This window comes from Mustelus asterias, chromosome 8 (assembly GCF_964213995.1).
Source record: "Mustelus asterias chromosome 8, sMusAst1.hap1.1, whole genome shotgun sequence".
Classification (NCBI taxonomy): domain Eukaryota; kingdom Metazoa; phylum Chordata; class Chondrichthyes; order Carcharhiniformes; family Triakidae; genus Mustelus; species Mustelus asterias.
The window spans coordinates 68,088,938-68,161,026 of NC_135808.1; the positions used below are offsets into that span (position 1 = coordinate 68,088,938).

Sequence of the window (72,089 nt, forward strand, 5' to 3'; positions counted from 1 at the left end):
AAAGAGAGAGAAAATGCTGGAAATGCTCAGCAGGCCCGGCAACGTCTGTGGAGAGAGAAACAGAGTTGACACCCGGAATTTTACCATCCTGCCCGCCATGGGAATCGGAGCGGGCGAGGGGTGGACTACGGAAAGGTCCATTGACCTCGGGCGGGATTTTACGGTTTCGGGATGAGCGAGGCTTTAAAATCCTGCCTGACGATTTGGGTCAATGGTGGATGAAAGGTCATCGTTCTGAAATGTTAACTCGGTTTATCTGTCTGCAGGGGCTGCCTGTTCTGCTGAGTATTTACGGACTTTTCTTCTTATTTTATCTGTAGGGCCATTGATGCTCTGCTGACTTTCTTTCCCAGAATTGCCTCCACCCTCAAACCCTGACTTCCAGCTCGGTTTCACCTATTTCCACTCCCAACATCCTCCTCACTTCCCACCCCTACCCGCCCGAGTGATGACATGTGTTGGCAGCGCACCCAACAATACCATCAAAGATTTGGTTCTTTAACTAGAGGCATGGATGGGCCAAGTGCACATCACGTCCACTGTCCACCCAGTGTGTACTCCAGTTTTTTTTAAAAACGCCACTGTTCGGTCCATTACCCCCCCCCCCCCCCCCCCCCCCCCGCCCCCCTCACCCCCACCCTCATCGTATACATCTCCGCTGATTCTCTTTGCTCTCAGCTCTGATGAAGCGTCATCTAGACTTGAAACGTTGGTTCTATTCTCTCCCCACAGATGCTGTCAGACCTGCTGAGATTTTCCAGCGTTTTCTGTTTTTGTTGCCACCGTTCAGTCACTGGAGTAAATTTTACTTCTTTTTAGGTCTCCCAACCTTTCAAATAATGGAAGAAAGACTGAAGCTTGTGTGGTGTCTGTCACAACTTCAGGATGTCTGACATTGCTTTCCGCTAATGAAGCGCTTTCGAAATGTAGCTGCTATCGTTAAGATAGGAAATGAAGCAGACAAATTATGTACAACAAACTCCAATGTCTTGTTCATCCCTTATCTCATTTCCATTTCAGTATCTGATTTGGCATTGAATCCACTCATTCTCAGTTACCTTCTTTCTCAATCCTTCCGCCGTTTATTTAACAAGCCTTAAATGTCATTAGTTAAGGAGATACATTATGGGGGGGGGGATTCACCAGCCCAGTTCGCTGTTGGTGGGAATATTGATCTGTGTCAATCCCATCGCCATTCACCCAGCCCGCCTGCCGGCCCTGATCAATTTCCCATCCAGACTGGGTGGGAACCTGTTGATTATTCCAACTGCTCATTTAATAGAATTAGCAGGATTAAAGCCTGATTCAAAGCCCACCCACCATTCACCCACCTCCCCAGAGGGATCTGCACTGGGCGGCCTTTAGTGCTGCTCATGAGCATCGGGCGGCATTGGAACTCGAGCAGCTGCAGGCAACTTCAAAGTAGCTAAGTGCTCTCAGGTCCTCCTTTGTATAAACATTGTGGTTAGGAACAATGGAGGGAGTACTTGAAATGCATTCAACCTTGAAGGGAATGATCAACAAACAATGTTGCCTGCATACTGTCTGAAAGCCATTAAGTTGTCAATCAAAGGAGCGTTAAAAAGGACTGGGTTGAAATTGAATGAAAACAGGGTTTTTAAAGGCTTTGAAGGGATTTCAAAGACTTTGCGCTTTCTATGCAGGCTCGGAGACTTTAAATAAATGTTGTGTTAGAAGAATAGGGTTAAGTGAGCAGCTGTGGAAAAGGAACCCCCTGCACCCCCAGTGAAATTGACTTTTCCTGTCAGTCAGATGACTTGAAAAGGGTATTCTCACACCTGCAGCTTCATCGAGAAAAAGATGAATCCTTTCTGCTGCATGGAGTACTGCTGGATTTTGGAAGTCTGCCAAGTATCCAAGGGACATGAAGGTTAAAGTGTTTTCACAGTTGACAGACAGGAATGAAGATTGTGAACGGTGAGATGCCTGAAATCACCATGCCAGGAATGATGTTCAGGTTTCCCAGGGCTAAAATGGTAGTCTAGACATTGGACCCCCCGGGGAAGAATGCTGAGGTCAACCCCTTTCCCCCAGCCCGAACCTACCCAACCCTCAGGACCTTTGGAGAGCCCTCCCTTTGCAGCCTGGGCATTACCCTTACCTCCTTGAAACACCATGGGGTCCAGCATGCCAGACCAGCATATCACTGCCAGGGTGTCAGTGTCAAGGCGAAATGCACTGTTGGCACTGGCAAAGGGGCTGGCCTGAGGGGTGGGTCTAATGGGGTGATTATGGGAGATTTGGTGGGGGTGCCTGAGGGGCAGATAAGGGGGAACCTGAGGGAGGGTCTGAGGGGCAGAGCACCTGAGTAGGGGGGGAGGGGGGGGGTGGTGCCGCCTGAGGGTGTTGGGGTCAGCTTACCCTCATGTCTGTGTGATGTGGGGAAGGGTGACTTGTTGGTTTAGTGGTGGGGAGGGGAGGATGCCCCTCTTACCTGAAGGGTTGCTGATCCTCTCCTTGTCAGCGGGGGATCACCATTTCCATGGTGTGGGGAGGAGTGGGCGGGGGGAGGGGTTGCTCGCTCTGAATGCAGAGGCAGGGCACCCTTTAAAAAGAGGGCCCAATCTCAGTGTAGGCTGGCAGGCCAGCACGCCTCCTGTCAGACATATTATTACATGTTAAATCCCATCTGGGAGGCGCTGCCAGCATCAGCAGGAAACACTCTGGGTAAATCATCGCCCGATATATCTCATCGTTTATCAAAGTCCCAGATGCCCTGATTCTCTCACCGCTGTATGATCAGTTCACACATCTGGCAGCTCGAGAAGTCTAACATAGCACCGAAACTTCAGTGTCCCTCAGCACCTCCTTCCCCTTGCACCGCTCTTCCCTCAGTGATTTGTCCACTTTTGCCTCCCACACCATCGCAGACCTCCTCGTTTTCTCGATGACATTTTTAACTTCCAGTTCTGATGAAAGTCCAGCAGCCTTGAAAGGGAACTCTTTCTCCTTCCATAAATTGTCCAGCCTTTTGAGCATTTCCAGAAATTTCTGTTTTTCTTATTTCAGATTTCCGGCATTAACTTTACATCAAGGTCTTGCCCACTGTACTGAGGTTAGTGGCAGAGGCACTATGATACAGGCCACAGCTTACCGAAAGCTGTGGTTTCCAGCTGAGCAGAGCTGTGATGTGGGATCCAGCATGGATCCAGGCCCTCATCTTATGGCCCTATAGGAACCATTTGTTCCATTGCCAAACGTGCGCCTTTATGAATTGAAGAGTTCCTCTAACAAGGTGTCTTTTCCTTGTTACTGCTAACAGACCAGAGTCATAGAATCATAGGATCCTATAGTGCAGAAGGAGACCATTCGGCCCATCGAGGCTGCACCGACCACTATCCCACCCCATAACCCCACCCATTTCCCTCGCGAGTCCCCCTGACACTAAGGGGCAGTTTAGCATGACCAATAACCTAGCCCACACATCTTTGCACCACATCCTTAATACTGTGGTGAGCACCTACGCCTACTGGTGCAGGTGAGAATCTGCTGGTGCCTGAAATGGCCTTATGTGAATGCGGTCAAGCAAACCTGCATGAGACAAAAAGCGAGCTTGAATCTGTCCTTGAGCAGCAGGCTGGACCCGTTTGTGATGCGAAAGCAGTCTTACACTGACTGTACAAATCGTGCAGTGACCTTTATCGCATGGAACCATCAGTACAAAGGATTATGTACACAAATTATTTGAACAGAAAGACCTACAATCATTGTGATACAGCATTTGAGGCCATTCAGCCCATCATGCTAGTGCAAGTTCTTTGGTAGAGCACACCAATTAGCCCCATTCTTACCCCATAACCTAGCAATTGTATCCCCTTTCAAGCATTTCATAGAATCATAGAAACCCTGCAGTGCAGAAAGAGGCCATTTGGCCCATTGAGTCTGCACCGACCACAATCCCACCCAGGCCCTACCCCATATCCACCCACTAATCCCTCTAACGTATGCATTTCAGGACACTAAGGGGCTATGTTAGCATGACCAATCAGCCTAACCCGCACATCTTTGGACAGTGGGAGGAAACCGGAGCACCCGGAGGAAACCCAAACCCATTTATCAAATCAATTTGGAAGTTACTGTTGAAATTACTCATTACGCTAACAAGTCTACTATGAAGCACTTCGTCAAATACCCTCATCAACCTTCCCTTCATCAAAACACCCCTTATGGTTTGTCCAAAACAATTTACCTTGAATGAATCTATGCTGAATTTCATTTATTAGCCCATACGTTTCCAAATATCAATTAGTTAGGTCACAGGTTACTGTCGGCAAAATTATTCTTGCATCTGATGTTACAGTAGACTGACTAGTCTGCTGTTGTAGGGTTTATCCATCTCCCTTTAAACAAGAGTGTTACAGAGTGGCACGGTGACACACTGATGCCTCACAGCGCCAGGGACGCGGGTTCAATTCCCCCCTTCAGTCACTGTCTGTGTGGAGTTTGCACATTCTCCCCGTGTCTGTGTGGGGTTCCTCCGAGTGCTCCGGTTTCCTCCCATAGTCCAAAGATGTGCGGACTAGGTTGATTGGTCATGCTAAATTGCCCCTTAGTGTCAGGGGGACTAGCAGGGTAAATATGTGGGGTTGTGGGGATAGGGTCTGGGTGGGATTGTTGTTGGTGCAGACTCGATGGGCCGAATGGCCTCCTTCTGCACTGTAGGGATACTATGATTTGCAGTTCTCTAGTTCTCTTGCTGGCATTGCCCCTGTATCCAAGGAGGTTTGAAGATTCTGACCACACCCTCTGTAATTACCACCCTGGGATGCATCCCATTCAGCCTGCGCAATTTGAGGACTGCCATTTTTTAAAAGTGCCACCTCTTTATCTATTTTTACCCGATGAGTATTGCTACCCAGAAGGTAAACAGTTTGGAGCAGTATTCCTATTTCCCCATTTTAAAGTATACAAGACCAGTTCAGACCAGTATTCCTTTTCCCAGTTTTGCTGGGTTTTTTCCTATCGGGGTAATACCCCCTTCTTTAGTGTTGCCCTCTCTAATGAAGACAGGTCGTAGAAGTCATCGCCATAGAGCCTCACAGCACAGAAAGAGGCCCTTTGGCCCATTGTGTTTGTGCCAGGCATCAAGCACCTATCTATCCTAATCCCATTTTCCAGCACTTGGTCCGCAGCCTCGTATGCTTTGGCGTTTCAAGCCCTCATCTAAATCCTTCAAAGTACTCGCACATTGAATGTAACAATCCACCTTTAGCAAGGATAAATTATCCAAGGATTATGTTCATTTTTAAATGTCACAGGAACACACTTGAAGTCTCACTGCTGTACCAGTTGTCTTGGCTGAATCGTGTGACATTAAGGGAACCACAACTGAAACTTCCACCCATGTCTGCTTCCTGTCTCATCTTGCTGATGAAATATCTAACCCAGCTTTCATTAAGTGGATGAGGACAGACATTACCCCAGACAAACGTTTTTTCTGCAAAAAGCATGCTGCTCCTGTCATACATATACGCTCCACCTGTGATCAAACCAACAGTCTCGGTTTGCACAACTGCACAATACGCGACTAGTTTATTTCTGTTGATTGTTACCGATAAGCAGTTCGTGTTCAGACTAATCTAATGCGTATTTTTAACTGCTGACGTCAGACACGAAGCATCTAAATGCTTTCTGTGGTTTGTCAGAAGTTGCAGGTTAGCACTTATTAAATGCAAGTTTTCTCTAAACCACTGGAGCCAATCTCCTCTGGCTGAAGTCATTGAACTGGGTGGGTCCAAACACACTGAGCAGCCAATAAGCTGTGACAAAGCCACCAGACTCCCAGCTTCTTAACCTGTCTGAAGCTGCGGTGACTGAGTACTTACAACCTGTGCACTGGAGAAGTAGTTTGACACCAGCAAGCTCCAGCCCTGTATTCTGTAACCATGCAGACTGTGCTGTTCCTGTTCCCACAGCTCAACCTGTCAGCTCCTAAAGAAGAGCCTTATAGGATCATCAAGCAGGAGAACCAAGAGGGGAAAGGCGAGAATAAACACAGGTAAGGTGGTGGAAGAATGTGGCCTTTTTAATATTCTGTGATTATATTGTCTCCCCCATCCTGTCGCATGCGTTCTCCATTGACTTCAAAGGAGAGGAAAGTAAGATTCCTGGATCTGGGATAATATTAGTATTGGCTTCTCTCTTTTTGTAATAAGCTTATTTGTGTACAAGGACGTGTATTTAAAATGTAGCTTTAATGTGAACTCCTCATAAGATTGGTATAGTTTCAACTGAAATAAATAGCAACATGTAAAGTACAGAGTAGTATATTAACAATGTGTGTGAGCTGGGAAACATGTCTTTAGTAATAAGTTGACAATTTTCTGCATATGTTCCATTGTTGTGCAAATGAAGACCGGAATCAACACTGAAATTTGTTTTATGCTATTTTATAAAAAAGCTTTATCTTTCCAAGTACAGTCAGAAATGAAATCTCAAACTTTGCTCATTAGAGATGGTGTTAATTATGCTGCTGCTAGCAGACTGTTGGTTTAGATGAGTAGAAGGAATGAAGAGTATTCATATTCTGCGGGTGTGACTTTGTTTTATGGTCAAGATTCAAATACTAGAGACCATGAGTGTAAAAGAGTCACAAATAAATCCAGTAAGGGATGCAGATTCAGCCAATGTGGAACTTGCTGCATGCCCCAAAGAGTGGTTCAGCTCAGATGTATTAAGGGAAGTTAAATAGGTGCATGAGGAAGAAAGTGATGGAAGGTTATGCTGGAAGGGTAAGATGAGGGAGCTGGCTTGTGGAGCAGAAACAACAGCATGTACCAGTTGGCCTAATGGGGGGGGTGGGGGGGGGAGAAACTTTTAGAATAGAATAGAAACCCTACAGTGCAGAAAGAGGCCATCTGGCCCATCGAGTCTGCACCGACCACAATCCCACCTACGCCCTACCCCCATATCCCTACACATTTTACCCGCTAATCCCTCTAACCTACACATCTCAGGACTCTAAGGGACAATTTTTAACCTGGCCAATCAACCTAACCCGCTCATCTTTAGACTGTGGGAGGAAACCGGAGCACCTGGAGGAAACCCACGCAGACACGAGGAGAATGTGCAAACTCCACACAGACAGTGACCCAAGCCGGGAATTGAACCCAGGTCCCTGAAGCTGTGAAGCAGCAGTGCTAACCACTGTGCTACTGTGCTGACCCCCCCAATTTACCCAAGCTAGAGACCTGTGGGATCAGCTGGAAGGCTGGTTCTCTTGTCTCTCCCACCCTTTCCCATGTTGTTCTCTATTGAATTCACTGGAGAGGAAAATAAGGCAGTGTTCAACAATGTTTTGCACCAATGGATAGGGAGGGTTAAAGTTGTTACCTACCTCCATTGGTTGTAAACTTCTTACACTTGCCTCCTTACAATTATCCTGGATTCTATATTGACAAATTTTGTTACATTAATTTAGGTGGTACTGTTTCGGTTGGAGGAAAGGGTGAGGGAGTGCACACTGTTATAATGCATGGCACTGTTTCCAGACTATTGCCTGTCATGTCTTTTCTAATACAATTTTATACTTTGCATTTTTCAGGCATAAGGAGAAACGGAATCGGTTAAGCCTCCTCCTGCAGAAGGCGGAATCACGTGAAATCTTCATACCGTTCCCCAGTAAACCTGATAAAACAAAGTGAGTTCTTCCAGAGTACTGGCTTTCCAAACTGCTGCTATTAATCACATATTAAATAATTAATATTTCTACTAAACCAAGGATAACTCTGTGTTTAAAATGATCTGGTCTGTAAAATAAGTTGTAAAATCTTACTTTGCAAGTGAATGCTGTGCATTTGTGGTCAGCGATTGTTTTTGAACTCTGAATAGCCTCTTCCTGTCATTGTATGCTAGCAGACTTAAAAAGTCACATCTGTTCTCTTGTCTGAGGACCACAGAAGATATTCAAATAAATGTAGCCACGAAATGATGCAAATTGCAATAAATTTTGCTCCTATTGCCTCAGTGTGGGATCCTAAGCATGTCTGTTTCTACATCAAATGTTTTGGGGTGAAAGAATGCTTCTGAATTAAAAAGGTGGGGGAGGAAGGGGATGAGGTTGTCTTATGGCTTTTAAAATACTTGGTTACCTCAAATCTGAATTAAGAGCCTTTGACTTTATCTTATCAGTGGACCAGTCACAGCTATCATTGGTGCAGATGCGTGCTGTAAACAACAGGAAAATAGATTAGTGGTCAGTTTCTATTGCAGCAAGTAAACACCAAAGTTTCAACTGCTTTTGTGTACTGGTGCACACACTGAGCTTTTGTGGCTGTAGTGGGCGAGTTAGGTTGCAGATCTGAATCTTTTTCTTTTCTGCAGCGTGCAAAATTCAACGAGACTTTTTCCATTTGCATCCACAAACTTGCTGAAGTTACAATGCTGAGCATAATCTCTCATATCTGCAAAGCAGACAACTTGGTCATCCTGTTAACCATTCCTGTCAGTTTTCTTTTAATCAATTGAGATTTTTAAAAGTTCTTTTTTTTTCTCTCCTAGTGCACCCCTTGAAGAACCATCAAAATGGGGCGTATCTCTAGACCAGCTCCTGGCACAGAAATGTAAGTATCACTCAATTAACTCCGGGTAAATAAACAAAGTATAGATTTACAGCAAACCAATGACTGACTGACTTGAAATCTTTGCCAATGAATGTAATGGCGCAATGGGGAAGCAATGGCCTAGTGGTATTATCGTTAGATTAGACAATGGCCTAGTGGTATTATCGTTAGATTAGACAATGGCCTAGTGGTATTATCGTTAGATTAGACAACGGCCTAGTGGTTTTATCCAGAAACTGTTTAGAATTATAGAATCCTACAGTGCAGAAGGAGGCCATTTGGCCCACCGAGTCTGCACCAACCACAATCCCACCCAGGCCCTCTCTCCATAATCCCATGCATTTACCCTAACTAGTCCTCCTGACACTAAGGGGCAATTTAGCATGACCAATCCACCTAACCTGAACATGTTTGGACTGCGGGAGGAAACCGGAACACCCAGAAGAAACCCACGCAGACATGGGGAGAACGTGCAAACTCCACACAGGCAGTGACCCAAGCCAGGAATCGAACCCGAGTCCTTGGGGGTGCTGTGAGGTAGCAGTGGTAACCACTGTGCCACCCAACTCAGCTAATGTTCTGAAGACACGGATTTGAATCCCACAACGGCTGACGGTGGAATTTGAATTCAATAAAAAATATCTGGATTTAAGAATCTACTGATGATCATGAAACCATTGTCAATTATCAGAAAAACCGATTTGGCTCACTGGTGTCCTTACCTGGTCGGGCCTACATGTGCTCCAGAGCCACAGCAATGTGGTTGACTCTCAACTGCCCTCGGAAATGGCCGAGCAAGACACTCAGTTCAAGGATAACTAAGGATGGGTAATAAATGCTGACCAGCCAGCGACGCTCATGCCCCATGAATGAATAAACAAAAAGTTAACATCTTGCAAAATATTTTCAATTCAGTTTACTTGGTTCTACTGTACAATCCATATTCACTGTATTTTTGTATACAAATGACCCGCAGTTAAGTTTGTATTGTGGGTCTGATTCCAAAATATCAGATGATTTTGTTCTTGCATCTTTAAAATTTGAGGCTCAAAATCTTGGAAAAATAGCTTATTTTATGAAATTGCCTTTTTCCTCCGGGTGCTCCGGTTTCCATCCAAAGTTGAAAGATATGCCGGTTAAGTGGATTGGCCATGATAAATGCATGGGGTTACAGGGATAGGGCAGAGGAAAGGGCCTGGGTGGGATGCCGTTTTGGAGAATCGATGCAGACTTGATGGGCCGGATGGCCTCGTTCTGCACTGTAGGGGTTCTATGATAAACTATAGTAACAAGTTGGTTTTTGAACTCAAGTAACTAACTTAACTCAAGCATGTTGAATCAGTGTTTACAGTCAGTCATACTTTGTTCTCTTCTCCTCCTAGCTGGTTTGGGTCTCTTTCGCACTTTCCTGCAATCAGAGTACAGTGAGGAGAATATCGAATTCTGGATGGCCTGTGAGGACTACAAGAAAACCAAGTCTCCTGCAAAACTAGCTTCCAAAGCAAAGAAAATCTATTCGGATTTCATAGAAACTGATGCTCCAAAAGAGGTAAGGGGCAAATTGTGTACACAATAATACGTTTATTAACATACTTGAGTTTAAGCTCATTTGGTTTACAAATTCTGGCCTAGCCAGCAATGCCCACAACCCATGAAAGAATAACTAAAATTGTTTGTTTTTAATGCAGAATTGTACACTGCAGTGCATGGATAAAAGAGTAGTGGGAGCAAATTCAATAGGAACATTCAAAAGAGAATTAGAACATAATTTGAAAAAAGGAAATGTTTCAGGGTTATTGTGAAAGCTGGGGATACGGAGATGACTTTTTTCAGAAAGAACGATGGGCCGAATGGCCTCTTGAGCATGTGGGTTGCATGAATGCTCAAGACACTCTAAATTGTTAGAAACCAGATGAGAAACTCTAAGGTATATTACAAAGTTATCCTAGACCCCAACTTTATTTTAATTTTTGGCATTAGTGCGAGCATAAGGTGTTTTGCTCCAGATGTGACCCACGAGGAAGCTTTTATTAAAACAAACTTTACAACACAAGATACAACAGAGGGAACTAGCATAACTTTTACCAATTGAAATTCTTAAACATGACAAGGTATAATTCTTAACTGCTAGCTATCTTTATCCAATTTAAGCGATATCCCCACAAAAGTAAACCCCTCTTGAGAATCCGTTAGTAAAAATACATTCAGCTTGAAGAAGCTACATGAATAATGGTTAGAATGGGGTGCTAGTCTTCCAGCCTTTTAACATCTCTGGACAGAGAGACTTCTGTCTTCCAGACACAGCATCCTGAGAAAGATCTATCTTCAAACAGCAGAACGTCAGAGAAGGAGATCTATTTTCTGGCAGGTCCCAAACTCCTATCTCCAGAGAGAGAGAAACAGAAAGAGCTACTGCTCTGTAAAGATTCAAAACAGCAACTGGGTGCTTGTTTCTCTCTAAGCCCAGCCCTGCCCAGTCACATGATTTTTCTGTCAATCAACCTAATCAAACCCCATTTTGAAAATCCCAGGGGAAAATGCTAAAATAACTAAACTGCATTAGCCCAAAATAAACACTCCAACAATTAGGTTACAGAAAAGCACTGGGTAAATAGAACTGACTTCTAAACAAAGATCCTTCACAAGAACCATGACACACATACATTTCTTAAAGGCACAGTATCATCACAAACATAGTCAGCTGGATTAGTGCTTTCCAATGTATGGAGTGCACTCCAGTGTGCAAAATAGTAGCATTGCGATAAAATATTAACCAAGAAACTGAATCACCAGAAACTTGGGAGATCCAGCATCCTGTTAGTAGGGTGATAAAATAATCCTTTTACAATGTCATTTATAGGAAGAAGCCAAGCCTGCTTCTGAGACTATTTTGCATGCTTCATTGGCTAGTTTTAGAGCAAGAACCTTGGATGACTGAAACAATCATCCACCCTGCCTCCTCTTCATCTTTTTAAAGACCACAACAGACATTAGCTAATTGAGTTATTTTTGTAGCGGAAATATTGGTTTGCACACTGGACTGGAAATGATGCAAGGACTGGACATTATGTTTAACTGCAGTACAAGCAAACATTAGTGCACATTCTAACCATTATTCATGTAGCTTCTTCAAGCTGAATGTATTTTTGAATGTTGGGTGCAATACAAATGTTTTATTGTGCCACCCACATACAGTATAACTGGATTAATCTTTTATCTCAGTGCTGCACACATATTAATCACTCTATCCATTTATTTTAAAGGTGAACATTGACTTTCATACCAAAGAAGTGACTAAGAAGAACATTTTACAACCCACTTTGTCTTGTTTTGACTTGGCACAGAGAAAAGTGCACATGCTGATGGAGAAAGACTCTTACCCCAGGTTCCTCAAATCCGAGCTCTACAAAGATTTGTTAAAGCAGACACAGGTGGAGAACCATGGGTACAGGCGACGATCGCAGTCCTTCACATCAACAGGTCTCCTTCAAACGCAAGCAGAGTTCACTGCCTGGCTTTAAACAGACAGAAATGATTTTATATTTAAAAGACGCTATTGTGATGTGTGGGAATCGAGCCTTCCTGGCCTTCACATCAACTCCATCCCCCTCCATCCGCCACCTCCCCAAAACTCAGAATTTACCTGGGAATGCTCATCATTTGTAGGACCTCAAGTTTGTTACTGGACCATTCAAAGAATGTTTTAGTGAATCATTCAATTATATTAAAAACTGCACTGTTAATTTAATGACATTTGAGATACTAATATCTAACACAATTGTAAATCTTAAAATCTATGTGTGTAAATTATTTTTTGTGATGTTAACATATTTAATATTTGTACTGTTCTATCGCTGGTTCTTGTATGTGTGCATTATTGTGCAGTGCTGATGAAAGAGTCAATAGACTGATGTTGTTAACTTTCATTAAATGGAAAATATATTTTTACTGCATTTAATTCTTGAATTAACTCTCTTCCCTTCTTTGTTTTACAACACTTCTATTCTGAACCCTTTCTGGTGTCTGCTTAGAGTTTCATTTAACCTGAGGTAAAGCATTTATTTTCAGGTTTCTAGTGGTTAAGTAGTGCTGCCGGGTTCATTTTCCAACTGTCTGTGACAGATTGGTGTCACAACAAGCCCATAGCACCAGCCAGTATCCCATCTGGAATAGCCCAAGAAGGTGCTGTGAAGTGATTATTGGCCTGCTGAAAAAGTCAGTAGCCCTGGGCTGCCCACAGGGGATGTTGCCAGTGATAGAGAAGGTCTAAACCTACTTACTTTTGTGAGGATAAAAGGACCTCTCCTGCGCTCCTCCATGTCCACGCAAAAGGCAAATGAAATACTTCACTTGACTGGCCCTCGACAAGTATTTACATTAAATGGCAGAACCCTTTAATAGTATTGATAGGCAGAGGGATCTGGATGTACAGGTACACAGGTCACTGAAAGTGGCAATGCTGGTGGAGAAGATAGTCAAGAAGTCATATGGCATGCTTGCCTTCATTGGCCGGGGCATTGAGTTTAAAAATTAGAAAGTTATGATGCAGCTTTATAGAACCTTAGTTAGGCCGCACTTGAAATATAGTGTTCATTTCAGGTTGCCACACTATTAGAAGGATGTGGAGGCTTTGGAGAGGGTACAGAAAAGATTTACCAAGCTGTTGCCTGGTATGTAGGGCATTAGCTATGAGGAGAGGTTGAAGAAACTTGGTTTGTTCTCACTGGAATGATGGAGATTGAGGGGCGACCTGATAGAAGTCTACAAGATTATGAGGGGCATGGACAAAGTGGATAGTCAGAAGCTTTCTCCCAGGGTGGAAGAGTCAATTACTAGGGGGCATAGGTTTAAGGTGTGGGGGGGAAAGGTTTAAAGGAGATGTACGAGGCAAGTTTTTTACACAGAGGCTGGTGGATGCCTGGAACTCGCTGGCGGGGGAGGTAATGGAAGCAGATACAATAGTGGCTCTTAAGGGGCGTCTTGACAAATACATGAATAGGATGGAAATGGAGGGATATGGTCCCTGGAAGAGTAGGGGGTTTAGTTCAGTTGGCCAATATGGTCAGTGCAGGCATGGAGAGCTGAAGGGCCTGTTCCTGTGCTGTAATTTTCTTTGTTCTTTGTAAGCCTTCAGCTGATGGGGAAATTCACAGCTCAGGGTGGAATTAGAATTGCAGTTGGGAGCCTAACAATATCCTGCACTGATCTGCATCTTTCAAGAAGTATCGCCCTGGCTTTGGGCAATGGCTTTATTACAGGCACATTTGAACAGTTGATCAGACATTGGGACAGTTGACATCTGAACGATCTTAACTACTTCTTCCATCACACGGGAGTGAAAATCCACCTCCATCTTTTTTTTGGACATGTATGAGATGTACAGGTCCTTAGTCTGAGGGAAATTTTGTGTAATTCCTTCATGCCTTTTAAATTTGCTTTTAAATGCATTAAATTGTGGTATAAATTCATAAGCTGCTGATAGCCAGTTCTTTTCCCTCTGTCAAAAACACATTCAGAGCTTTTCTTAAAAAATGCTTTGGAATAGGCAACAGTTTAGTTAATGAGGTTTGGAAAAGGCCATTGACAGCTTGAGAATTGTTCAGGATCTGGCAGAGATCCAAAAGTTCTGATCTAATGTTACTTGTGGGAGGACCTGGTATAACGGTAGGTATTATTATGCATTTTGGATAAGTTTTTCTTTCTCTAATGAGCTGCTTCTGGATGGGTCGGTGTTTGAGGATAAGGTTTTAATGTCAATAGTGATGAATCAGGTGATCACTGGGGCATTTGGAATAAAGAATGCAGTGAATGCATCAGATTTCACAATTTGAAAGCCAAGTTGTTACTTTTTGTTGAAAGCTCAGATGCTGGAATCTAAAACAAAAACAGAAAATGTTGGAGAAACTCAGCAGGTCTGACAGCATCGGTGGAGAGAGGATAGAGCCAATGTTTCGAGTCTAGATTCGTCAGCTCTGCTGAAGGGTTATCCAGAGTCGAAATGTTGGCTCTATTCTCTCTCCACACATGCTGTCTGACCTGCTGAGTTTCTCTAGCACTTCCTGTTTTTGTTACTTTTTGTGTAAGGTGATATAGTCACATATCCATCTTACAGCCCATTTTGATTTATTTGTATGTTCCTTCTAATTCGTTCCTCTATCCTTTTACTTCCATTTTGTTTACCATAAATGCCACTTGTCGATCGTTGGTTCCCCTTTGCAACCTGCTCTCCTGTATGTGGGTCACCAGTTTCAAATTTAGACAGTTTTGTTTCAAACCTGAGCTTCGAACCATTCATCAAAACCATGTTTACTGCAGTGGTTGCTGTGACATTTGAGGAGTGATCAATTGTCAGATTGGCACAGTGCCATTCACAATCACTCTTCAGTTTAGTCAATTTTCAACCCGTCTCTAAGAGGACACACAATCTATGGTACACCGTTTTCCATTTTGTTTAGGATTTGTGTCCGTTTTGTGGTACTCCACTATGGATTAGCGAAAACGGACTGAATTAATGGTCCCTGAGGTACTCTCAATGCAATCTCCTCTCATTTAGTATCAGAGAATGGTTACATCACAGGAACAGGCTATTGTCCCCATTGAGTCCAGGCAGACTCTCTGCAAGAGTAATTGGGCTAGTCCTACTTTCCCAATCTTTCCTCATCACCTTGGAATTTCTTTCCCCCTCAGCTGCTTACTCAGTTCCTTTTTGAAAGCTGCGATTGAACCTGCCTCCGCTGCACTCTTGGGTAATGCGCTGCAGATCCTAACCACCCGCTGTGTAAAGCAGTTTTTCCTCATGACTCCTTTGACGTTTTAGGACTAGACCAGTTTCCGGAGCTGAGACTTCAATTCTGTCACTTCATTCAGGTTCAATTTCTGCTTTATTGTAATTTTATGAAAACGTACTTTAATTTTAAAATATCACTTTCTCTGAGGGGCTGAGAACAATTTTGACTTTGGTTGAAAGCGAACAATATCAGTGTTTTATTATCCTCTCCATGGGGGTGAGCGAGAGAAAAAACACAAATACCTCTCTCTTTTCATCATCTCAGTTTTGTCTATCCGCCTACTCCAACCTTGCAACCTACGCTCATGGTAGACAGAAGCAGCAAGCTATAAACAACACTCAGCAACCCCACAACCCAGAGACTGGATCAAACCTCTGCAGCTCTACCACATCCAATCAAGGATGGTCATGAACAATTAAGTAACTAACCAGAGGAAATTCAACCAGAGAGTCAGTGCAGACTCGATGGGCCAAATGGCCTCCTTCTGCCATGTAGGATTCCATGATTCTATGGACTCCACAAGCACCGCAATGCTCAATGAAGGCACAGCCCAGCTCATCAATGAAAAAGACAAAGCTGAAGCATTTACAACAATCTTCAGGCAGCAGTGCCGAGTGGATGACCCATCACGGCCTCCTCCTGAGGTCCCTGACATTACAGATGTCAATCAGCAGCCGCTTTGATTCAATCGCCATGATATCAAGAAATAGAACATAGAACATAGAACATTACAGCGCAGTACAGGCCCTTCGGCCCTCGATGTTGCGCCGACCAGTGGAACCAATCTAAAGCCCCTCTAATCTACACTATTCCAATATCATCCATATGTTTATCCAATAACCATTTGAATGCTTTTAATGTTGACGAGTCCACTACTGCTGCAGGCAGGGCATTCCACGCCCTTACTACTCTCTGAGTAAAGAACCTACCTCTAACATCTGTCCTATATCTCTCACCCTTCAATTTAAAGCTATGTCCCCTCGTGCTAGCCATCACCATCCGAGGAAAAAGGCTCTCACTATCCACACTATCTAATCCTCTGATCATCTTGTATGCCTCTATTAAGTCACCTCTTAACCTTCTTCTCTCTAACAAAAACAACCTCAAGCCCCTCAGCCTTTCCTCATAGGATTTTCCCACCATACCAGGCAACATCCTGGTAAATCTCCTCTGCACCCTCTCCAACACTTCCACATCTTTCCTATAATACGGCGACCAGAACTGTATGCAATACTCCAAGTGCGGCCGCACCAGAGTTTTGTACAGTTGCAGCATGACCACCTGGCTCCGAAACTCAATCCCTCTACCAATAAAAGCTAACACACCGTACGCCTTCTTAATAACCCTATCAACCTGGGTGCCAACTTTCAGGGATCTATGCACATGGACACCCAGATCCCTCTGTTCATCCACACTACCAAGTATCTTACCATTAGCCCAGTACTCTGTATTCCTGTTACTCCTTCCAAAGTGAATCACCTCACACTTTTCCACATTAAACTCCATTTGCCACCTCTCAGCCCAGCTCTGCAGCTTATCTATGTCCCTCTGTAACCTGCCACTTCCCTCCGCACTGTCTCCAACTCCACTGACTTTAGTGTCATCTGCAAATTTACTAATCCATCCTTCCACTCCCTCATCCAGGTCATTAATAAAAATGACAAACAGCAGTGGCCCCAAAACAGATCCTTGTGGTACACCACTAGTAACTGAACTCCAGGATGAATATTTCCCATCAACCACCACCCTCTGTTTTCTTACAGCTAGCCAATTCCTGATCCAAACCACTAAATCACCCTCAACGCCATGCATCCGTATTTTCTGCACAAGCTTACCATGGGGAACCTTATCAAACGCTTTGCTGAAATCCATATACACCACATCAACCGCTTTACCCTCATCCACCTCTTTGGTCACCTTCTCAAAGAACTCAATAAGGTTTGTGAGGCATGACCTACCCTTCACAAAACCGTGCTGACTATCCCTAATCAAATTATTCCTTTCTAGGTGATTATAAATCCTATCTCTTATAATCCTTTCCAATATTTTGCCCACAACAGAAGTAAGGCTCACCGGTCTATAGTTACCAGGGTTGTCCCTACTCCCCTTCTTGAACAAGGGGACAACATTTGCTATCCTCCAGTCTTCTGGCACTGTTCCTGTAGACAATGACGACACAAAGATCAAAGCCAAAAGCTCTGCAATCTCCTCTCTAGCCTCCCAGAGAATCCTAGGATAAATCCCATCCGGCCCAGGGGACTTATCTATTTTTACCCTTTCCAGAATTGCTAACATCTCCTCCTTATGAACATCAATCCCATCCAGTCCAACAGCCTGTATCTCAGTACTCCCCTCGACAACACTGTCCCTCTCCTGTGTGAATACCGACGAAAAATATTCATTTAGTGCCTCTCCTATCTCTTCAGACTCCACGCACAACTTCCCACTACTGTCCTTGACTGGCCCTAATCTTACCCTAGTCATTCTTTTACTCCTGACATACCTATAGAAAGCTTTAGGGTTTTCCTTGATCCTACCTGCCAAAGACTTCTCATGTCCCCTCCTGGCTCTTCTTAACTCTTTCTTTAGGTCCTTCCTTGCTAACTTGTAACTCTCAAGTGCCCTAACTGAGCCTTCACGTCTCATCTTAACATAAGTCTCTTTCTTCCTCTTCATAAGAGATTCAACCTCCTTAGTAAACCACAGTTCCCTCACACATCTGCTTCCTCCCTGCCTGACAGGTACATATTTATCAAGGACGCGTAGTAGCTGTTCCTTGAACAAGTTCCACATTACAATTGTGCCCATCCCCTGCAGTTTCCTTCCCCAACCTATGCCAGCTAAATCTCGTCGAATCGCATCATAATTTCCATTCCCCCAGCTATAACTCTTGCCTTTTGGTATATACCTATCCTTTTCCATTGCTAAGGTAAACGTAATCGAATTGTGGTCACTGTCACCAAAGTGCTCACCTACCTCCAAATCTAACACCTGGACTGGTTCATTACCCAGTACCAAATCCAATGTGGCCTCGCCTCTTGTTGGTCTATCTACATACTGCGTCAGGAAGCCTTCCTGCACACATTGGACAAAAACCGACCCCTCTAAAGTACTCGAACTATAGCTTTTCCAGTCAATATTTGTAAAGTTAAAGTTCCTCCAGTACAACTACCCTGTTACTTTCGCTCCTATCCAGAATCTTCTTTGCAATTTTTTCCTCTACATCTCTGGAACTTTTCGGAGGTCTATAAAAAACTCCCAACAGGGTGACCTCTCCTTTCCTGTTTCTAACCTCAGTCCAAACTACCTCAGTAGACGAGTCCTCATCAAATGTCCTTTCTGCCAGCATAATACTGTCCTTGACTAACAATGCCACACCTCCCCCTCTTTTACCACCTTCCCTGCACTTACTGAAACATCTAAACCCCGGAACCTGCAACAACCATTCCTGTCCCTGCTCTATCCATGTCTCCGAGATGGCCACAACATCGAAATCCCAGGTACCAACCCATGCTGCAAGCTCACCCACCTTACTCCGGCTGCTCCTGGCGTTGAAGTATACACATTTCAAACTGCCTTCCTGCCTGCCAGTACACTCCTGCGACGCTGAAACCTCATCCATGACCTCACTACTCTCAACCTTCTGTACACCGGAGCTACAATTCAGGTACCCACCCCCTGCTGAATTAGTTTAAACCCTCCCGAAGAGCATTAGCAAATTTCCCCCCCAAGATATTGGTACCCCTCTGGTTCAAGTGCAGACCATCCTGTTTGTAGAGGTCCCACCTACCCCAGAAAGAGCCCCAATTGTCCAGGTATCTGAATCCCTCCCTCCTGCACCATCCCTGTAACCATGTGTTCAACTGCTCTCTCTCCCTATTCCTCTCCTCACTATCACGTGGCACAGGTAACAAACCAGAGATAACAATTTTGTTCTAGCCCTAAGCTTCCACCCTAACTCCTTGAATTTCTGCCTTACACCCCCATCCCTTTTCCTACCTATGTCTTGAGTGCCTATGTGAACCACAACTTGGGGCTGGTCCCCCTCCCCCTTAAGGATTTCGAAAACACGATCCGAGACATCGTGGACTCTGACTCTCATGACGTTCGTTTTCTTCCTGAGTATGCATTGTGATTACACCTGGGGCATTAATCTATGTAAGAGATACATAAATGCAAGTTATTGTTGTTTGTAAATAGAGAAAACCCTGGAAATACTCAGCAGGTTTGGTCGCATCTGTGCAGAGAAACAAAGGAGAAGGGCCGGAATTCTCCGGCCGTTCACGTCAATGGGATTTTCCGGTCCCGCCAGTAGTGCACCTCCGCCCATAAGTTTCCCGCTGGTGTGGTGTGACATCAATGGGAATTCCCATTGACGGTGGCAGAACCAGAGAATCCCGTCACTAGCAGACAATGCGTCAACTCCCGCCAGCGGGAAACACATCAGAGGTAGGCCGGAGAATCTCACCCAAGGACTGTGTTACAAGCGAAATGGAATGACAGAAGGGATCGTGGCACAAGGCAAAAGGAGACGGTAATAGAACAATGAAAAAAAATAAACGATAGGTTTGGAGAAGGTGTATGTGGGAATAAAAAAATCATCGGCAACATCTGCTGTCCAAGCAATTGGGAGCGGAGTTTATTATTTGAAATTGTTGAACTCAACAACTGATGAGTCCATAAAGCTCTAAAGTGTCTAACTGAAAGATGAGGCCCCGTGTCTCTACTGTACATTGAGCTTCATCAAAACAATGTCGGGGGTTGAGAAAAGAGAGTTCAAAAGGGGAGTGGGCCAATTAATTAAAACGACTGAAGACTAGAAGTTCAGTGTTATACTTGTGCATCGAATGGAGGTGATCCATAAAACGGCCACCTAATTTGCATTTGGTCTCCTCAATGTACTAAGGATTACAATATACAAAACTGGCAGAAGCACAAGTAAATGCCTGTTTTACCTGAGGGGTGTGCTTGGGTGAGGTAAAAAGGGAGGAGGTAAAGAAACAGACATTGGCCAGAATTATCCTGCCATTCACATCGGCGGGATTCTCCAGTCCCGCCGGCAGCACACCCCCGCTCGCGGGTTTCCCACCAGCGTTGGGTGACGTCAATAGGAATTCCCATTTACAGTGGCGGGACCAGAGAATCCCACCGCTAGCAAACACCCCGCCACCTTCCACCGGCGGCAAACAGCAACTGGGAGGCTGGAGAATCTCGTCCGTCATATCTTCTGAGTTTGCACTGGAAGGTGCTGACTGAAGGGAAGCAGCTGTAGCGGGGGGATTAAAGAATAGAGCAGGGTGTCAGAGGGAACGGTCCCTTAGGAATGTTGGAAATGGGAGAAAGGAAACACATGTTTGTTGCAGCACCATCAGATAAAATCTTCAGGGCCATTGATGAAAAACTAACTCTATTTCTGTTTCCACAGCTACTGCCTGACCTGCTGAGTATTTCCAGCATTTTCCATTTTTATTTCAGATGTCCCACCATCTGCTTGCAGACTGTTGTTCTTGATGGGGCACCATGTTCTTCACAGTGACAACATCAAGAATGAAGAGTTCTGAAGGAGAGTCCTATTGGACGTCAACTCTGTTTCTCTCTCCACAGATGCTGCCAGACCTGCTCAGTTTTTCATCACTTTCTGTTTTTACTTCAGATTTCCAGCATTGGCAGTATTTAGCTTTTATCAAAAATTAGGGGATGCTTTTTGGGCACAATTTAACTGTTCACAAGTCAATAAAAAAAATCAGATTGCTGAGCACTCTCATACAGAAGGTGTCTGCCTTGCGTTTCCTGTAGATATCTATCAATTACTACTGTACATCTGAAAAGCAGTCATTAAAGATTTCCTACCCTGCATGTCCTTTAACAATTGCTAACTTTCAAACTGTTCGGAATCTTTCCAGCACCTCTTGGAATAAATCGAATGCCTGGGTCATGACGAAGAGTAATCACTGAATACACGTTGACCAAAGTTCAAAACAAAAATAACTCTTTCTATTCTTCATTCACAAATGCTTTCAGTGAAATCTCTACGTAAGGTATCCTGAGATTAATGAGGTAAAACTCTATTCTGTGCAGTCTTGCTGTAACTTGCCCATTGTGGTATAGCATAATATTGGCAGCAGTCCTTTTCCCGTGGCATTGTGACCAGTGTAGCTTTGTGTTTTTATTATGGTAGCTGATTGATGGGTGGTTAGCACTGTGGTAAATACAGCACAGAAAGAATGCTATGTTCCAACCACCATTCTTTGTCACATTAGAACAGAAAGGTAAGGGTTATTTACTTTTTAGTGGCTCATTATCTTCTTATTTCTTAAATTAAGAAAAATAAGCAAAAATATATTTGGGATTTGAAGATTTGGAATAGCTCAAAATCCAAAGTTGTAAATCTACTCACAGGGATTTCTCATTGAAAATTGCTTTAACACTTAATGGTCCACGGCCAGGAACAGATGAGAAATCTTATAATTCTTGGAACTAATGCATCTTGGAGAGCCCTTGCAATCCCAAACTGTCTCCCCCCACTTCATGGAATCACATAGAAGATACAGCACAGAAATGGATCATTCAGTCCAACCAGCCCATGCCTATGTTTATGCTCCACTCCTTCCACCCTTCTTCATCTAATCTATCAACCCTCTATTCCCTTCTGACTTGTATATTTATTTCCCCTCCCCTTAAATTGCATCTCCTATTCACCTCAACCACACCCTGAGGAAGTGAGTTCCACATTCTTCTCATCTCCTTAGTGAAGAGGTTTCTGCTAAGTTCCTAATTTGATTTCTTGGCGACTACCTGATATTGATAGCCTTGAGTTTTACTCTTTCCCACAATTGGGAACATTCACTCTGGGACTTCTCTATCAAAACTTTTCAGACTTTTAAAGACTTCTCTGCCTCAAGAGAAAAGAGGCACAGCCTGATCACCCTTTCCTGATATGTGCATTTCTGGTCTTATCCATGGAAATCTTGCTTGTACTTCTTTCAGTCCCTCTGTAGCCTTTTTATAATCTGGCGACCAGAACAGTACCCAATACTCCAGGTGTGGGCTCATCAAAGATCAATGCAGGCTTGGCATAAATTCTCTACTTTTCAATTCTATCCCTTCAGAAACAAATTCTAGTGCTTGGTTCTTTTGTTACGGCTTTATTAACCTGTGCCACTACTTTTGATGATTTGTGTATTTGTATTAGCAGATCCCTTTGCTCCTCTACCTCTTTTTCATTTTTGTTTGTTTCAGCATGCACAATGCTGATGGTCTTTTGTGAAACCACCTCACAGGTTCCATCTCGGAAGTGTTTGGAAGTAACAATTTGATAGGTATCTTTTTGACTGGAGATTGATGCTGTGAAGCCTTTAGTCCATTTGCTGCTTCAGTTTTCAGCTATGGGCTGGCCTCTTTGCCCTCATTCATCACACTGAAGTTGGATAACTATAATTCTGGCACCTCGTGTCGCATGATAATGATCTGTTTCAAGCTACTTTGCTTAATTCTGTGTAGGCTGGAGTTTACTGAAACAGCTCTAATTACAGGGTTGTTGACTTTTGATTTCAGATAATCTGTGAAAGAAATAGGCAACATGGAGCGTTCAGCAACAAACAGGTTTAGTCACCTCTTGATCAATTGCTTTTGATTATTGTTGCATTAACTCCTGTTTCCCCTTCAAACTTTGCAAGAGATGGAGATGAGGGCTAACAAGACTTTTTTTTAGCAAAATTGGAGCCTGTGGGATTAAAGAAACATGAGAAGGGTGAATAGGAGATTGGCTAAGCGAAGGAGGGGATGGAGGGCTGGCAGGGGGGGAGGGGAGAGAGGGGGTCAGTTGTTATTCAGGCTAGAGGAAAGTGTGCAGTGCTGTCTCTCAGGGTTTGCTATTAGGAATATGGCTCTTTTTAATATATATTAATGACCTGAACTTGTATATACAAGGGCATGATTTCAAAAGTTTGCATGCATTATACAATTTAGAAATGTAAAAAACAGTGAGAACAGACTTCAGGAGGATGTTGAGATGTGATGAATTGTGGAAATACACGACAGAGAATTTGGTCCAAGAAGTGTGACGTGACATATTTTAGAAGGAAGAAGGACAAGAGGCAATATAAACTAATGGTACAATTTTGTAGGGGTGCAGATACAGATCACACATTCACAAATCTTTGAAAGTGGCAGGGTGAATTGAGAATTCCATTTTAAAAATGCATTTGAAAACCTTGGCTTTATGAATAAAGAAGTTATGCTAATCCTTCAGATATTGCCGGTTGGGCCCCAACTGGGCTCAGTCAGGCAAGACCGGAAATTCCTGCCTGAGGTCAATGGAGATTTCTGTTATCGGACCCTCGCCCGCGCCAAATCCATGGCGGGAGAGGTGGTAGAGTTCCAGCCATTGTGTTCAATTCTGAAACGATGTCAAGCCCTCATCGGAATAGGGATGGTAGGACCAGGACATAAGAACATAAGCAATAGGAACAGAAGAAGACCATATGACCCCTTGAGCCTGTTCCACCATTCAATATGATCATGAATGATCTTGGGCTTCAACCTCGGAGTCAATCCAAACATATGAATCAGCAGGAGGAGTAGGCCATTCAGGTCCTCGAGCTCCGCCATGATAATATGTTAGCCCCTTCACCATGAATTTTTCTTACTCTCTGTTGGAAATGCATTACATTTAATCTGATCTCAGTGGCCCTTTGCTCTTGGAAACCATTTGCTTCTGCCCACTGTGTCCCATCCTTCCCTAATTTTAACTACTCCCCCAGATCACCTCATAATTTGTTTCAATTTAACGGGTGCATGATGAGATAAATGGTCTTTTCCTGGCTTTCATTTCACACGTTTGTACATTCACAACACCTTTTGATCTTCACTGGCTTTAGTTAGGTTGAATCAAATCCAAAAAGTAGAAAGAATGTTTTCAGTTACTGCACCACACTGTCAAGCTAATACTAAAGCTTTTAATATGAAGGTAGAATTTCTGTGCCAATTGTTTGCACTCCCTGCGCCTATGATTCCCTGACCTGCATTCCCTGTGCAACCTGAGCCCTGTACTCTGGCCCCGATCTTGGAGGACAATCTACAATGCTCGCAACCCGATTTTCAGCCACTCTCTGCCTGCAGGCTCTGATGTCGACATTACAATAAGGCCTAAGGCCTAAGATCTAGGAAGCCGCAGCCTCACCGATTAGATACAGGGAATGCACCCTGCATCCTCCCAGTGCGAGGTGCGCCCAAGTACCTGGCCGATAGGAGCAGACGAGTGCCAAACGCCAGTGTTTGGAGAAAAGAACACTCTTTTCCATTGTCCCCATACACACTCTGGGCGGAATTTTCCAGTCTCACCCGTCACGGGAATCGTAGTAGGCGGGTCAGAAAATTTGGCGGATCATGCAAGGGTCCGTTGACTTTGGGCAGTAATGTCTGGCCTTGGGGACAAGTGCGGCCGGATAATTCCGCCCTCTGACTTTTTCTACAGACCACTTCCTTGTACTTCCATTCTTTTACTCCTTTATATTTTCTTCCCTCATCTCTTTCTCCACTGCTTTCTTCCTTCTCCTGTCCTAGAGCATACATATGTTTACATTAACCTACGGTGCCTCAGCCAAACAGCCATTATTCATGCCTGCTTGCACCTTGACAATGAGCATTCACAGGCTGTTAAACTGCATGCATGTCATGCCTGTGTGTCTGAAGTGTACCGACAACTGAACAACGAGGAACACTACAGACAGTTACCCACAGATCCGACCAAAGAACACACCCGCCAACTCAACACTCTGATCAAAACCTTTGATCCGGACCTTCAGAGCACCCTCCGTGCTCTCACCCCACGTACTCCACGCGTTGGAGATCTCTACTGCCTCCCAAAAATACACAAGGCAAACACACCCGGCCGTCCCATCGTTTCAGGAAACGGAACCCTGTGCGAGAACCTCTCCAGCTATGTCGAGGGCATCTTGAAACCCATTGTACAAAGAACCCCCAGCTTTTGTCGCAACACTACGGACTTCCTACAGAAACTCAACACACATGGAGCAGTTGAACCAGGAGCACTCCTCGTCACAATGGATGTCTCGGCACTCTACACCAGCATCCCCCATGATGATAGCAATGCTGCAACGGCCTCAGTACTCAATGCCGTCAACTGCCAGTTTCCAGATGCAATTTTACAACTCATCCGCTTCATCCTGGACCACAATATCTTCACCTTCAACAGCCAGTTCTTCATCCAGACACACGGAACAGCCATGGGGACAAAATTCGCACCTCAATATGCCAACATCTTCATGCACAGGTTCGAACAAGGCTTCTTCACCGCACAGGACCTTCAACCGATGCTATACACTAGATACATCAATGACATTTTCTTCCTTTGGAGTCATGGTGAGCAATCACTGAAACAACTATATGATGACATCAACAAGTTCCATCCCACCATCAGACTCACCATGGACTACTCTCTGGAATCGGTTGCATTCTTGGACACATGCATCTCCATTAAGGACGGTCACCTCAGCACCTCACTGTACCGCAAGCCCACGGATAACCTCATGATGCTCCACTTCTCCAGCTTCCACCCTAAACACATAAAAGAAGCCATCCCCTACAGACAAGCCCTCCGAATACACAGGATCTGCTCGGATGAGGAGGATTGCAACAGACACCTCCAGACGCTGAAAGAGGCCCTCATAAGAACAGGATATGGCGCTCGACTCATCGATCAACAGTTCCGACGCGCCACAGCGAAAAACCGCACCGACCTCCTCAGAAGACAAACACGGGACACGGTGGACAGAGTACCCTTCGTCGTCCAGTACTTCCCCGGAGCGGAGAAGCTACGGCATCTCCTCCGGAGCCTTCAACATGTCATTGATGAAGACGAACATCTCGCCAAGGCCATCCCCACACCCCCACTTCTTGCCTTCAAACAACCACGCAACCTCAAACAGACCATTGTCCGCAGCAAACTACCCAGCCTTCAGGAGAACAGTGACCACGACACCACACAACCCTGCCACAGCAACCTCTGCAAGACGTGCCAGATCATCGACATGGATGCCATCATCTCACGTGAGAACACCATCTACCTGGTACACGGTACCTACTCTTGCAACTCGGCCAACATTGTCTACCTGATACGTTGCAGGAAAGGATGTCCCGAGGCATGGTACATTGGGGAAACCATGCAGACGCTACGACAACGGATGAATGAACACCGCTCGACAATCACCAGGCAAGACTGTTCTCTTCCTGTCGGGGAGCACTTCAGCAGTCACGGGCATTCAGCCTTGGATCTTCAGGTAAGCGTTCTCCAAGGCGGCCTTCACGACACACGACAGCGCAGAGTCGCTAAGCAGAAACTGATAGCCAAGTTCCGCACACATGAGGACGGCCTAAACCGGGATGTTGGATTTATGTCACACTATCAGTAACCCCCACAGCTTGCCCCTGGTCTTGCATAATCTCACCAGCTGTTCTGTCTGGAGACAATACACATCTCTTTAACCTGTGTTTAATGTCTGTACCTTTAAGACCTGGCTGGCTGTAGATTCGCATTCTAATCAGTATTCTGCAACTTGATTTTGTCTGTTTGCACTGTTTGAGAGCACATTTCCACTCCATCTGACGAAGGAGCAGTGCTCCGAAAGCTTATGGTATTCGCTACCAAATAAACCTGTTGGACTTTAACCTGGTGTTGTGAGACTTCTTACTGTGTTCACCCCAGTCCAACGCCGGCATCTCCACACCCAAACACTTGACAGTGGCCAGGAGCAGAAATGCCAGCCAATTCAATTCACCCAGCCGCACTTCTGGTGCTGAGGTCATTTGTTGTGTCCCTAACATTTACTCCCCAATGTGATGAATATCTAGTGCATAGTTCATGCCAATATTTTAGAAGCAATATTTAATTGTGGGAAGATTGTTGCATTGAAGGCAACTAAAATTTTGGGCTTTTGAATTTGCCAGAACACCAGTTCAGAAGGTTAGCCATGAGGCAGAGCAGAAGAGATAGAGCCATCAAACAGCAGGTGGGTTCACTTACATGAGAACTGGAGACACAGGCCGATATTTTACAATCTCACTCGGGTCCCAGGAAAGGCAGTCTCAGGAGAAGAGATTGAACCATTGGAAGGTGAGCAGTCATCGGGATAGTCTGAGTTGAAGCAACTTTTGGGGGAATTCTGAGGCTATATCATCGAAAGTGAAGATTTGAAATGGCTTGCCTGAGGGACAGAGTTTGAACGAGACTTTGTGATTTACAATGGTTGCTGAGAAATCCATAGGATCTGTCTTCGTAGAATCATAAATCCCTACAGTGCAGAAGGAGGCCATTTGGCCCATCGAGCCTGCACTGACAAAAACCCACCCAGGCTCTATCCCCGCAACCCCACATATTTACCCTGCTAATCCCCCTGACACTCGGTCAATTTAACATGGCCAATCAACCTAACCTGCACATCTATGGAGTGTTGGAGGAAACTGGAGCAACCCGGAGGAAACCCACGCAGACACGGGGAGGCCGAATGGCCTCTTTCTGCACTGTAGGGATTCTATGAACGGCTAAGTACAAAGCTCCTCATGCCAATTAGAAATTAAACCATATGCAGGACTTTATCCCCTATTTAAACAGCTTCCCTAAGGACAAAGTACAAGCAATGACCTTAAAACGACAGCTAAACCACAATTCAGTTCCACAGCCCTGCCCTGAGCAACATGACAGGAATAATTGGAACTGTTGTAATCAGATGTCCGTGCATTCAGTCCTGTCTGACTTGATTAAACTCCAGTTCTTATTTATACTTCAGATCATATTTTGGAAAATCCACCCTTTCCCTTTATCTCCAGCAGGATATGTTCCCTTTGACTTCGCCATCCTTTTTACTTGGCTAAGCAGGTTAAGGCTTTTTATAAAATATATATTAACCATGGCCCCGGATCAAAAGTCACTGCATTGAATCTTGATGATATCAATTCAAATTCTCAAGTGTCAACAAGGTGACAACTACTTGCAGCTTTTTGAGGCAATTTCTCTCCCATTAACACCAGTATAAAGGTATGAAAATAGGCCCCAATTAAGTGAGAATCCTAGCTCCTTCTAACCTCATGGACACAAAACAGAGTTTGCAGCTTTTCATACACATATCAAATAAAATGAGTGGCAAATACTGAAACATGGTAGGAATATATATCTAATTGGTTTAAACTTGAATTGAAACACATCTTAAAAAGCTGGTAAGTGTTGTCAGTGATTTGACTGCCATATTATTGAGCACACTTTGCTGCAGCAATACGAGAGGCAACTGCAGAACTGTATGTTAACAAATGTCAATGAACATGATATAACGTTCTCATTATCTGAAATAACTCAGAAGATTGAATGTCAGTGCATTTGAACATGTAAAACTAATGTCAATTTTAATAGAACCATCAGCAAAAATCAGAAAATGGCAGCAGTCCCAATAGAAAAGAGGAATTGATTTATTAATACTGGTAGGAATTTCTTTCCAACAGAGGAAACTGTAACTTACTGCAGAATGCCTTTGCGGTAATTTCAGAAACCTATTTAAATTCTGAATATATCCAAGAGGTTCATTGCCTCATCCCAATGGCCCACAGTTTTCGCCCCTCCTCACTGTGGTTGGTGTGCAACTTGTTCAATCGCTGGTAGGTGGCCCAGTGGTTAGCACTTCTGCCTCACAACGCCAGGGATGCAGGTTCGATTCCCGACTTGGTCACTGTATGTGCAGAGTCTGCACATTGTCCTCGTGTCTGCGTGGGTTTCCTTGGGGTGTTCTGGTTTACTCCCACAGTCCAAAAGGCATGTTGGTTAGGTGCATTGGCCATGCCCCTAAATTCTCCCTCAGTGCACAGGTGCCGGAATGTGGAGATGAGGGGATTTTCATAGTAACTTCGTTGCAGTGTTAATGTAAGTCTATTTGTGACACTAATAAGTAAACTTTAAAAATATTGTAGCCAATTGTTATGAGTGCACTCAGTCTGTGAGTGCTGACTAGTGATGTGACCATGGAGGTATTAAATCTGAATCTGGCACTGCCGTCGTTCCATGGTCACACATACAAGCTTTCTGCTAATGGTTACTGGATAACAATCAGGCATGGAGATCCTTACCAAATTTGGACATCCTCCTTCTCCCATGGACAACAAGAGTATTTGCTGCACTGCCCTGTTTTGAAAGCAGTCAGATCAGCAGAATGGAGATCCAACACGGGACAGTATGACTTAGCATCATATCAGTCTCAGCATTTATCCTTTAAATTATGAGGGAGACATCTAAAATCTTTAAAAGTCAGTGCGCATTCCAGCCTACCCCTTCAAGCAATCTCCAGCAACATTAGCAGCAAATGTAAAACTGCTTTAAATTGCTTTATGAAGAACAACTTTCCCACATTGTCAGACATTTCTCTTGGGTTAGCCTGCAGCTTTGCACAAGCATATTTGACCTAACTGAAACCATCTTGAAAAAATGAAGCTGGAGCTACCCAGTCTCCTTCCATTCAGGCTAGAATGTGACATGGATGACTTGTAAAGTTCTGTAATTGGCCATTTCTACAATTCTAGCCTGGAATCTGAAACCTGTGTGAATAAATTAAAGTAAGAAGTCTCACAACACCAGGTTAAAGTCCAACAGGTTTATTTGGTAACAAATACCATAAGCTTTCGGAGCACAGCTCCTTCGTCAGATGGAGTGGATATCTGTTCTCCAACAGTGCACAGACACAGAAATCAAGTTACAGAATACTAATTAGAGTGCAAATCTCTACAGCCAGCCAGGTCTTAAAGGTACAGACAATGTGGGTGGAGGGAGCATTCAACACAGGTTAAAGAGATGTGTATTGTCTCCAGACAGGACAGCTAGTGAGATTCTGCAAGATCAGGGGGAAAGTGGTGGGGGTTACTGATAATGTGACATAAATCCAACATCCCGGTTTAGGCCGTCCTCATGTGTGCGGAACTTGGCTATCAGTTTCTGCTCAGCGACTCTGCGCTGTCGTGTGTCGTGAAGGCCGCCTTGGAGAACGCTTACCTGAAGATCCAAGGCTGAATGCCCGTGACTGCTGAAGTGCTCCCCCACAGGAAGAGAACAGTCTTGCCTGGTGATTGTCGAGCGGTGTTCATTCATCCGTTGTCGTAGCGTCTGCATGGTTTCCCCAATGTACCATGCCTCGGGACATCCTTTCCTGCAGCGTATCAGGTAGACAACGTTGGCTGAGTTGCAAGAGTAGGTACCGTGTACTTGGTAGATGGTGTTCTCACGTGAGATGATGGCATCCGTGTCGATGATCTGGCACGTCTTGCAGAGGTTGCTGTGGCAGGGTTGTGTGGTGTCGTGGTCACTGTTCTCCTGAAGGCTGGGTAGTTTGCTGCGGACAATGGCCTGTTTGAGGTTGCGTGGTTGTTTGAAGGCAAGAAGTAGGGGTGTGGGGATGGCCTTGGCGAGATGTTCGTCTTCATCAATGACATGTTGAAGGCTCCGGAGGAGATGCCATAGCTTCTCCGCTCCGGGGAAGTACTGGATGACGAAGGGTAGTCTGTCCACCGTGTCCCGTGTTTGTCTTCTGAGGAGGTCGGTGCGGTTTTTCGCTGTGGCGCGTCGGAACTGTTGATCGATGAGTCGAGCGCCATATCCTGTTCTTATGAGGGCATCTTTCAGCGTCTGGAGGTGTCTGTTGCGATCCTCCTCATCCGAGCAGATCCTGTGTATTCGGAGGGCTTGTCCGTAGGGGATGGCTTCTTTAACGTGTTTAGGGTGGAAGCTGGAGAAGTGGAGCATCATGAGGTTATCCGTGGGCTTGCGGTACAGTGAGGTGCTGAGGTGACCGTCCTTAATGGAGATGCGTGTGTCCAAGAATGCAACCGATTCCGGAGAGTAGTCCATGGTGAGTCTGATGGTGGGATGGAACTTGTTGATGTCATCATATAGTTGTTTCAGTGATTGCTCACCATGACTCCAAAGGAAGAAAATGGCATCGATGTATCCAGTGTATAGCATCGGTTGAAGGTCCTGTGCGGTGAAGAAGTCTTGTTCGAACCTGTGCATGAAGATGTACAGCCGAGGGCTCAACTTTTGCCCCACTACCAAAATAGACCCCATCAGTTCGCAGCGGACACAGAGGAATTCATCAGGTGAATGAGGCTGTGGGAGTTCTTCCACAAACCCCAAGAGGCCAACAGCGAACACAATGAGACAGCTAATGAACCGGAACAGCAGACAGAGAGACCCACAGTGCAACCGAAGAGGAAAGAGTCGAATTGGACTCCTCCGGAAGGCCGCTGCCCTCGACTTGACATGTATGCCCAAGCCATCAGGAGGTGCGTCAACACCAAATTCATCAGCCGCACTCACAAGACAGCACCGAACATCACCCAAGCACAACGCAACGCCATCCACGCTCTCAAGACCAACCGCAACATTGTCATCAAACCAGCAGACAAAGGAGGGGCCATCGTCATACTGAACAGAACGGATTACTGCAATGAAGTGTACCGACAACTCAACAACGAGGAACACTACAGACAGTTACCCACAGATCCGACCAAAGAACACACCCGTCAACTCAATACTCTGATCAAAACCTTTGATCCGGACCTTCAGAGCACCCTCCGTGCTCTCATCCCACGTACTCCACGCATTGGAGATCTCTACTGCCTCCCAAAAATACACAAGGCAAACACACCCGGCCATCCCATCGTTTCAGGAAATGGAACCCTGTGCGAGAACCTCTCCGGCTATGTTGAGGGCATCTTGAAACCCATTGTACAAAGAGCCCCCAGCTTTTGTCGCGACACTACGGACTTCCTACAGAAACTCAACACACATGGAGCAGTTGAACCAGGAGCACTCCTTGTCACAATGGATGTCTCTGCACTCTACACCAGCATCCCCCACGATGATGGCATTGCTGCAACGGCCTCAGTACTCAATGCCGTCAACTGCCAGTTTCCAGATGCAATTTTACAACTCATCCGCTTCATCCTGGACCACAATATCTTCACCTTCAACAACCAGTTCTTCATCCAGACACACGGAACAGCCATGGGGACAAAATTCACACCTCAATATGCCAACATCTTCATGCACAGGTTCGAACAAGACTTCTTCATCGCACAGGACACCGATGCTATACACTAGATACATCGATGACATTTTCTTCCTTTGGAGTCATGGTGAGCAATCACTGAAACAACTATATGATGACATCAACAAGTTCCATCCCACCATCAGACTCACCATGGACTACTCTCCGGAATCGATTGCATTCTTGGACACACGCATCTCCATTAAGGACGGTCACCTCAGCACCTCACTGTACCGCAAGCCCACGGATAACCTCATGATGCTCCACTTCTCCAGCTTCCACCCTAAACACGTTAAAGAAGCCATCCCCTACAGACAAGCCCTCCGAATTCACAGGATCTGCTCGGATGAGGAGGATCGCAACAGACACCTCCAGACGCTGAAAGATGCTCTCATAAAAACAGGATATGGCGCTCGACTCATCAATCAACAGTTCCGACGCGCCACAGCGAAAAACCGCACCGACCTCCTCAGAAGACAAACACGGGACACGGTGGACAGAGTAACCTTCGTCGTCCAGTACTTCCCCGGAGCGGAGAAGCTACGGCATCTCCTCCGGAGCCTTCAACATGTCATTGATGAAGACGAACATCTCGCCAAGGCCATCCCCACACCCCCACTTCTTGCCTTCAAACAACCACGCAACCTCAGACCATTGTCCGCAGCAAACTACCCAGCCTTCAGGAGAACAGTGACCACGACACCACACAACCCTGCCACAGCAACCTCTGCAAGACGTGCCGGATCATCGACACGGATGCCATCATCTCACGTGAGAACACCATCTACCAGGTACACGGTACCTACTCTTGCAACTCGGCCAACGTTGTCTACCTGATACGCTGCAGGAAAGGATGTCCCGAGGCATGGTACATTGGGGAAACCATGCAGACGCTACGACAATGGATGAATGAACACCGCTCGACAATCACCAGGCAAGACTGTTCTCTTCCTGTGGGGGAGCACTTCAGCAGTCACGGGCATTCAGCCTTGGATCTTCAGGTAAGCGTTCTCCAAGGTGGCCTTCACGACACACGACAGCGCAGAGTCACTGAGCAGAAACTGATAGCCAAGTTCCGCACACATGAGGACGGCCTAAACCGGGATGTTGGATTTATGTCACATTATCAGTAACCCCCACCACTTTCCCCCTGATCTTGCAGAATCTCACTAGCTGTTCTGTCTGGAGACAACACACATCTCTTTATCCTATGTTGTATGCTCCCTCCACCACATTGTCTGTACCTTTAAGACCTGGCTGGCTGTCGAGATTTGCATTCTGATTAGTATTCTGTAACTTGATTTCTGTGTCTGTGCACTGTTGGAGAACAGATATCCACTCCATCTGACGAAGGAGCTGTGCTACGAAAGCTTATGGTATTTGCTACCAAATAAACCTGTTGGACTTTAACCTGGTGTTGTTTGACTTCTTACTGTTCTTACCCCAGTCCAACGCCGGCATCTCTACATCATGAATAAATTAAACACATCCCTCATGTCACAGCAATCTTTAATGATACACATTTTCATTAATATGATGAAAAGTTGTGTGAATAACACTTTAAAACATTTCTTGCAGATTTAGGTTGTCATGTCGGAGGTAGAACTATCCATTTTTCCACATTTAGTCGGGTTTAAAGATATTTTCATGTGCCTCTTTTGCCTCTGTGAGCTTGGCCCCACTAAATAACAAACAAGTCAAATATACGGTTGCCATCAGAAAATATCAATGGAGATGGATGCTAAATTGAGCAGGAAGTGGTCATTATTTTACAATTCATTTGCAGAGAAGAGGAGGGTATACTGTTAGCGGATACCTTGGCATGATTGTAACCACTGCTCTCATTGAATTCTGGTATCTATGCTTAATGCCTCGTGCCGCTTTGTACCGCATACCCTCGACCTCTCTCTTCAGCAGCATGAACACATTCTATCTCAAAGCTGTCCTGGTTCTCAGTTCCGCTTCATTCGTTGCCTCATCCAACATTTTCCCAAATTATTTTGCCTTGTTTTCATCCTCTCTCTCTCTCTCCCCAAATGCTCTGTCCCCAACAAAGCCCACAGTTTCAGCCCTTATGCCTCCCCTTGAGTGAATCTTGGGCATGACACTACGCTGAGCTCTTTTACTGGCATTTATCTCTTTTGTGTTCACCTCTTTGGCCAAGAATTATTTCCCTGCACAATGGACCCTTTCTCCTTTCTTTCAAATTCTTGTTCCACCTGGACCATCCAGCTGGCCTCTTATCCTTGCTGGATATTTCATTGGGAACTGCCGGTGTGACATTGGTTGTTTCAATTTCTCTGTTCCCCTCACTCATTCAAACTGATCTCCCTCTGAACTGACAGCATTGCATTCTCTCAGGTCTAACTGCAACATCATTATCAAACCTGCTGACAACGGTGGCACAGTGTTGTTTAATGAACCATCGTTTAACTTGCAGAACCGGAACAACAACTCCCTAACTTCTCTTTCGACCTATCCCATTTTCTGTGGAATTCTTCCCTCTGTAGCCTCTAACCTTCTTGCTCCCACCTCGCACAGCCCACTTCTACCTCCTTCCCAAGATTCACACACATGACTGCTTTAGTAGACCTATTAATTTAGCCTTTCCTTGCCCCATGGAACTGATTTCTTCCTATTTCAATTCTATTTTTTCTTGCCTTGAGCAGTCTCTTCTCACCTCCATCCATGACACTTCCAATGTTGCTGTCACTTTAACACTTTCCTGGCCCTAACTATCTGTTTATCAACATGCATGTCCAATTCCTTTACAATTCATCTCCCACCAGGAAGGTCTGAGGGCTCTCTGCTTCTTCCATGAACAAAGGCCGTAATAGTTATCATCGCTTACCATTCTCCTGCACCTGACTGAACTTCTTCTTACATTGAACAAATTCTACTTTGACTCCACTGAAGTCTCCCAAATAATAGGTGTTGCTACAGAAACGTACATGACTCTTTGCTCTGCCTGCCCTTTTGTAGGACATAAGGAATGTTCTTTCTTCCAGTACTACTCAGGACCCCTCTATCACCTCTTTTTCTGATACATTAGTGATGGTATTGGAGTTGCTTCCTGCTCTTGCTCTGAATTAGAAAATTTCATCAACCTTGCTTCCAATTTCTACCCTTCCCTCATCTCCATGTGGTCCATCTTCAACTCTTCCATTACCTTTCTCAACTTTTGTGTCTTCTTTTCTGGGGATGGGGATTGGCTAAAATCAGTACCCATTTGAAGCCTATTGACTTCAATTACATTTCCTCCTGCCCAGCTTCCTGTAAGAATTCTATTCCATTCTGCCAGTTACCTCATCTCCATCACATCTAATTTAACAATGCCATCTCCCGTATCACTGAATCATGCGTTGCCATTTCTGTTGTCTCCAGCAGTTTGCAATCACTGAACACATCTTCCTTTCCCTCCCCTATCAGCATTCTGAAGAGACCATTCCCTCCGTATCTCCTTGCGCCACTCCGCTATCACCCAATTCCGCCCCACCCAATCACCACCTGCCCAAAATCTCTCCTATCCACCAATCACTGTGCAAGTGCAGGAGATGCAACACCTGCCCTTTGACCTCTTTCTGTCTTGCTATCCAGGGTCCTAAAGACTCCTTCCAGGTGACGCAGCGAAATACCCTGTACTTCTTTCAATTTAGAATGCTATATTCCCTGCCTCACAGTGCCATCTCCTCTACACTGAGGTGACCAAAACCAGATTGGTTAATAACCACTTTGTGGAACACCTACGATAAGTCCACAAATGTGACCCCCAAGCTTCCAGGCATAATTCATTTCAATTCCCTGACCCATTCCACTCTGACCAGCTTGGCCTCAGCCTCTTACGGTGTTCCAATGAAGTTCAGCATAAGATGAAGGATTAGCACCTTGTCTTGCGATTGGACACTGTACAGCCTTCTACATTCAACATTGTGTTCAAAAGGTTCATTGAATCTTAAGAATTATAGAATGGTTACAGCACAGAAGGTGGCACTTCAGCCCATCATGTCCATATTAACTCTCTGCAAGAGTAACCCTACTGGTCCACTCCACCGCCTATTCCCTGGAGCGCCGCAAATCATTTCTTTTTAGGTAATTATCCATTTTCTTTCGAAAGGCAGGATTGAATCAGGCCTCCACCTCAGTCTCAGGCACTGCAGTCCAGGAGCAAGATTCTCCGGCCTCCCAGCCGCGTGTTTCCTGCCGGCGGGAGGTGGTGTGTTATTTGCTAGCAGCGGGATTCTCTGGTCCCGCCGCTGTCAATGGGAATTCCCGTTAACGTCACTGCACCACCGGTGGGAAACCCATGGGTGGGGGTGCGCTGCCATTTGACGGGCCAAAGAATCCCGCCAGCGTGAACGGACGGAGAAATCCAGCCCAGATCTTAATCACTAACTCTGTGTAAAAGATTAGTCCTCATGTCACCTTTGGGGCTTTTGCTAATCACCTTAAATTGTTGTCCTCTGGTTCCCAATCCTTCTGTTAATGGGAACAATTTCTCCCTAAGAATTCTGACTAGACTCCTCATGATTTTAAATAGATCATAACTGCTTCTCCCATTTCTTTGGATGGCAGTTAGGGATGACGAGTCTGCTATTCCCATTTACCCCCTCCTCTAGACCCAGCATTTGTTTATTTACCATCTTCTTTTGTCTTATGACAAAATTCCCTCCGTCATTTAATCTCTCACACTCCTATCACAGATCTTCCCTTTTCTGGTTCCAACACTTGCCTTTTTCCCTGCCTCTGTACTTGCATGAAGCATCTCCAAAAGATTTTTTCAGTTCTGACGAAAGGTCAGCAGCCTAAAACCTTATCCCTGTCTCTCTCTCCCTGGATGCTGCCTGACCTGCTGAGAATTTCCAGAGTTTTCTGCTCTTCTTTCAGAATACAAGCTCCGCAGTAATTTGTTTCTGTGGTTGTGGCTTCTCGATGGAGGATGGCAAATCTTAACTGCCTGCAGAATCTGCCCTTCAATAACCTGACTCTCAAAATAGGGGATGTCCCAATGAGTTTCTCTGGAGGCAAGAGGTTGATTCACAGCTCAAAGGGCACCGAGAGGAGAAATGTTGAATACTCGCCAGTTCAGCATTTCTGCGGTTCTATAACGTTGGTGCTTGTGTGGAAAATTCCCAAGGAGTATACTCAACGCCCACATTTAAATTTTATGTCATGGACACAGCTCCAGGATCCTTTTAAAAAGTATCTAATTAGGAACTGAAGGGCTATTAGTTAAATGCTGCATCGTAATGATATCTGTTGTGTTGATCTTTTGCATGAATCAATTTTCCATTCCAATAATGCCAATCCATTGATTAAAACCAAACCCACAGACCTGTTAGAATGATGACTCCTCTGTTATGTAACAAATAGGAGGACATGAAAGGACATGCTCACATTGTTTCCAGTGAGCTCATACGGTAACAAGACTTTTCCCATTGATCAGGGGTACAACTACATTCACAGTTATTGCACATACAAGATCGCACTTGTAATTAGGCATGATGAACTTTACTCAGCGGAGTGATCGTTTAACTCATTCCGTTTTGCCTCCTTGTCCAGCTGGTTTCTGCCAGGCATGGGGAGTTAAAATTCCCCTTACTATTTTGGCAAAAATAGCACTCACCTGATGAAGGAGCAGCGCTCCGAAAGCTTGTGCTACCAAATAAACCTGGTGGACTTTAATTTGGTGTTGTGAGACTCCTTACTGTACTTTGGTCAAAAAGAGTTAAAAGCAATAAGTTGCGTCAGATAGGAGTACGGCTTCAAAGAGATTTGTTCAAATAATTAAATTGGAAAGCTTCCCTTCGTGACACTCTTTCAAACCTACCAGGCTCTCAGTCACTGTGTTAATTGCACCGTGTGGGAAGCTAATGTGGATCAGTTTGAGTAATTGTGCGCACCCACTCTGCGATAATCTAGGGAATTAGTTCACAACAGCCTTTTCTTTGAAAATAGGTTAAACAGTACTGAAGCAAGAAGACCATTCCTGTCTGCTGCGCATTGATATTTGGAGGGACAGTGTGGGTTTTGTAATACTGGAGGCAATGATAATGATGACAGTGAGCAATTTGACTCCACCTGGGTTTATTTTGCAACAGCTACTGAATGATTTAGGTCAACCTTTTCAAAATCGGCAAACATCCATTTATGTAATGGGTCTGTGAAGAACTAAATTTGTAACTTTGCTGTCTCGGTAATTATTTTAAAAACAAGTCTTGGATTATTTTTGTTCTCTTGTGTGTTTTGTATTTGGCGAGGGGCAGAATTGGGCAGGAAATGCATGACAGAGGGAGATGTGGTCTGACGTAATAGTAAAAATACACAGAGATGGATTCGGAGAAATGACCTTCAGTTACACTGTGTTACATTTAGTCTGTGCTAAATTTGAGTTTAATGTGGAACAAAAAAATGCTAAAAAATCTACTAACCCACTTTGCCACTCACTTGCCTGTATTAAAGAATGTGTCAGGTTAATATAAGACATGCTGTAGCAGTTTCAACTTTCAGATTGACAATCTCAACCGGGAAGAGATCACCGATAGTAGTTGCAGTTGTTCACAGTTGTGTGTTGCAGACTGGCACGTTCCAAAGTCTGGGTCGACGTGCTGAAGGACACGTTAAACCTTGGGGCAGCTGCTGCAAAGGTGCAAAGGGGAAAAGCCACTGCCGGGGGGCCGTTCAGCCATTGTGCACCGAGGGACTGGAGACTGTGTAGTGTCCCTCCAGCTGTACCACCCCCATATATGTCTCAGAGCCGTGGGCTATGTTCGGCAGGCACCTCATAATTCTGGAGTAGTACCAGCCTGCACAAGATTCTGCAAATCCATTGACAGGATAGGTGCAACAATGTCAGTGTTCTCGCTCAGATATCAGAGCATCGACCACACACGATCAGCTTCACTGGGGGAGCCACATCGTCCGCATGCCTGACACAAGATTGCTGAAAGAAGCCTCCACTCAGAACTTCAACACGGCATGCAAGCCCCAGGGATGGCAGAGGAAATGCTTCAAGGACACCCTCAAAACCTCCTCGGAAAAAAATGTGACATCCCCTTTGACACTTGAGAGTCCCCGACACAAGAACACCCAAAGTGGAGAAAGGGCATCTGGGAAACACCCAAACATGTCCAGTTTCATTGCCAAGAACAAGCTGAAGGCAGTGAAAGGAGCACATGCCAACCCGGGACCCCACCCATCCGCTCCTCCAACCACTCTATGCCCCACCTGTCTCAGAGACTGTATTGGACTCCTGAGTCACCTGAGAACTCATGTTTAATGTGGAAGCAAGTCACCTTCGAGTGTGAAGAAGAAATAGTACAAAGGACATAGGGGGTGGGATCTTCCGGCCGTGCTTGCCCCAAGGTCGGAAAATCCTGCCCAAGGTCAATGGACCCTTGCATGGCCCATGTCCCACCTGCTATGAATCTCGTGGTGTGTGAGATAGGAAAATTCCATCCTGAACGAATAGTGTAAATATCACATATATTGAGGCACTTCAGAGTGCAACATACTCTATGGAGAAAAGCTGAATATTATTGTACTTTCTGTTGTTATGCCCAGGTGAGAAAGGCTGAACTGATTCCACTCTATTCAACCTCCTCGCTGGCCACAACAAAGGCTTAAGTTTTTTTCATCAGGAAATGCCTTTTCCAAATAGAAATATATTTAACTATTTAAGCTGTGAGCAAAACAGAGCAGGGCCAATCTCACAAAGTTTTCTTGAGTCAAAGAAAAATAAATTTATTAACCTGAGGAAAATGATAAAAACACGATGTCAAGTATTTTAGCCCTTATGCAATCATTTGAGCACTCATAGACACACACACACACATACACACACACACTCACATCTTTCAGAAGTAAGGGATGTTAGAGTCCAACAAAAAATATAAAAGGATATCTTTTATCAATCAGTTAATTGTCCTTTGATTGTCCTTGTGGTATAGATTTTAAGATGCTGCGGCCAATTTGGGGAAGCTGGATTATTGGATGCAATCAGATGTAAAATATGTTGCAATTATTACAAGATTTTGGTTTTGTTGTCAAGTTGTCTTCTCGAAATGGGCAACATGATTATTTCAAGTGAGAGAAGGAGAGAAAGCAACCTTCAGCCTGCTTCCCCTGCTGAAAACTTTCTTGACACCACTTGTGTCACTTGCAATCTCTTTCAGGTGGTTGGGCTGCCTTGTCTTGAAATACTTCATCCATTGTGTATTTCCAAGAGGTTGTGGGCGTGTCTGTTTGTGGCAGCCATTGGCTGGAATTTTACTGGTACGCCTGCCCAAGGCTCGTAAGATCCCACCCGAGGCCAGTGGAGAATGCCGTTCTCCGAGCCTCACCCGCCCCAATTCCGGAGTGGGCGTGCCAGTAAAATCCCGGCCATTGTGTCAGTACCCAGTACTTTGCATTTTTAATGTCTCTTCCTTAGGAAGTTACAGGTTTTGATGGGTGTCTAGAATATAGGAAATGTTTCTCCTTTCACACTCCTCTGAGGATAATTTGTTTGTTTCTCACCTTGACTTTGGAATGTGGCTTTGCATTTTAGGCAGTTTGCTCCATTTCAGTTCAAATTTCAAACCTTCAACTCAGTTTCAAGTTGAAAAATGATATTTTCAAAAACAAAAGCCTTGTGACACCATAATGACCATTTTGAAACATTTTGGAATTATTTTGGATAATTTATGAAAAGTAAAGTTTTGGGGAAAAAGTGATAAGAAAATCACCTTGCATTTGTTTCGTATATAATCTGCACCAGTGACACGGTGGCACAGGGTGGCGAGATGGCACAGTGGTTAGCACTGCTGTCTTGCAATGCCAGGAACCCAGGTTCAATTCTGGCCTTGGATGATTGTGTGGAGTTTGCACCTTCTCCCTGTGTCTGCGTGGGTTTCCTCTAGGTGCTCCGGTTTCGTCCCACAGTCCAAAGATGCACAGGGAAGGTTGATTGGCTATGCTAAGTTGCCCCTTAGTGTCCCAAGATGTGTAGGTGAGTGGGATTAGCGGGGTAAATACGTGGGGTTACGGGGATAGGGTTTGGGTAAAAGGCTCTTTCAGAAAGTCAGCGCATACTCGATGGGCCAAATGGCCTCCTTCTGCACTGTAGGGGTTCTATGATTACAAGAGTGCAGGAGAGTGGATTACCTGACAAGGAATAGTACTTCAGATGATTAATAGTTCATGAATGAGGGACCTCATATTAAGGACGAAATGATTGCAAACAGGATAATAATCAAAAACCATAAATAAAACAATTCTTTATTAGAGTCTGGTTTGTCTGAGGATCTACTGGAAAAGATAAATTCTTAGTGACAGAAATGCAATTTTCTCCTATTCCACTTAAATGTGGTTGGCAAAGGGTGGATGTGATTCAGATCCAACACTTCAATCCCTCACTAAAGGGCATAACCAGGAATTTGGGCTGAACAATTGGGTTTGATGTAAATGTGTTTCAATGAAGATTGTCCAAAACTAAGGTTAATATATAAACCATGATTAGCCCACTCAGCCTCCTGCTATTAGCCTTAATTGAACGAGTGGCTTTTTCAATAGAACATAATCTCGGAATGAAATGAGAAAAAAAGGCCAAAGTTTTTCACGAGAAGCGTTCAAATGTGCTTTCAAAGGCAAGCACTATGTTATACCAGGTTGTCAAGGTATTCTGGAAGTTAGTGAGTGTGTGGCTGAATGAATTACGTAGTAAGACAAGAGATGGGGAAGGTGCCAATCTTCAGCCGTCGAACTCAGCCACCTCCAATGCTGACTGCTGTGCCTTTTTCTATTCTGTCATTGAAGGCCTCTTCCACATGAATGAACGTTCATAATGTGGGGAGATCTCCTATTATGCTGATTGTCTCCCTCTTACTAACAGCATTAAAGTGTGTTAATATGTGTCTTAGCAAGAGGCTTTCAACCCTTGCCACGTGAGAGTTAGCGAAGTACAAAGCGTGGCCCGAGTGAGAAATAGTTATGAGCACAGTAATGGCTTTTAGAAACATAGGAAGATTTATGGTACAGAAGGAGGGCATTTGGGCCATTGTGTCTGCATTGACCACAGAAAAGTCATCCAACTCCTGTTCCAGAGTCTGTAATTTATGGCACCAAGCACATAATAAATGTAATAAAATCTTCTGTGCTGATTAGGAACAGCTATGGGAAGGGAACGATTGGGAGTGTAGAGAGATGGCTAGGTTCATGTTGTACTCACACTACACTAGTTAGCATCTCTTAGTCAGCATACAAAAACCCTGCTGGAATCTTCTTGGCACAAAGGAAGAGAACTTCCTCTTTGTGGATCCTTAAGATCCTGCTTTCCCTATGTTCAGCTCCTGCTGCTTTCCCAGTGGGAGACTGAATATGGCTCAGTGGTTCCTCAGTGCAATATCTTACTGCAATCTGCGTACCATTTGCACTTTGTTAACCATCACATTATCACATGTGGCCATCAGCAGATCTGATATCCCACATCTCTGGAACTTGGCGGTGGAGCCTGACTCCAGCTGTGAATTGTCACAGTTTCACTCATGTTGTACGTCAGTGAGATGATGCAATGGAGCAATCTTAGAAGATGAAGCTATCTCAGCATCCTTAACACAGATAAAAGACCACCCTAAACTAGAGCATGAACGAAATGAAGAAGTCACTGCAATTGTTCAAATCGAGATACCATCACTGAGGGAGTAGGATATTACAGCATTCCAGACAGAGATCCAAGGGACCAAATTACAGCATAAAGCCTTGTCCCTTGACTGAGCAACATTCAGTGACATTGGTCATGTTCCTCAGCAGACGTAGACAGCTCTTCATAGTTAACTCCTGATGAACATTTCCCAACACAAAACCATGAATATATACTGCTCACTGAATCATCATGGGTTTGATAGATACGGCACTAGACTATCAACCTATAATTCTATGGCTAACATCTAATGAGGTCTCAATGTGGCCAGATTCCAGATTCACCCACATTCCAAGAACAGATATAAAAATTGCTTGGCCAATATTTTTTATACAGGATATAGGGTACTGCGGTTATGGCAGGGTGCAAAAAATCCTGAATCGTAACATTCTATTCTCTCTTTATTCTCTCTCCACAGATGCTGTCAGACCTGTTAAGATTTTCCAATATAATAATTGGATTGGAGTACTGTAGACAGTTTCGCAATAAATTAGATATTTTCTATACTGAAAAGTTTTTAAAAATAAATGGCCTTCAAAAAAAGACTTAATTTTAAGAACCTCCTCAAGGTCCACAAATTGGTACAATTAGCAGAAACATGCCACAGTGATTAATTCAGTTGGCGTTGTGGCCAGTTTTGTGGGTTTTATTTTTAAACCGGTGTGAACAGTTGTGGAAACTTCAGATTGATCTGGACCCAGTTTTGCACTTAAACCTCCTTGATCTTGTGCATAGTTTGGTCAATTTGTGCGGGTGAGGAGGGATGAGAGGTGGGAGCAGAGTGGGGGGTGGTGGGGGGCTCAGTGGCGGGGGGCTCAGTGGCGAGAGTATGAATTGCACTGAGAAAAACCAGCACCACCTAGTGGAAATTCCAGGCCTATACATAAAGGATGCACAATGTACCCTCTGACGGCAAGCTCTTCTTTTTTTTAAATACTTTTCCAATTCAATCAAATCAAGTCCAATTCAGAGTCTCAACAAGTTGAGACATTTCCGATCCAAGCTGACAAGACAGGGTATGCGACCCTTTACCCTGTCTTGGGCCTGATCTACATGAGCCAAGCTGATTGGAGTAGGTGGACGTCTCCGCCTCCAAGGCTTGATCTCATTTGCATATTAGCCAAAAGGCCGAGATGCCACTTTTAAAATTTGCTTCATATGAAAATGAAGCTTAAATGAAACCCAATGACCTCAACCAAGTGCAGCATCGGCAGACCACACTTGATCTTAGCCAAAAGTCTTCTTAAACAGGACAGAATTTGCAGTTAGTAAATTGATGTTGAGATGAGATACTGCGAATCAACACTTCGCTGGGTTATTCCAGACTACTCTGGAAATGTTTGAGGTCTGAACGTGTTCAGCTGAACTGGATTGTCAAATTTCCTTTCAAAGGCACAGTTGGCTTCAGACAGCCAATTTATACATTTTAGGTCTGAAATAAATAGTCAGCCACAATGGAGATGCTCACTCCAGGACAAAATATTCAAGATAATTCTGGAAAATATTTCAAGAGAGTTCAGTATGTGCTTTTAAACAACACTGGGCATGAAAAATGAAAGGTTACAGCTCAGAGAAAGCAAAGATGTTTTATATCCTCACCCTGAAAATGTACTTAAGTGGTTGAAAAGTGAGCAGGATCTACAGTTCTATATTATGTATACCTGTTCTACATATTAATGGTATGGTTCATTGTTGTCCAACTGCTGCCTCACAGCGTCAGGGGCCCGGATTCAATTCCCGGCTTGGGTCACTGTCTGTGTGGGACCTGCACGTTCTCCCCGCGTCTGCGTGGGTTTCCTCCAGGTGCTCTGGTTTCCTCCCACAGTCCAAAGATGTGTGGGTTAGGTGGCTTGGCCATGCTAAATTGTCCCTTAGCATCAGGGGGACTAGCTGCGGTAAATGTATGGGGTTATGAGGATAAGGCCTGGGTGGGATTGTGGTTGGTGCAGATTCGATGGGCCGAATGACTTCCTTCTGCACTGTAGGATTCTATGAATTGGAACAATTAAATACAGATAATGTAACCTCATGATTTATGTATCAACAAATAAATATATGAACATGCTGCTTAGTGGAAATGATGCAGTGCTGGGAGAATTCTTTAATTACTGAGCAGTGTTAACTATGTGTGAGAACCTTCACACCTTAACAAACTGCCGCAGAGTGGCTTCCTGCACTGTGCAGTCAAATCAGGTTTCTGGGTGCGGATGTGGTTATGGGGGCTTTCCATCTCATACTCAAGTGACGTGAATGCCTTGGGTGGTGCAGGTTATTCTATAATCTCACATATCCGCATAAATACAGAAAAAAATCCCAAACACACAAGCTTTACAGGCAGACAGGTTTTTAAATTTGTCTGCAAATTCTTATTTGATTGGGTTTTTTTTAAAATTTGCTCTTTGCCTTTAGGAGTTGAAGTGAATTTTGCAATCCATCAGATCAATTCACACTGATTTATTTTTCCGTCCGTCATCCCTTTCACCCTCCGAGATAAGCAGCTTCTACTAATTCTGTTTGAGCTGCTCTGCCCACTCTAACTTGTTCTGCTTGCAACCTCAATTTTAAAAAAAGATTGTTCCTGGGGAAAAATCGGCAGGAACTGTGGGTGAAGAGCAAGGGCGTGGGACCAATTGTTAGCTCTGAAAAAAAAAGACACAGGTACGATGGGCTGAATGGACTCCTTCTGTGGTGTAAGATTCTATGATTCAATATCAAATGCCCACCTTCAGTAAAGCACCCCTTTATCTCAAGGAGATGTGCCTGGTTTTTAACCAGCTTCTATTCCACCTACTTTTGTGCAGCCTTTGTATTGGAGGAGTGATTGTCCTGAACACCTGACGTGAACATTTCCAGACGTTTTTTACTGAACTGGAATAAGTAATAGGAATATTCAGATTCTAAAATGGTAGAAATTGGTATCAATTGCACCTTTTTCTTTAAGTACAAAATCGGGGTAAAAGGTACTGATTTAGAAGTGGAGCGACCTCTGTCCAATCTGTACAGTTGTTCTCATTGCTAAATCTGTGGGGCCTGTTTTTTTAGGCGTCCTGGTTGGTGCCTTGAATATGATAATAAGGGGCCTATACAGAACTAATTGACATTGAGCACCATTGAGGTTGTTGATTCAAAATAGTTCAGATTCTTCAACAGCTCTGGTGGCCACCAAATAAAGATAGGTGATTGAAGAAAAGTCAAGAAATATTTGTGTGGAGCAGAAGGGGCTGGATAGTCCTATCGGTCAGCCCACACGCTCCGACCACTGTTATTCTCCCATTTCCTCCTGGAGTTTGCCGGGTCGATCCACATGGATTTTTCTTGTGGACAGGGTTGCCCTTTGGAGGCATGATCAACACTGACAGATTACCTAGTAACCTTTTGCCAGATCACCCCTAATCATATCTCTGATATGTAGATTAAGTTTGAGGATAAATTCCTGGTAAACCATGTGTAGCACTATTTTCAGATGCCTAACATATCCACATTCAAGAACAGATTCTGACCTACCTCTATCCTCGTCTCTGTATGATGTGAGAATCAATGATCTGAATGAGGGAGCTTGAAAAGAAGTGAAAATTGCGGTCTGATCCATAAGAAATGAGGAACAAGAGCCTATGTCTGGCTAGTGATAGTTAATGCTGATAAATGTAGTGTGATGCAAATGACGGCGCAAATGCTCAACATGTACATTCATTTGCTGGGCTCTGAATTAAAGTCTGTTGAGAGGGAATGAACCCTGAGTGGTACAGTGCACTCATCTTTAAATGTCCACATTGAGTGCAGCAATCCTATAGCCGAAACAAATAGGCTGTTAGGATGTATAGAGTAGGATTACCCTTTGTAAAACCAGAAGCAACATAGGGCCAAATGTTTGCTTCCAAGTTGGGAAATGTATATAAAAATATAATAAAAGCAACAAGGCCCTCTATTTCTCACCCTTCACATCCTCTCACCTCCCGCACACTCCACATGCCCATCTATGCCAACTCATGCCACCTCATGCCTCCCACCCAAAACCCCCATGGTCCCTCATAACCTCCATGCCAACCCATACTCCCCTACCCACCCCATGGCCTCTTACACCCTCCATGCCAACTTACTGCCAACTCACAGTAACCTATGACCCCACTCACCCCCATAGCTCTTTATAGTCCCTGTGCTAACTTAATGCCAACTCATGTCCCCACCCTTTGCCCCTCCCTTACATCCTCCATGCTAACCCGCTCAGTATCTATCATGGGCAGACCTCAGGAGCAATGCTGGGATTTTATAAAATAAAGTTCTAAGTACCTATAATTCATTATATTTTAAAAAGCACTCTAATTAATTAAAATTCTATTCAATACACCTACATCTCTTCAAGTACTTAATACATTATGAAAACGTATGCACCTTGTGGTGAACCATCGTTGGTTCCCACTGTGGGATTGTTCTAATGTTGTTGTTGGGCTAGGGTGGGATTGATACACCTGTGGTTGTTACTGTTGTGGCACATCCCAGTCGGGCTCCGCCTCCTGGGAGAGGTATAAGACCCCCTGCTCGGGCGGGACCTCGTCAGTCTGGGATAGTGTGTTAACGTTCTATTAAGTTCCATTGTTAGACAATAAAAGCCTTCTGTTACCGAAGCTTCGTGCCTCGTGTTCAATTGATGCGCATCAATTTTATTGTCTAACATTAAGCTCTCGACGGAAGGGAAAAGGAAAGGAGAGTATGGAGCAAATCCTAAAGCCAGAACGTCTGACGCTAGATCCACGTGCGGTGGGCGCTTCTAACACCTTCGACCACTGGCTGAAGTGTTTTGAAGACTACCTGGCAGCCTCCGCAGCGGTCACCACAGATGATGACAGACTCCGGGTCCTCCATGCGAGGGTAAGCGACACAGTCTACCTCGCGATCCGTGCGGCCACCACTTACCCGAGGGCCCTCGAGCTTTTAAAAAAGCGCTACACGAAACCTCCCAACGAGATCCACGCTCGTTACCTCCTCGCTACACGACGTCGGCAGTCGGGCGAAACCATGGAGGATTACGCCAATGAGCTCTTGCAGCTTGCCAGGGGCTGTGACTGCAAAGCTGTGTCGGCTGAGCAGTACATGTATGACCTCGCCCGAGATGCGTTTGTGGCAGGGGTAGGGTCTTCATACATCCGTCTCAAGCTGCTAGAAAAGGGGAATCTCAACCTGACCCAAGCTATGGAATTGGCTGAAATGCTTGAGGCGGCTTCGAAGAGCTTGGTCCTGTATCCGGAGGACCACGTGGAGACAACGTGGCAGGAGCAGTCGCAAATCCCTCCTTGCCCCACGGGCTCGAAGTGCAGTGTTATGGCGTGCTCCCAAGTAGACCCGACGACGGCTGCAGCCCCATGCGGCCCGCGGTGCTACTTCTGCGGAGGAGCCAAGCATCCACGACAAAAGTGTCCCGCTAAAGCGGTGGTCTGTAACCTATGCGGTAAAAAGGGGCATTATGCGAAGGTGTGCAGATCGAAGCCCAAGAACGGCAGTGCGGCCTGTGACCCTTCGGAACGGGGATCATCACCATCGATGTCGAAGTACTCACGGGGTTCGTCCACGTGCGAGTCCAGGATGACGCCATTGCGGTTGATGGAGTCGGAGGAGGATGACCACCAGGAGTCGCTACGTTTGGCGCCCTCAACCATGTGCGATTCATGGGGGTGGCCATTTTGGTCGACGATGACCATGAGCGACCAGCAGGGGTCCTCAGCATCGACCTCAGCTGCCTGCAGTGACGTTCACGGACCAACGGTGGCGTCGATCACCCTGAACCAGGCTAAACATCACAGGCTTGACTGTTCAATGATGGATATACAGGTAAATGGTCGTGCAATTTATTGTCTGTTTGACAGCGGGAGCACTGAGAGCTTTATTCACCCTGACACTGTAAAGAGGTGTGGACTCCAGATTCAACCTGCCAAACAGACAATCTCTATGGCATCAAGGTCCCGGTCTGTCCCTGTGCTAGGACGTTGTGTGGTAACCTTGAAAGTGCAAGGCACAATTTACGAGCGATTCAGGCTCCTTGTGTTGCCGCATCTTTGCGCACCAATTCTCCTCGGACTAAACTTTATGGTCCACATGAAGAGTGTGATCCTACAGTACGGTGGGCCACTCCCTTCGCTGACAGTAGGGGAACAGCTGCAGTCTCCAAATTGTCCAAAGCGCCCCGCATGCAATCTTTCTACATTAAAGATCACCACACCCTCTTTATTCAAGAATCTGGTACCAGGCTGCAAGCCCATCGCTACTAAAAGTAGGCGTTACAGCACTGAAGATCGGATCTTCATCAGATCTGAGGTTCAGCGACTCCTCAAAGAAGGGATCATACAGCCCAGTGTTAGTCCGTGGAGAGCACAGGTTGTGGTGGTCAAGAGCGGGAACAAACCCCAGATGGTCATTGATTACAGTCAGACCATTAATCGATATATGCAGCTGGATGCGTATCCCCTCCCGCGCATATCTGATATGGTCAATCAGATTGCGCAGTACCGGGTGTTCTCCACCATAGACCTTAAGTCCGCCTACCACCAACTCCCCATTCGCCCAGAGGACCGACACTACACGGCCTTTGAGGCGGATGGTCGTCTGTATCAGTTTCTTAGGGTTCCATTTGGTGTCACCAATGAGGTCTTGGTCTTCCAGCGTGCTATGGACCGAATGGTGGACCAGAACAGGCTGCGGTCTACCTTCCCGTACCTGGATAATGTCACCATCTGCGGCCGTGATCAGCAGGACCATGACACAAATCTCCAGAACTTTTTACGCACTGCATCTCGTCTGAATTTGACCTACAACAGGGAGAAGTGTGTATTCCGTACGCGCCGGTTAGCCATCCTGGGATACGTGGTGGAAAACGGGGTCATTGGCCCTGATCCAGACCGTATGCGCCCCCTTGCTGAACTTCCCTTGCCCACTAGCGCAAAGGCACTGAGAAGATGCCTGGCTTTTTCTCCTATTATGCGCAGTGGGTCCCCAACTACGCGGACAAAGCCCGTCCGCTTATTAAGTCCACGACTTTTCCACTCACGCCAGAGGCCCAATTGGCCTTCAAGGAATTGAAACACGACATCGCGAAAGCCACGATGCACGCGGTAGACGAATCCATCCCATTTCAGGTGGAAAGCGATGCATCTGATTTCGCCCTGGCCGCCACACTAAACCAGGCGGGCAGGCCCGTCGCGTTTTTTTCCTGCACCCTCCAAGGCCCCGAAATTCGGCATTCAGCGGTGGAAAAGGAGGCCCAGGCCATTGTGGAGGCCGTCAGACACTGGTGCCATTACCTGGCGGGGAAGCGGTTCACCCTGATCACGGACCAGCGGTCCGTGGCGTTCATGTTCAACAACACGCAGAGGGGCAAGATCAAGAATGATAAGATCTTGCGGTGGAGAATTGAACTCTCCACCTATAACTACGATATCATGTATCGTCCAGGGAAACTCAATGAGCCCTCGGATGCCCTCTCGCGCGGAACATGCGCTACTATGCAGGAGGATCGCTTGAACGCCCTCCATAATGACCTGTGCCATCCTGGGGTCACTCGGCTCTACCACTTTGTCAAAGCCCGCAACCTGCCTTACTCGGTGGAGGACGTCAGGTCGGTGACAAGGAGCTGTCGGATTTGCGCGGAATGCAAACCACACTTTTACCGACCTGACCGGGCACATTTGGTCAAGGCCACTCGCCCCTTCGAGAGGCTGAGTGTGGATTTTAAGGGCCCCCTTCCCTCAACAGATCGGAACGTGTACTTTCTGAACATAATAGACGAGTACTCCCGGTTCCCGTTTGTTGTCCCCTGCGCGGACACGTCGACTGCCACGGTGACCAAGGCATTCCGTGATCTTTTTACCCTGTTCGGGTACCCCAGCTATATCCATAGCGACAGGGGCTCGTCGTTCATGAGCAATGACTTGAGGCAATTCCTGCTCTCATACGGGATTGCCTCTAGTAGGACCACAAGTTACAACCCTAGGGGTAATGGACAGGTGGAAAGAGAGAATGCTACAGTCTGGAAGGCTGTCCTATTGGCGCTGAAGTCCAAAGGCCTTCCAGTCTCCCATTGGCAGGAGGTCCTCCCTAATGCGCTTCACTCCATTCGCTCCCTCCTGTGTACGGCAACCAATGCTACTCCCCACGAGAGGATGTTCTCATTCCCTCGGAAGTCGTCCTCGGGGATATCTTTACCAGCCTGGTTGACGTACCCAGGACCCGTCCTTCTGCAGCGACATGTAAGGGCCCGCAAGTCCGACCCCTTGGTCGAACAGGTCAACCTCCTCCACGCCAACCCTCAGTATGCCTATGTGGCATATCCTGACGGGCGAGAGGACACAGTCTCGATCCGAGACCTGGCGCCCGCAGGGGACGTAGCAACTCCTGTCGCTCCCATACCCCCAGTGACGAATCCCTTATCCCTTATTTCTCCCCCGGACGTGGCGCGGTCAGCACCGGGACCAGTGCTTAACAGTTTTACCCCAATGCACAGCTTGCCTGAGCCCCGGAGATCGGCGCCATCGCAGAATGTACCAGGATCCCCTGCACTACCGCTTCATCAGGGTCAACCGGCCTGTGAGTCCGTGGGAGAACAGCTGGACGCTGTTTTGGGGAGAACGCCACCGCAAGCATCTACTCCGGTGTCACCGCCGGTATTTAGGAGGTCACAACGACGGTGCGGTCCTCCAGACCGTCTGAACTTATAATCTGTTGACATTTTAGTCTGTTTTCGTACCCCGCCGGCCTTTGTTCTCAAAGGAGGGGTGAATGTGGTGAACCATCGTTGGTTCCCACTGTGGGATTGTTCTAATGTTGTTGTTGGGCTAGGGTGTTCCCACTGTGGGATTGTTCTAATGTTGTTGTTGGGCTAGGGTGGGATTGATACACCTGTGGTTGTTACTGTTGTGGCACATCCCAGTCGGGCTCCGCCTCCTGGGAGAGGTATAAGACCCCCTGCTCGGGCGGGACCTCGTCAGTCTGGGATAGTGTGTTAACGTTCTATTAAGTTCCATTGTTAGACAATAAAAGCCTTCTGTTACCGAAGCTTCGTGCCTCGTGTTCAATTGATGCGCATCACACCTCAAGGACTGCAGTGGTTCAAGAAGGCAGCTCACCACCACCTTCTCAAGGGCAACTAAGGAGGGGCAATAAATGCTGGCCAGCCAGTGATGCCCTTATCCTGTAAATGAATGAAAGAAAACATTGTTCCCCCCCCCCCCCCCCCCCGCCATTAAAGGCAACGAATCTCTTTACAACCACACAGCGCTGTTAATAAAACTGTGAAATTACAGCCATCCTCTAACCCCTCACCTCACCTCAAAAAAAGGCGATTTGATTGGTTGTGATCAATATTTCAAAATCCTTCAGATTTCTGGGGTATTGGGACCTTGTCTCGGGAAGGTGAGATCCGTGTGTACAATGGAACTGGACCAGATCAAATCTCTATGCAGGGAGATTTGCTAATGTTTTTTGGGAGTGGTTAAGTTAGATTGACAGGAGAACAGGGATCTGAGGACAAATTCAGATCAGATAAATCCAGAGCAAGGAGCAGAAGACAGAAAATGAGTGAGTGACTCTGTGAAACAAAAGAAGCAAAAGTTATAATGTGTACAGCACAGGAATTTGATAATGTTAAAAGGTATATATTTGAATACAAGAAGTATAACAAATAAACCTGATGAGCTGAGGGCACAGATATATAGCAGTGTTGTGCCATTGCTATTATGGAAATGTGGCTTAAAGAGGAGCAACATTGCCAACTTAACATTCCTGGATAAGGTGTTTAGACAGGATAGAGGGGAGGCTAAAAATTGAGGGTGTAGCATTATTGGTTAAAGAATAAATTGCAGCTGTGAAGAGAGATTATATACTAAATAAATCATTAAGTAAGGCCATATGGGTTGAACACAAATAATAAAGGGGCAGTCACACTACTAGGAGTGTATTATAGACCCACAAATAGTGAGATGGAGATAGAAAAGCAAATATGTAGGCACATTTCTGAGTGCAAAAGCAATAGGGCTGTACTAGTTGAGGACTTCAATTACCCTAATATCAACTTGGATATGAAGAATATGAAGTGCACTCAGGGCACAAAATTCTTAAAACTGCATTCAAGAGAACAGCACATAACAAACCCAATGGGAGGGGGTGGAATTCTACATTTAGTCTTAGGAAATGCAGCTGGGCAAGTGGATGAAGTAGCAGTGGGTGACCATTTTGGAGATAGTTACCATAATATAGTCAGATTTAGCACAATTATGAAAAAGAATAAAGATAGAACAGGAGTAAAGGTTCTAAATTCTAGAAAGACAAATTTTACGAGGCTGAGGGGGCGAAAGTGGATTGCTTACAGCTACTTGGCAGATCAGTGGGAGGCATTCAAAATTGAAATTCTGTGGGCAATGTGGGCAGGTCCCCACAAAGAAAAAGAACAGTGTGGCCAAATCTAGAACCCTCTGCTTTTGTAGAGACACACGTGGAAAATTAACTGGAAAAAGAAAGCTTATGACAGCCACAAAAAAAATTAGAAATTGTAGAGGAGCATAGAAAGTACAAGGGTGAAGTAAAAAATGAAATCAGGAAAGCAAAGAGAGGATCGGGAAAAAAATCATACAATACCTACAGTGCAGAAGGAGGCCACTCAGTCAATTGAGCCTGCACCGACAACAATCCCACCCAGGCCCTACCGCTGTAATCCCATATATTTACCCTGCTAATCCCCCTGACAATAATGGACAATTTATCATGGCCAATCCAACTAACTCACACATCTTCGGCCTGTCGAAGGAAACCGGAGCACCCAGAGGAAACCCACGCAGACACAGGGAGAACTTGCAAACCACACACAGTCACCCAAGCTGAGAATTGAATCCAGGTCCCTGGCACTGTGAGGCAGCAGTGCTAATCACTGTGCCATCGTGCTGCCCATAAATGTTAGCAGATATAATCAAAGAAAACCCACAGGCGTTTAAAAGCAAGAGGGTAACTAAGGAAAGTGTAGGGCCTCGTGGACAAGTCAAAGGCTGATTTGTGTATTTGGCTTTCTTATTTTTGGACTCACTTCTCATTTCTAATCTGCGTGATTGTAGGTGCATGTGTTTTATCATTTTCCTCACGTTTAATAGCTAATAAACTCACCCTTTCTTTAACTAAAGATGGCCTGGTTAAATTCGCTCCTTTTAAAACATAAATACATTGGGACTGGGAGAAGGGATCCGGAACAGAAGGGAACCTTTTTGAAGTAATCTTGTCGCGACCAACCAAATGGTTTAAATAACGCAAGGGAGCCAGTTCATCCCTCCTCACATGGTGGGGGATGGAGGGCAAAACAATTTGGGGATACGCTATCCAGAATTTACAAATTGGGGCTCATACCGAGGCAGTTCCCACAGAGTGGATAGAGGGTGACGAATTTGGAGATCTCAGTCAGGGACCAATTGTAACAAGTGATTATATAAGGCATTATTCTATGATTCTCATAGAATCATAGAATCCCCACAATGCAGAAGGAGGCCATTCGGCCCATCGAGTCTGCACCGCCAACAATCCCACCCAGACCCTATCCCCGCAACCCCACATATTTACTCTGCCAATCCCTCTAACCTACGCACCCTGGGACACTAAGGGGCAATTTAGCATGGCCAATCGATCTAACGTGTATATCTTTGGACTGTGGGAGAAAACCGCAGCACCCGGAGGAAACCCACACAGACACAGGGAGAATGTGCAAACTCCATGCAGACAATGAACCAAGCCAGGAATTGAACCCAGGTCCCTGGAGCTGTGAGGCAGCAGTGCTAACCACCGGGCCACCATGCCGCCCAACCACTGTGCCACCATGCCTATAAGGCATTTGGACAGATACATGGGTAGGAAAGGTTTAGAGGGATATGGGCCAAATGTAGGCAAATGGGGTTAGCTTAGATGGGCTTTTTGGTCAGCGTGGACCAGTTTGGGCCAAAGGGCCTGTCTCCGTGCCATAGATTCAATGACTCTAAGGATTTCAATCATTCATTTACTCTGAGTCCCATTGCCAGAGGACCAGGTTTAAAGTGTACACTGCTAAACAGTCATTTCAAATGATGACCTGTCTTAGGGACAAAGTAGGAAATAGGATTTTTTATTTTTTAACCATCTTGTCCGCTGTTTCAGTATTTTCCCAGGAAGCTGTTCTGCAGGCTGTCGATCAACCACAAGGATAGATAAATGGTTCCCTCCGACTGCAAAAACAGATCAAAACAGAACATGCTGGAAAGACTCAGCAGGTCAGGCAGTATCTGTAGAGAGAGAGAAACAGAGGCTTAAATATTCCAACCTTTCCCACCAGTGGATCTTCTGGTCCTGCCAATGGTGACCACCCCACACCCCCCCATGGCCTGTTCCCTGGCGGACATTGACAGGACCGGACAGGAAGATCCATTGCCAGCCAATATTGGCCACCGGACAATACACCATGGTTGGGAGTGGGGTGGGGTGGGGGGGAGTGGGGGTGGTGCAGAAAATCCAGAAAATCCTGCCCATTGCTAACGTTTCAGATCGGTCACCTTTCATCAGAAATGGAATCTGTGACGTTCTAGTGGAAGAGTCTCTGGAATTGGTGAATTCAGAGTGAACAGGTTGTCAAACACAATTCAATATAATTTGCGTGAATTTAACAGTTAAATTCATGCTCCAATGACAACATCAACAGCAATGTTAGAGTTGAGTCAGGCAGCCTTTTGTAGATATCTGCTGCGATACCACTTCAAGGGTGTTAGAGGGTGTGCGCACCTTACTCTTTACCTGACCTGAGAAAACTTTCTGCACCATGGAAAATACCAGTAATAACCGTCAAGGCAAAACTGCTCTGAATGTCAGTACCGTTATGTCAGTCACAACATTTGTCTCCGTAGCCATGGTAGCTTCAATGTTGCGGTGACTGTTTTGATAAAATATGGCATTCACGTTGTTCCAGCCCATTTCCAGTGCTGACCAGGCTAAGTGCCATGTTGTTGAGGGTGAGTCCATGGGCATTTGCAATGTGTGCCGGACGTCTGCAGAATAGGCAAATTGTACCGTCAGTCAGTGTCTAATGCTGACTTGATGTCCAGTGTGCAATTTTAGACCAAGTTGCTTCCATTAACCCCCTCTCGTAAATAGGCAGAGTTAAATAGGCATTCACCAGCATGAGGGATCCCCCATCATTTAAACATATCACCACTCAACTCTCAGATGAGGTCCATTCCACTATCTGGAGGCTCTTGCAAGGATGGGTTGGAAGAGTTCAGAACCATTGTTCAATTCTGCAGAAAATAGATGGGGCTTCACTTTGGGAAGGTGCTTCCGAAAGGCCTCGGAGTGCCCCACTGGCACCCAATCGGGGGCAAACTGTTGCATTTTCTCAATACCAGAAGCAGATGGAGCTGAGGCAACAGAGAAGACAAGTTTGAAGAGGAGGGCTCTCAGCAAATAACCTTACTTACTCAGAGTCTTCAGGGAGTACATCTCTTACCTGCACCTAAGCCAAGAGCAGGGAGCTTGGTGGCTGAGTTGTACTAGGAGTACAGTCCTGGAAGTGGACCTCCAATCTCAGAGCAGGGTGAGGATGGCAGAGATAGCTGGCAACATGGACACTGCCACACTGAACTATTTTGTCAGCAAATCATTTGCGATTGGAACAGGAGACACAGAAAACATCTCGCAGTGAACTGCACACCATTGTATCTGGAAGGTGATGGAGGCTCGGTACGCCAGGAGAGTGGAGTTCATTGTCTTCTCTGTAAACACAGACAAGCAAGAGGAATGGGCATTGCCTTTTCCAGGATAACATGGTGCAGGTACCATCATCCACATATACCTGGCTTTGCGGGCACCACATCTTAGTGGTGAGGAAGGGAAAAGCTCAAATCATCCTGGGTTTTGTACATAAACCTATATTGAAGACAGACAGGCTCCAGGTTCTTCTTTTAGTGAGTGGATCATAGAATCATAGAAACCGTACAGTATAGAAAGAGGCCATTCGGCCCATCGAGTCTGCACCGACCACAATCCCACCCAGGCCCTATCCCCATATCCCGACATATGTTACCCACTAATCCCTCTAACCTACGCATCTCAGGACACTAAGGGGCAATTTTAGCATGGCCAATCAACCTAACCCGCACATCTTTGGGAGGAAACCGGAGCACCCGGAGGAAACCCACGCAGACACGAGGAGAATGTGCAAACTCCACACAGACAGTGACCCAAGCCGGGAATCGAACTCAGGTCCCTGGAGCTGTGAAGCAGCAGTGCTAACCACTGCGCTGCCGATGTTCAGCAACTTAACACATGCCCCATTTCAGTTCCTTCCTCCAGGTTTTCAAAACTCCTTCAATCCATTTCAGGCCCTGGTGCAGCCAAAACCCACTTTTAACAATGCCAGCCTGGCTTGTAATCGGTTCCCACTGCCTCAGCAGCGCATCTAGCACTGAGCTAGCTGTGTGCCACAATTAGACACACGAGCGCGCAGCGTCAAGTCTGTATGCTCCCTGTCATTGCTTTGAACAGCGGCAGGAAAATCTCAGGTCACGGGGGCGATTCTCCCATCCTGACGCATTAATGTTTTAGCGCGGCAGGCCGGGAGAATCGTGTATGGGCTGATTCGCAGAATTCGCGCATGCGTTCCCAACGCGTGCGCATCTCCGAGCGTCGGATATCCGGCACAGTCGGCACCCTGCGGGAAACCGACGAGAACAGCAGACAAGTCATTTTAATCTGTTTTTAATCTTATTTTAATGTGATTATTGGGCCCGGGATTGAAGTCTCCGGGCCCGATAGCATCTCCCACCCCGTCAGTGCAATTTAACTCTGGCGGGGTTCAGACTAGCTCCCCACTTTCAGGGAACTCAGCGGGAGACCCCGCTGGAGTGAAGAGGGGCAATTGGGACCCTTCAGGAAATTGGGAGCAGGGGGGTGGTTCCCCCTGGGCATGGGCACCCTGGCAGTTCAGCCTGTGCCCTCTGGCACTGCCCACCAGGCGTTGGGCAGTGCCAAGGGGGCAGGGCCTAGGGGACAGGGACTAGGGGCGATTGGTGGGGGTGGGGGGGTCTCGCTGCCACTCTGCATTGGGATCCAGTCAGGGCTGGAGGGAGGCCAGCGATCGGGCAGTTTTGGGGGGTGGGTGGTCTGCCAGGGGTGGGTCTGCCTTCCGTAGGGGGGTCTGCCAGGAGTTGGGGGTGTCTACCGGGTGGGGTGGGGGAGGGTGGGGGTGGCCTCATGTGGGGGGGGCGGGGGGTGAGGGGGTCTGCCAGGGGGGTTCTGCAGGGTGGGGTGATTGTCACTGCTGGGGGAGGGGGGCTGGAGATCGGGACACTGCGGGACGGGAGGGAAGTCGGGGCCGGCCCGGGAATGGTCGTGGGGCCATGATCGGGCCGTGGGAGGGGCTGGAGGGGCAGCACTGTGGGGGTTTCGGGCTGGCCAGTGATCAAGCTGGCCAGGAAACTGCAGGCTGACAGTTTGGGGCCACTGTACGTGCGTAGAGTTCCAGAACTGTCAGACTCTGGTGTGACTAATCCCACCCCCCCCAAGCTTTTAATGATATTCCCAATTGTGACCTCTGCATTGCACAGAGTGTGGGGGATTCAAGTCTGAACTTCCACTGAAAAAACAATCGTGACTTACACGAGTTTTCCCGTGAATTCAGCACTTCAGAACTTTTTTGGGAGAATCTCCCCCATGATCCCCACATCCCATTGCAGGCACTATCCGCACCTATTGTTTGGTGCATTCAGTGAAACCTAGAGTGGATTATCCAATGCTTTGAGGAAGTAAGAAAGATATGCGATTTTAGCAATGGAGATCATCTCCACCAGTTCATTGATGAAGGAAACAAGCACAGACTGTGGATCCGCCAGGTCTGTGCCATTTGATATTATCATGGAGATCTCTGACTAGAGGTGGTGGGAACCTACTGCAAATCTATCCAAATATGTGTGAGAATATTGTGATGAAATGCAATTATAAAGAATACATCGTATGACTTATTTTAGTTCATGGGATGTGGGCATCACTGGCAAGGCCAACATTTGTTGCCCATCTGAGCATCTCACTTTCAGAGGGCACTGGTTGTGCCATTCCTGCACCGAGCACTGAGGCTGGCACTGCCTTCCGAGCATCCACGTTTGTTCAGCAAGCAGTGATTTGCCTTTTAAAGGATATAATGTCTGTCAATCAGATCAGATAAGGGGAGAAAGTTACACATAACCCAAAGGTAGGTTATTTGGCACAACAAATCTATGTCAGTGTTTGTGCTCCACATGGGCCTCTTCCCCTCTTAGTTTATCTCAGCCTAGCAGCCTAACATTCTATTCCTTTCTCCTTCACGTCTAGCATCCCCTTAAATGCCACTCGTCTCAACTACCCCTTGTTAATACTGAGTTCTACATTCTAACCACTCTCTGGGAATAGATGATTCTACTGAATTCCTTATTGAATTTATTAATGATTATCTTATCTCAGTGCGGCACGGTGGCACAGTGGTTAAAACTGCTGCCTCACAGCGCCAGAGACCCAGGTTCGATTCCCAGCTTGGGGGTCACTGTCTTTGCGGAGTCTACATGTTCTCCTCGTGTCTGCGTGTATTTCCTCCAGGTGCTCCGGTTTCCTCCCACAGTCCAAAGATGTACTGGTTAGGTGCATTGGCTGTGCTAAATTCTCCCTCAGTGTACCCGAACAGGTGCCAGAGTGTGGCGACCAGGGGATTTTCACAGTAACTTCATTGCAGTGTTAATGTAAGCCGACTTATGACAATAATAAATACACCAAACTAAAGGATGTTTATCATCCCTAGTCTTGAACTTGCATCAAGTGAAAACATTTGATGTGTTTTGATTTATTATTGTCACACGTATTGGTATCCAGTGAAAAATATTGTTTCTTGCGCACTATACAGACAAAGCATACCGTTCATAGAGTACATAGGGGAGAAGGAAAGGAGAGGGTGCAGAATGTAGTAAAAGAGTCAGAATACAGTTCTAAAAGCATAGAATGAGAGTAAAAGAAAGAACTATGCTGGGGATGACTCGCAAGAAGTCGCCACACTCTGGTGCCATCTTGAATGCCTACACTATGAAAACACTGTAGAATTTTAAAGACGTCTATTAAGTTACCCCTCAGCCCTTTCTTTTCTAGAGATAAGAGCCTCTGTTTTTTTGGCCTTTCCTGATGATCTTTGTCTTTTAACTCTAGCATCTTTTTAAAAAAAAACCTTACCCAATGTCTCCACATCCTTTTTATAATCTGGAATGCAGAATCATTCACAGTACTTTTACTTCACTGCGTACTCTAACCAAAGTTCCATGCAAGCTGTCATAACTTCTTTGCTTTTCACCTCTGTTCCTCCAGAAATAAATACCAGTGCTTTGATTGCTTTTTGGTGGTTTTAATATTTATTTTCTTCCTCTGCCCCAACCACACTGTAAACTGTTCTTCGCCACTGTCCTTCTCCCTCCCACTGCCTGGTTTTCTTTGTCATTTTCTTTGCACATTTCTCCTTACACATCGAAAAACGTTGCAAATGGGGCGAAAGAAAAGGCTGTTTGGCTGACATTCAGCATCATCCAATTGGGTAACGTATTTTTGCTTCCTATTGGTGTAGGAAGGGAAAAGGATAGACATGTTGGCTGTCCAATGGCTGGGACAGGGGGTAAGTCATGTGGTAAAATCTCCAGGAATACATTTAGTCACATTTGGGAACCCGACTCTTTGAGAGTCTTTGGGCCCCTGTCCTAACATCTCTTTGAATTTATGCTTACTCATGATTCAGGCACTGTTCATTATATTTTTCTGGTTGGCGATCAGTGACTAGTGGTGTGCCTCAGGGATCAGTGTTGGGACCGCAATTGTTTACGATTTACATAGATGATTTGGAGTTGGGGACCAAGTGTAGTGTGTCAAAATTCGCCGATGACACTAAGATGGGTGGAAGAGCAAAGTGTGTAGAGGACACTGAAAGTCTGCAAAGGGATATAGATAGTCTAAGTGAGTGGGCGAGGGTCTGGCAGATGGAGTACAATGTTGGTAAATGTGAGGTCATCCATTTTGGTAGGAATAACAGCAAAATGGACTATTATTTAAATGGTAAAAAATTGCAGCATGCTGCTGTGCAGAGGGACCTGGGTGTCCTTGTGCAGGAATCTCAAGGAGTTGGTTTGCAGGTGCAGCAGGTAATTGAGAAGGCAAATGGAATTTTGTCCTTCATTGCTAGAGGGATGGAGTTTAAAAACAGTGAGGTCATAGGTTCAAGGTGAAGGGGGGGAGGTTTAACACAGATATCAGAAGGACATATTTCACACAGAGGGTCGTGGGGGCCTGGAATGTGTTGCCGGGCAAGGTGGTGGAGGCGGACACACTGGGAACGTTTAAGACTTATCTAGACAGCTATATGAACGGAGTGGGAATGGAGAGATACAAAAGAGTGGTCTAGTTTGGACCAGGGAGCGGCGCGGGCTAATTGTTCCTTGTTTCTCGTTTCAAGGCTTCATTCTATGATCATCTTGCTGGTGCCAGTACAGAGCGAGACTGCGGATAGTTGGGAACCTGTCTCGGGGGCAGGGAATTCATATGGTGTTCGTGGAAGTGGAAATGACTAGGGTTGGGAAGCATTTTCCGATCAGGGCCATTGTGATCTCCTGGACTCGTTTCGATCGCCTCAGGGGGTCGGAGAGGAATTTCCCAGATTTTTTTTTCCCCATATTGGCCCTGGGGTTTTTCACTCTGGGTTTTCGCCTCTCCCTGGAGATCACATGGTCTGGAATGGGGGGGTGGGGGTGAGTTAATAGGTTGTAATGAACAAAGCATCGTAGCTGTGAGGGACAGCTCGGTGGATAGGATATTGGTATGTAGATAGGCTGGAAAATTGGGCGGGGATCCTGGATTCAGGATTCAATCCTGGACCGGGGAGCGGCGCGGGCTTGGAGGGCCGAAGGGCCTGTTCCTGTGCTGCATTGTTCTTTGTTCTTTGTTCTTTGTTATGTTGCAGCTGTATAAGGTGCTGGTGAGGCCACTCCTGGCGTACTGTGTACAGTTTTGGTCTCCTTGCTTAAGAAAGGATATACTGGCACTGGAGGGGCTGCACAGGAGATTCACTTGGTCGATTCCGGAGTTGAGAGGATTGGCTTATGAGGAGAGACTGAGTAGACTGGGGCTATACTCATTGGAATTCAGAAGAATGAAGGGAGATCTTATAGTAACATATAAGATTATGAAAGGAATAGATAAGATAGAAGAAGGGAAGTTGTTTCCACTGGCGGGTGAAACTAGAACTAGGGGGCATGGCCTCAAAATAAGGGGAAGCAGTTTTAGGCCTGAGTTGAGGAGAGTCTTCTTCACACAAAGGGTTGTGAATCTGTGGAATTCCCTGCCCAGTGAAGCAGTTGAGGCTACCTCATTGAATGTTTTTAAGGCAAGGATAGATAAATTTTTGAACAGTAAAGGAATTAAGGGTTATGGTGAGCGGGCGGATAAGTGGAGCTGAGCCCACAAAAAGATCAGCCATGATCTTATTGAATGGCGGAGCAGGCTCGAGGGGCCAGATGGCCTAATCCTGGTCCTAGTTCTTATGTTCTTATGTTTTTATTAAAGATGCTATCTAACTGCAGGTTGTTGTTGCCTCTATGGTATGTTGGTCTCACGAGTTTGTGGGGCAACCTCTTAATGGATCCACAAAGCTTTGAGTCTACCAAACCGATCAGAAACTTGTGCAAAACTGCCACGTAGTGCAATCAAATTCATACATCTGGCCACTTCTGGGAGATTGCTTTGCCAACATGAGCTGAAGTGAGCAAAAAGTCGTAAATACAACTGGATTCCTGTCCATTGAATATGAAGAGATGGATAATTTAGCATAAGACTGTAGTCATTGTAGAAGTACTAAATTCCCAAAGGCAGGGGACCAGGTGGTACAGTGGCACAGTGGTTAGCACTGCTGCCCCACAGCGCCAGAGACCCGGGTTTGATTCCTGGCTTGGGTCACTGTCTGTGTGGCGTTTGCATGTTCTCCCCGTGTTTGCGTGGGTTTCCCCTTCGTGCTCTGGTTTCCTCCCACAGTCCGAAAAACATGCTAGTTAGGTGTATTAGCCATGCTAAATTCTCGCTCAGTGTGCCCAAACAAGCGCTGGAGTGTAGCAGCTTGGGGACTTTCACAGTAACTTCATTGCAATGGTAATGTAAGCCTACTTGTGACACTGATGCACGATTAATTCACACAGGAGGCTAGGATGTACCCGGGAATAAAGGCTTTTATTCACAACAAGAATAGAGCATACTGCTTAACAATACTATCCCAGACTAAGGGCTACTGGGAAGTAGCAGTGACCTTTATACTCCTGTAAGAAGGCGGAGCCAAATGGAGTGTACCACAGAACAATGCTAACAGGTGGAACACCCCAACCCTAACCCCAACAGTAACAAGAGTAACATATGTACAAGTACCCATAGTGGTAACCATCTATGGTTCACCACAGACACCAATAAATAAACTTTGAAACAAGCACTTGTAACAAACAATACTTTATTCACTCATTGAGCAGCCACTCCGTGCTTGTACCCCACCTGCACTCCGGGGAGAACTCCCATGCTCCTGACATGTGACCCTTCAGTAGCCACATCATCATGTCATCACATGACCTCTCAGTCTACAATCATGCACCTCTATTTCCTGTGTTTGATTCTGACTGCAAAATATCTTTGTAATCTTGCGGAGTCTGTGAACCATGTCTATGTTGAGTGTTATAGGTTGCACTCCTTTTTTAGTTATCCCAAAAGCCCTTCACTGATGTTTTGTTTTCACGTCAGTCCCACGGTCCTGATCTATGGGCACCTGGTGCGGAGGGGGGCGGGGAGGCAGAGGACCTTCTCGTAAACCTCTCCTGGGCCTGGCCAAACTGGCCATTAACAAGTCGAGGCAATGGGTGACTGAGAGGGTCATCTGATCCAACTATCTGCCCCTCTACCATGGCTACGTTTGCGGCTGGGTGTCCCAGGAGAAGGAGCATGCGGTGTCTGAGGGCACTGTTAAAGCATTCCGTGCCCGTTGGGCACCACAGGGGCTGGGGTATATTATCGACCCCTTTAATTACATTTTAGTTTGATGTTTTAAGTCTCCTTTCTACTTAGTCTTTTGTTTCGAGTGATTTCCTTCTTTTTGGGGCTGCCCCTTTTAACTTGTCCCTCAGTTAATTTGATTTAGTTTAATTGTTGAGTCAAAAAGATCGACTGCAAAATATCTGGCAACACATTTTTTTGAGGAGATCTCAAGATGTCCTGTAAGAACCTTAGGTTGCATCCCAGTTGTCTACATATATTGTTTTGGTTGCAATAAGAGTAAATATTAAGCTTGGAACAAAGTGAAAATCAACCATCAGTGATGTCAACTGGATAATTCATGAGTTCACAATATAAGTGAATTGTTTGAGCTGTTTTATTGCAGCCTTATTTTCCATAAACAACTTGGTCTTCTGTATTTACACTTACAGATAAACATTAATTCAAATGAATGACTGTGTTTTTTATAATTCGAAATGAGGTAATATAATGCATTGTTAACTGAGGACTAAAGTGAATTACAATATATCTTCCACTGCACCTTTGGAATAAGAAAGGAACACTGTAAATATTTCGGTTATTGCCAAACCCACTACATAATTGTTCAATATTTAGTTTGATTCCCCTAGCACGCTAATGTCGAGAGCAATTAAGTCTTCAGGAGTAAACTAAAGCTTAGGAATTGTGCAAGGACCAAGTTTCGCTCACCAACTCAGGCATTAAAAACAATTAGATCAGCAAAACAGAATGGGACTTTAAATCCTTTCATGCCCTGGGTCTTGTGGAAGTTGCACTCTCTGGCATCGAGACCAACAAACAATACTGGCAGCAGTTGGTCAGCAGCGGAAAAAGGAAATGACAGATTCATGTTTATGGTGGAGGGCCTTTGAGAGAATGATATTCACCAGCTTCGCCCTCATGGTGCTGATATATCTGTTTCAGACTTCTGGCATTCAAAGTCAAGGAAGGTCTTAAGAAAAAATCTCAATCAACACTCTCCAAACCACATGGTACTCGGTGCACTGCACCGGGCTGGAAACATTCACACAAAACGCCACACTCCCATTTATGAGTCAGGGTTAGTCATTGTGTGGTGTTCTTGTCTCTTGTGGTTGGATGAAAGATATTTAATGAGGTCGGGGAATTCAGCCTGATGGCACAAGGATACAAGCAGGAAGTGGGGAAGATAGAAGACAATTGCATTTTCCACTCAGGTATTGTATTGTACATGTACTGTAATTGTACATGTATTGTAATTCTTTCTTTATGAACTTCATTCTAATTTCAAGACTAATTCATTCTTTAAAAAGCCTTCCTCATTTTCTTTCCCAGTAGTTTTTTGTTACATTCTCAGTTTCCGTCTTTTCCTTAATTTAAGATCCATCTCGACTTAATTCATTTCTCTTCTTTGTCTCTTTCACTTGTGATGAAAGTATGCAAATGATACATTTAGATATCATTTTTTATCTTTCAGAAGAATGTTTGAAAGTTCATTTTTTTTTCTACAAGTCGGAGTATGTCTGGAAGGAATACAGCTCAGGTGCTGGGAGAGCAGAATAATTACTCATTTCAACCTTGCAAATGGTTATGTTAAGTATAGTTAATGGACTTTGGTTTGCTTAAGTTCCCCATGGATCCTTGTTAATCAAGGATAGTTTAATGGCTGCTGAAAGGCACTTCGAGGGGGATCTGCATACTGAGGTAATATGGGCTGAAGTTAGAAATAGGAAAGGAGCGGTCACGTTGTTAGGAGTTTACTATATAGTAAACTCCGAATAGTAATAGAGATGTGGAGGAAGAATTTGCTAAGCAGATTATGGATAGGTGTGGGGGTCACAGGGTAGTTGTCATGGCGGACTTTAACTTTCCAAATATTGATTGGAACCTTTGCAGGTCGAATAGTTCGGATGGGGCAGTTTTTGTGCAGTGTGTGCAGGAGGGTTTCCTGACACAATATGTGGATAGGCCGACAAGAGGTGGGGCCACATTGGATTTGGTACTGGGAAATGAACCAGGCCAAGTGTTAGATTTGGTTGCGGTAGAGCACTTTGGAGATAGTGACCACAATTCAGTGTCTTTTGTTATTGCAATGGAGAGGGATAGGGCCGTACGGCAGGGCAAGGTTTATAATTGGGGGAGAGGTCATTATGATGCGATTAGGCAAGAATTAGGGGGCATAAGATGGGAACAGAAACTGTCAGGGAAAGGAACTAATGAAAAGTGGAACTTTTTCAAGGAACAAATACTGGGTGTCCTTGATAGGTATGTCCCTGTCAGGCAGGGAGGAAATGGCCGAGTGAGGGAACCATGGTTCACAAAAGAAGTGGAATGTCTTGTGAAAAGGAAGAGGGAAGCTTATGTAGGGATGAGGAAACAAGGTTCAGATGGCTCGATTGAGGGTTACAAGTTAGCAAGGAATGAGCTGAAAAAGGGGCTTAGGAGAGCTAGGAGGGGACACGAGAAGTCCTTGGCGGGTCGGATCAAGGAAAACCCCAAGGCTTTTTACTCTTATGTGAGGAATAAAAGAATGACCAGGGTGAGGTTAGGGCCGGTCAAGGACAGTAGTGGGAACTTGTGTATGGAGTCAGTAGAGATAGGAGAGGTGATGAATGAATACTTTTCTTCAGTGTTCACCAAGGAAGAGAAGGTGTTACAGGCTAATAGGCTGGAGGAAGTAAATGTTCGGAGGGAGGATGTACTAGCAGTTTTGAATAAACTGAAGGTCGATAAGTCCCCTGGGCCTGATGAAATATATCCTAGGATTCTTTGGGAGGCAAGGGATGAGATTGCAGAGCCTTTGGCTTTGATCTTTGGGTCCTCACTGTCCACGGGGATGGTGCCAGAGGACTGGAGAGTGGCGAATGTTGTTCCTCTGTTTAAGAAAGGGAATAGAAATGACCCTGGTAATTATAGACCGGTTAGTCTTACTTCGGTGGTTGGTAAATTGATGGAAAAGGTCCTTAGGGATGGGATTTACGACCATTTAGAAAGATGCGGATTAATCCGGGAGAGTCAGCACGGATTCGTGAAGGGCAAGTCATGCCTCACAAATTTGATAGACTTTTTTGAGGAGGTAACTAAGTGTGTTGATGAAGGTAGGGCAGTTGTAGTCATATACATGGATTTTAGTAAGGCGTTTGATAAGGTCCCCCATGGTCGGCTTATGATGAAAGTAAGGAGGTGTGGGATAGAGAGAAAGTTGGCCGATTGGATAGGTAACTGGCTATCTGATCAAAGACAGAGGGTGGTGGTGGATGGAAAATTTTCAGACTGGAGGCAGGTTGCTAGCGGAGTGCCACAGGGATCAGTGCTTGGTCCTCCTCTCTTTGTGATTTTTATTAATGACTTAGAGGAGGGGGCTGAAGGGTGGATCAGTAAATTTGCTGATGACACCAGGATTGGTGGAGTAGTGGGTGAGGTGGAGGGCTGTTGTAGATTGTAAAGAGACATAGATAGGATGCAAAGCTGGGCTGAAAAATGGCAAATGGAGTTTAACCCTGATAAATGCGAGGTGATTCATTTTTGTAGGACTAATTTAAATGTGGATTACAGGGTCAAAGGTAGGGTTCTGAAGACTGTGGAGGAACAGAGAGATCTTGGGGTCCATATCCACAGATCTCTAAAGTTTGCCACTCAAGTGGATAGAGCTGTGAAGAAGGCCTATAGTGTGTTAGCTTTTATTAACAGGGGGTTGGAGTTTAAGAGCCGTGGGGTTATGCTGCAACTGTACAGGACCTTGGTGAGACCACATTTGGAATATTGTGTGCAGTTCTGGTCACCTCACTATAAGAAGGATGTGGAAGCGCTGGAAAGAGTGCAAAGGAGATTTACCAGGATGCTGCCTGGTTTGGAGGGTAGGTTTTATGAGGAAAGGTTGAGGGAGCTAGGGCTGTTCTCTCTGGAGCAGAGGAGGTTGAGGGGAGACTTAGTAGAGGTTTATAAAATGATGAAGGGGATCGATAGAGTGAATGGTCAAAGACTATTTCCTCGGGTGGATGGAGCTATTACAAGGGGGCATAACTATAGTGTTCATGGTGGGAGACGTAGGAAGGATGTTCGAGGTAGGTTCTTTACTCAGAGAGTGGTTGGGGTGTGGAACGGACTGCCTGCAGTGATAGTGGAGTCAGACACTTTAGGAACATTTAAGCGGTTATTGGATAGGCACATGGAGCACACCAGGATGATAGGGAGTGGGATAGCTTGATCTTGATTTCAGATAAAGCTTGGCACAACATCGTGGGCCGAAGGGCCTGCTCTGTGCTGTACTGTTCTATGTTCTAAAGATTGACAGAGTAATGTAATATCATGGTTTACATGCATTCCTGGATCTGCAGCAAAAAGAAACAGACATTTATAGAAAGCAATTGGAGTTTGGCTCTTGTATGTGAGGTTAAGAGACTTCTGAAAGCTTTATATCTCTCTGAAAACTCCAAAACTCCATAGCAAGTATGTTTGTGATTGCTAACTATATTTAAAGTGGGGTTGAAGTCTGTAAGAAGAATGTTGTTTATTTGGAACTGAAATAGCAATAAGTTAGAAATTAGATGTGTTTCTTTTCATGTTTAAAGATTGTTCAACTGTTGAGAGTTAAGTTGCTTCATTTTGTTAGAGTTATATTTAAACTGTGTGGCGAAGAAAGCTTGCTTTGATAAAAGATCTCTAATTTGTCAGTGGAATTATCCTGGAGTGAAGTATCCTTTCTACACATTTCTAATATACCTTGGGGTTTTAGGCCGGGATCCTAAAACACTAAACTATCCGACAGACTGGTAAACAACCAAACTTAATGCAACTTGGCAAATACTCCATCAAATTTGTTTTTAAGAATAGAAACCAGGAGGGAGAAAACAGTGAAAATTGGGAAATAAGAATACGAGTCTGAACTGCTTTCTTCCATTAGGAAACCTGGATTTCATAGAGTCCCTACAGTACAGAAGGAGGCCATTCAACCCATCGAGTCTGTACCAATCACAATCCCACCCAGGCCCTATTCCCGCAACCCCATACATTTACCATGCTAATCTCCCTGACACTAGGGTCAATTTAATATGGCCAATCCACCTAAGCCACACATCTTTGGACTGTGGGATGAAACCGGAGCACCCAAAGGAAACCCATGCAGGCACGGGAAGAATGTGCAAACTCCACACAGACAGTGACCCAAGCTGGGAATCGAACCCAGCTGTGAGGCAGCAGTGCTGACCATTGTGCCACCGTGCCGCCCATCAAGCGAGAGGTTTTAGCAGGACATTTTTATAAAAGTGTTATCAGAATATGGATATTCCTGGCAAGGTTGCATTTATTGTTCATTTCAAGTTGCCCCAGAAAGATGCAAGTATGCTTTCTGCTTAAACCTCTGTTACATTTCTGATGATGGTATTAAGTAAGGATTTCCATGTTATTTAAATTCAAAAGACAGAGAGCAATGGAACTGAGATGGATATTGAAATCAGGATGGATGAGAATTTGCTCAGTGCAGAGATCAGAGATAGGAAGGTATTACGATGCATGCTCACAGACTTTGTTAGAAACACAAAGGGTATTTATTAACAGGGAAAAACTGTACAGAGGCTAGCAACCCTCCGGCTGCCCTGGTGCAACCCACCGGCTGTCCCAGTCCCTACATGTTTACGACATGACTTCTCTGTGTCTTCTGCCTAAGAGAGGACTCCATCCCTTGGGGTGATTACCCACCCTCAGTCCCAATTGGTCCCCCAAGCCAGGTGATCTTCTTCTGCTGTATTGCCCTTAAAAGGACAAATATGACATAAGGAAAGTAGAGCTCAGTGAAAGTGTCAGAGTGGGGCTTGAGGGCAGGGTTGGGGGCATTGATGGACAATGAAAGGGGAGCTGAGACTGGTTAAACAAGCTAAGTAAGTATTAAAGGCGTAGAAGGGAGGCCCTTTGTGTGATTTTGCAGCAGCATTGACAGAAAGGCTGGAAAACTCCAACAAATGAATAAGCCATTGGAAGGTGAAACTCAGGAAAGTGTAACCCCAGTAGGCATAACCCCGGAAGATCTGGCCCAGCGGGGCGGAATCTTGGAAGTAGTTGGATGAACTATTTGCGATCCCGGAAGGTGTAACACTGAAGGTGAAAGCCCTGGAAGGTGAAGCCCCCGGAATGTTGCAAGATAACTTACAATGGACTCTATTGCTAATTATAATGGACTCTATTGTTGTAAAGGGATTGTCTGTTATTGTATAATTAGGTCTCGATATTGTATTAGTTTGTTGGTTTATTATTTTTTCATTTTTTATATCATGGTCATCCATTGGCCAATTTTCAAAACCAGGATCCCAATCGCAATTCATAATAAGGTTACGGAGAGCAAGGACCCTGTGCAGATTGAATTTATATTCTGGAGTGAAGATGGAAAGTGATGGCTGGGAAATTATCATCTTGTAAATCCAAGGGGATAGTGGTGGGTAAAGCATGATGAGCAGGAAGAGAAGGAGGTTGGTGAGGTTAGCCTGCAGTGGGCATAGTCGTCAGGAAGATTGGTAAAGAATGAGCATGGGACAGATCTGATTGTACCTGGTGTACAACTGAGTTAACCATCCGGGGAGGAAGCTTGACTCATCTAGAAACATGGCAGCTGGGATTGTAGTTTCAAAAGAGGCAGCGATGGGCGCTTTGGTGAACCCTCCAAAGAATTGAAGAAAAGCACAGAGGATGAGCATGGGCTTATGCAAGGGGGCTTCCTATAGCAGTCAGACAAGAGGCACATGGCAGAGGAATAATAATTTGTTGGGGTAGGGATTAGGGAGGATGAATGCTTAAAAGCAAGGAAAGATGGCTGACTGAATGTCAGGAATGAGAGGAGGCAGGGTCAGAAGGACCAAAGAGAAGTCAACGTAAGCAAAGGATGTTGATTTCAGACATGTCACATTCAGACATTTGATGAGTTTATTCAGATTCCAGGTATAGGCAAGTTTTGTGGACCACACCGCATATAGAAATGTCCATCCCTTATTTTGATGCAAGAATAATTCATGAAGTCCTAACTGTGATTTTCCACAGCTTTGTTTCCACTGTTAGCCTCAGTGCAGTGGTTACCATGAAACAATTGTTTACCTGTCATTGTGGTATCCATCACATTAATCCAGCAGCTTTGGCATCAGCTCCTCAAGCAGCAAACATCAGGAAAGCATAAGGAAGTGATGCTATTGGCTTCTCTCCCACATTCCCTCAACTTAACAAACCCAGTTCCGGCATCAGGGGGAGTAACAGTCGGGTTCAAAACACTGTCTGCTTCCACAAGTATTTTGATTTTTCAAATTTCCATTCACGATCAAAACAATTAAATTTAAAATGATTCTCTTTGACAAATTAATTTATCGTTTCCCATTCCGCTGAGATCCACCAGTGCTTCTGCATTCGGGAAGCATGAAGTGAGGCTGAATTAGCAGTGCAAGCTATGTTGGAATTAGAACATAGAACATAGAACAGTACAGCACAGAACAGGCCCTTCGGCCCACAATGTTGTGCCGAGCTTTATCTGAAACCAAGATCAAGCTATCCCACTCCCTATCATCCTGGTGTGCTCCATGTGCCTATCCAATAACCGCTTAAATGTTCCTAAAGTGTCTGATTCCACTATCACTGCAGGCAGTCCATTCCACACCCCAACCACTCTCTGCGTAAAGAACCTACCTCTGATATCCTTCCTATATCTCCCACCATGAACCCTATAGTTATGCCCCCTTGTAATAGCTCCATCCACCCGAGGAAATAGTCTTTGAACGTTCACTCTATCTATCCCCTTCATCATTTTATAAACCTCTATTAAGTCTCCCCTCAGCCTCCTCCGCTCCAGAGAGAACAGCCCTAGCTCCCTCAACCTTTCCTCATAAGACCTACCCTCCAAACCAGGCAGCATCCT

At 45.3% G+C, this 72,089-nt stretch overlaps 1 protein-coding gene across 1 annotated transcript; it reads left to right on the top strand.

The window, feature by feature from the left end:
* Positions 1-5,840: 5,840 nt before the first annotated feature.
* Positions 5,841-12,534, top strand: LOC144497894 (regulator of G-protein signaling 21-like). The gene is made up of 5 exons (XM_078219340.1): positions 5,841-6,019; positions 7,565-7,660; positions 8,521-8,582; positions 9,965-10,131; positions 11,846-12,534. Exons 1-5 carry the CDS (start codon positions 5,907-5,909, stop codon positions 12,101-12,103), a joined length of 696 nt encoding a protein of 231 aa, XP_078075466.1. The 5' UTR covers positions 5,841-5,906; the 3' UTR covers positions 12,104-12,534.
* The last annotated feature ends 59,555 nt before the right edge of the window (positions 12,535-72,089 follow it).

What these genes read in the sequence shown, in the direction of transcription:
- LOC144497894 (XM_078219340.1), top strand. Translation starts at nt 5,907, where the DNA reads ATGCAGACTGTGCTGTTCCTGTTCCCACAGCTCAACCTGTCAGCTCCT. An exon ending in AAAGGCGAGAATAAACACAG is followed by an intron (nt 6,020 to 7,564) that starts GTAAGGTGGTGG and finishes TGCATTTTTCAG; the next exon opens with GCATAAGGAGAAACGGAATC. An exon ending in AGTAAACCTGATAAAACAAA is followed by an intron (nt 7,661 to 8,520) that starts GTGAGTTCTTCC and finishes TTTCTCTCCTAG; the next exon opens with TGCACCCCTTGAAGAACCAT.